Source organism: Vanessa atalanta, chromosome 9, assembly GCF_905147765.1.
Source record: "Vanessa atalanta chromosome 9, ilVanAtal1.2, whole genome shotgun sequence".
NCBI lineage: Eukaryota > Metazoa > Arthropoda > Insecta > Lepidoptera > Nymphalidae > Vanessa > Vanessa atalanta.
In genome coordinates this window covers 11,074,575-11,139,789 of record NC_061879.1, presented here as the reverse complement: position 1 = coordinate 11,139,789, position 65,215 = coordinate 11,074,575, and the positions used below count along the sequence as shown (strand labels likewise).

Below are 65,215 nucleotides of genomic sequence, written 5' to 3'. Positions count from 1 at the left end.
TATTCTTTTCCACAGTCATTTTTAATTTGGCCCATTCAAAAATTTAAAGACGTCATAAAGATATTCATAAATAAAGACTGAATACAAGATAATATTAAAGATAAAAAAACGTGGACTTAGTATTTATTGATTTCTAAGCAAGTATTATAAAAAATAATTGTTCTGTACTGACATACTCTGTAATTAAAATGGTGGAAAAGGGTTTCTTTTATTTTAATTTTGGCAAAGGGTTTCTTTAGGGCATCAAAACATCCACATACATCACTAAAATTAACAGTCTTATATTGTAACAACTTACCTTAAGATAAAAAAAAAAAGACAAAATAAATTAATGTGTTTACCAAGGTTTCTTAGTTTAAGATGTTTCCTAATTATTGATTATTAAGATAATATGTCATGGAAGAAATTCATAAAAATATCCTTATTTTTAAATCATATGAACATAACCTATGACTTATTTTGGAAAAAAAAATTGTAGTAGTTTGTTAATGATAAAATAGATAAATTTTAAATGGATAATTCTTAGTTATCTTTATAGTTAAGGAACACCAAATTGACCCATTTTATTTCATCTGTTTATTCTAACAGCTGTGGCCACATGTCACGCCCTATTATACGCGCACCCTCATAATAAATAATTACTTTGACAGATACTCCCACGTTCTATACTAAATTTGAATTAACATTTATATGGAAGTATATTCTATTAGTAGTTTTAGTTATGAATAATTTATTAAGTAACGTTTTAAAATCATCATATCTATAGTTATAACATCGTTTGACCTCAAATTAATAAAAAAAAGTCGAAACTAGAAAGTTCAGATCAGAGTTTTATTATATGAAGTCAGCATACCCTAAGAGTTTTTTTTAATGTAACTTTCAGGTGTGTGAATAGAACGAGTTTGGTATAGGTAGGTATTTAATAGTAGTAAGATTCTTACTCCCTGCGATGACTTCGACAAGGATCGGACATCGGAGAGGCTGAGGAATCGAACGTAATAAATAAATTGTAATGTGGTTAAATATCCTATTTATTATCGGGAAGAAGATTTGTAGCTTATTCCACAACGCAGGTACAATGTGGATATATATGTGGTACAATTTCATCCGTCACGTTCTCCCGATCTTTTCCATCGCCGCCGAGCTCGAGATAAATTATAAACACAAGCCAAGCGTCAGGGAAGTCAGTGGTGCCTGTCTGGGCTTGAAACCGCAATGCCCACTTAATATTCACGTGTTCTAACTACTATCCTAGTTTGACTTATTAAGTCTCATTTGAACTTAAAAAAAAAAATCTATCACGTAGGGTAACGATTTCGTCATTTTTTTTAATTATATGGCCCTGCTTCAGCTGCTGATTGATAATGGTTTTATTTTTAAAAGCGAAATTGATATGAAACATCTGTTTGCTGACCTACCTAAGGTTTATATTACATAACATACTTTGTGTTTCAAAAAAAAAAAAAACTTCATTAAATATAACGACCATTAGCATTTAAACCGCTAATCGTTCGTGTAATGATTCGCTCATTTAGATGAAAAATGGCGAAGGTTATGTTTATTCCTAAAGTGGGTGCATTCCCCTGAGCTATGAGTACACATTACACTTTTCAAGTAAATAAAATAAATTCGAACTATTTCTATATTAGCTAGGTTATTTATTGACGGATTATTCTATAAAATTAACTTTATAAAAAAATATTTATACGAGAGTCAATACAGATTTTGTAATTCTAATTGAAGAAGGGATGATGATAAACAAATCTTAAATTTACGTATTTCATGCGATTGGCTTAACTCGAATTACTCGGCTATATTGTGCACTACTAACAACAGTTCTTGATTAATACGTCATTATTTATAACACAACACGATTTCATTTAACGATTTATATCTACTGCAAGTTTTCTTCCAAAATTTAATTTAAAGATCTCTGCCATCGATATCGCTTAAAATCAATGTCACATGTTCGTTTGGCTTTTGTCCTCTTATATTTGGAATAGAATATAAATCTTTACCCAGAGGGACAGTCGATTGTGATACATATTTTTTAGTACTTATTATATGAAAATTGTCCCAGTCGCAGTCGCAGTCGCAGAAACGAGCAAACTAGCCGATAATAAATAAATATTGGACAACATCACATACATTACTCTGATCCCAATATAACTAGCTAAAGCACTTGTGTTATGGAAAATCAGAAGTAACGACGGTGCCACAAACACCCAGACCCAAGACAACTAATGAATAGAAAACTAATGAACTGTTTCTACATCGACACGGCCGCGAATTGAACCTGGGACCTCGGAGTGGCGTACCCATGAAAGCCGGTTACACACTATTCGACCACGGAGGCCGATAAGTCACAAAATACTGGACTGGCCAGGACTGTACCAGAAGGGTATACCTATACCAGTAATATATTTGGAAGACGATATAAAGTATATGAAACATCTATACATTTTTAAGCAAAACTTCTAAAATTTAAGTATAAATTCAAAATGCCGCAGAAATGTTTAAGAAATTTTTATATAACTCTTGGCTTATAATTTAACTCTTAATATATTTTTCTAGCATCGACTTTAAAATTATCTGGACTTCTTTGGAAGTCGTACAGAATCCAAGAGAAAAATCTAAAAACTCGGCAACGTATTTTCGGAGCAAGTAACGATACTTCATACTGACAGTTCTACTAATTCTTAATGGACGAATTCCTTATATTCCAAATTCAAAATAGAGAAGAACTATTATTATGCAATAAAATATAACTGTGTCACACACATCGATTGGTTCTGTAAATGAACGAATGAATGACTAAGCAAAAGAATGAGTGAGTAAATGAAACTGCCAAGTTTCTGGTTCACGTCAGTAGATGTAGATGATAGTAACGGATGTGATGTATGTGAAAGTAATGAACGTTTCGAAGCTGTGGTAGATCACGTTAAACTCAAATGAGGTTTACAGAATAACGGTTTCAAAGTTTTGTAATTGTAAAAATAGGTCTTATATTTTTTAAATTACATAAATTCATATTACGTTCGATAACATATTCTCACATGATGAAAAATTAGAGGTTATTATTATACTAACAGATTGAAATGAGCCATATTTCTTATATAAATAAAATAAACACTAAGGATTTTTAATTCAGAAGTATTATTTATTTAGTAATATTATATAAAAGCAAAGTTTTGAGAACAATGTTTCGACCTTATTCCACTACGACGCTCAAATGCGAGTTGATAGATACACACGATTTTCATCCGACATTTGTTTCCTGACGATGTTTTCCTTCACCAATAAGCACGACATAAATTATAAAAACAAATGAAGAACACTAAAACAAACGAGTGCGGGTTCAAATCGAGGCAGGGATTAGGATTAGTACACAATCGGTTAAGATTTGTGCGTTCAAACTTCAGAGCTGTCTCGACTAATTATATAACTTAATTCCTACAATGATTTAGCAAATATTATAATTTATTTTTTCTTTAATGAAGAAAAATTTAACGAATGAAGGAAGATCTTCTAAATAAACATAAAGAAAATGAAAAATGCGCTTGACAAGAAAATATTAAATAGGTCTGTTAATAGTTTTGTGAAAATTAATAAAAAAAAACGATGTTTGTTTTGTGACATAAAATTATACATTAAAACATTTTTTTAATTTTGACAGAAGAAGAATATTTTTTAAAATATAAATTCTAAAATACAAATAAATCAATGCAATGAACCTCCTTTTAAAATTTGACAAGTTAATAGCAATAAAAATGGTTCTAACTAAACAAGGTCTATTTATTTTATAACGTTTATTCATATAATCATTCATGCAAGTATGACAAAAATCCTTATTCCCTTTCTAATATTATAAAGGCAAAAGTTTGTATGTATGGATGTTTCTTACTCTCTCACGTAGAAACTACTGAATGGATTTAAATGAAAATGTACAGTAATATCGATTATACATCAGAATAACACTTAGGCTATAATTTATAAATATATTGTGTGAATAATACCAGCCCTTTTTTTTTCTCTCGAAAATCGCTTTACGCGCTTTCCCCACGTGATGGTAAGTGGGGGTTGTGTGGGACTCCCCGGAGCCTTGGACGCCGAGTGCGCCCAGATACGCCGGGTTTACCCACTAAAAAACCAGCGGTACCCTCTCCGTCTTTCGGCGGGCGCCACGGGATCGCTTACGCATGCTACCGTGACGGAATAATACCAGCCCTAACTGGCCCCTAAAACTCGACAAATATAAATATTATAAAAAATAATTTTGAGTCGTAGTTTCACGGTGAAACATTAACGAAAATTTGTCCAAAGTTGGACAATAGATTCAATAGATTAAAATATGAGAAAATTTAACTGTAATGGTCAAAATTTTATAGTAAGATCTAGTTTCCGACCGCCGTTTCGCAGCGACCGATCCTTTGGTGGCGCTTAATTTGGAATCAATATTTGTTCGAATGATATAGTGTAAAAGATAAATTTAATCTGTTATTATGTAATTAAAATTTTTTTTGTTAAACTATAATAGCTATTCAAAGATATTATGAGTTAGCTGTTAGATAGACACATGCTATTACAGAGATTTTTGTAGAATTTCCCTGTGGTTATGATTTCGTATACAGAATACGTTCTTCCTTTACATTAGAACACCCTAGAGGATATTGATAGTAGTATCTTGAAGCAACTTTCAAAAAAATCTAGCAAAGAGAAATATAAAAAAATCCCTTTTCATGCTATTTTATAATGACGGACTTCCAACACAAATTTTCTAATCCTATAAGAAAATGCTCAAATATTCTTAGTGTGCGTCTACGTCGCAAAAGCAGTAATCTTTTTAAATTTCAAATCAACCAGACTTATAGTTTCGGAGTACTCATGATAAAAACGCAGTATTCATTTATATATTTTCTTGGTGGTAGGGCTTTGTGCAAGCCCGCCTGGGTAGGTACCAGCCACTTATCAGATATTCTACAGCCCAACAGCAGTACTCAGTATTGTTGTGTTCCGGTTTAAAGGGTGAGTGAGCCAGTGTAACTACAGGCACAAGGGATGTTACATCTTAGTTACCAAGGTTAGTGGCGCATTGGTGATGTAAGGAATGGTTAATATTTGCTACAACAGCATTGTCTAAGGGCGGTGGTAACCACTTACCATCAGGTGGCCCATTTGCTCGTCCGTTTACCGATATCATAAAAACAATATATATGTTTGTATATTAAGAGCGTTAACAAAGATAAACAAAGTTGTTCTAAGTAGAAAATGTTTATTCATTTAAAAAAAAAATCGATATTATTTTATTATTTATATTTACCACCAAACCAAAATTCTACGAATCCGTACTCTCCAGACCATAAAACAAATACATTAATAATAATTATCTGAAATTAATTAATAGTTTTAATGATGATGGATTCGTAATGAAGCTTATTTTATTTATATGTATGTAGTATATAAAATACGAATAATGCGCTCTTGATATTTCACAGCACGTTGAGAGTTATTTAAATACACTATACTATACTTTTACCTTAACATTCTTATCCTAATTAAAGTGTATAATATATAAAAATCTGGAATCAAATAATCGATAATATTAATTGAGTAAATAAAACGCACCTCCAAGTCCCCCGATGTTGCAGATGTCCATGCGCGGTGGTAGTCACTTTCCATCAGGTGAGCCTCCTGCTCGTTTGCCACCTATCATATAAAAAAGCCTTCTAAGTAAATATCTCCAGTTTCTGAAACGTTTGTCTATGGCAGATTCATAAAACTCACATCAAATTGTTTTTTGTTCAAGTAGGTTCCTAAAAATATTTCGAATTACAACACAATTTTGTTACAACTCTATGTTAACCTACCACCGGTCCGTAAAGTAGGTTCTACCAAAAAGAACCGGCAAGAAGTCAGTAGTTACTCTTTTCCAACATTTTAATTAATATAAATAATTAATAAGAGTAATATCTTTAATTCTTTAGTAATTCTCATGCATATATATAATATTTTATCTATGTTTCTGTTTCATTATTATTATTATTATTATCGTATTTATTGTTACCGCCTTCATGACTTTCTGTTTGGCCTAAAGGTTGACTGGTAGAGAATGCCTTCAGGCATTAAGTCCGCCTTTTGTTCCAACTTTTGTTGTTGGTCAATAAAGTTTTTTTTTTTTAAATTAAATTAAATCTTTAATATAATATTGTATTGAGTAATATGCCTTATTTATGGAATAGTTTTTGACATGAGTTTTAAATTTTTTAATCGCTCAAGTTAAAATAACTTTTAAATCTTATTATAGAAACAAATACCGTGCCCCAGGAAGGATGTTTTAACTTTGCGAAGCCGGAAACTAGGTTTTATTGGCGTTTACCTGTCCCGTGTCTGTACAAAATAATTGTAAAAATAATGTTTTCATAATCAAAGTCTCAGCTTTACAAGTGATGATTAGGTTTACAAGTGGTGATGATAGTGAGTTAAGGGTCGCTCAACAAGTGATGCTGAAGATACTACACTACACACACACTACACAGACACTACTTAGACATATATATGATGTAGGAAAATTATACAATATTATTATAGTCACCTTTACAATTAAAAATCATTAATATTTTTTAAATATATATTGTTCATTGACGGAATTAAAGAAAGATGCCAATAATTGCACAGATCAATCTTTACCTCCTTTTAATAAATCAGGAATTAAACCCGTTTACTAACACATGTTAAATTTTAAGGCTATATACGGAGCGATAGGTGACACTATTCATTTGGTACGCGGATATACATCATACGTCAATAGTTCTTAACGTGAAGTATTTTAATTACCTAAATAATATATAATGCAATCAGTTGTTCAAAATAAAATACAACGCTTAATTTGCGAACATTGTTCGTTAGTTATAATTGGCTTCTAAAGTAGATGATTTTAAGTGGGAAGCGTTTACCACTCCCAAATCAAAAAGCACATATCTATTTCCAAAGGTTAATTCCATAAATTTTCCTTTTAGGTTTGCAGCAAACACTGTTAATTAATTTCCAAGTAGCTTTGATTTTATCATACGAATTTAAGATTTTATCTCTTTTATAAATATATTTAGCATGAGTACAATCTAATTTAAAAGTTATCAAATAGTGCTTAACATGTTCAACAAAGGTAATCTCATGATTGCACTGCCCATGTTAGAAACTTCATATAATTCATTTCCACTCTTATAACAGCTAAGAGTACTCTTAGTAGCTACGTAAGTACCACCCACTCATCAGATATTCTACCGCTAAAAAACAATACCCAGTATTCTTGTATTCCGGTTTGAAGGGTAAGTGAGCCAGTGTAACTACAGGCACAAGGGACTTAATAAATAACATCTTAGTTCCCAAGGTTGGTGGCGCATTGGCAATGTAAGGAATGATTAATATTTCTTATAGCGTTATTGTCTGTGGGCGGTGGTGACCACATAACATCAATTGGCCTATTTGCTCCTACCTGTATCAAAAAAAAAACTTAAATTTTATATTTTTATAATGGGTTTTAAACATATTTTCAAACGTCATATTAATTTAAAGTAACTTTTTCTGGATCCTGTGTCATTACTTCAAAGTATTTTAGTTCTCACAATATCCATAAAACAATGATCTTTCTAAACTACCGGTCTACATATAATTTCACGTCAATTAGTTATTATTTTTGTCTTCCACGGAAAATATTTGACCACTGTGTATATAAATAATTGATACATTATGATATATTTCACTGTGATAAATTACATGGTCAATACACGTAGAAGTAAAATATTTAAGTGGTAACCAATAATATAATAATAACTTGTATTTTAACAAATTAACGTTGATCACGTACACACACACAATCACAAATGTATGTATTATACAAATAAACTAAAACCTCCTTTGGTTACGGCACAGAGAAACAATAATGTATCGCTGAAATTGTACACAGCGTAGTTCAACAACACTTAAGGGAGATACTATATCTTTTCGATATTTGTAAAGTATATCATTTCGTACTAATATCAATGAACCTCTGCGAATAGCGTTTACTCTTACGATAGCACTTGACGGTGTAAAGATTGGATTATTAAATACGTCAACACTTTTCATCCAATCTCAATATCACTCACTATACATTAATTTTCTAGTACTCAGACTATAATTCTATTTCATGTAATTTTCCACCTATGCTCTGTATTTGGTGCATGATACTTAACTAAGAAGGCATAAGTTTTGTCTTTTTATCTAGTTTGAATTGATTTTTTATGTCAATATTTTTACTACTTTTTGTGTCAAGATTCCTATCCTAGATAACAGATAAAGGAATCATTTATTGTATCAAGTTAGTAATTTGTCTCTCACTTTCTCATCTTTAGGTATTTGGTATCCTCTATTAAATAAAATAATCGTCTGGCAATAAAATTAGGTAATATACATTGATCAGTGTTTCAGAAACTGGGGGTTACTGTCTACATGTCTGATAATACAATTAATTGGGTGACGCTTAATTCCTTTTAATAACTTGCATAACATCTTGCCAGACTCGAAGAACGTAATTTCACGCTTGCGTTTAATTGCCAATTGATATCCGGTATTAAGTGACATTTTTACGCCCCGTTTATTGGTGAAAGGATACGGAAAAGAGATTATATAATTGAACTCAATTAAACTTTAATTTGATTATTGTATATAGCAAATTAAATACAATACAACATATGAATATAAATAAAATTTAAACATGCATTTGCTATATATATACATAACTCAATGTGCCTTAAACTTACACGAGTGTGTACAAGGATGTTCAACTAAATATTTTCCGCTACGGATACTAGTATAACGGCCTTCTCTTATCGGTTTAGTCACACAAATTTTACAAAACTATTTTTCACTATTGCACTTTACTTTGAGGACATTATATATTTTGAATTATAATAAAAGACATTTAATTATTTTACATTATAATTAATTATTTGACTGCACACCTTTATTCCTCGGTATCAAGCAAACGAATGGCTGGTTTTCCGACTTTTATTATAAGTTCAATTTCGAATCAAAATAAAAACCATATTGTTAATCAAAAGAAATATTTTAATCTAAACGGAAAGAATCAAATGAGACACTAAAATATTTGTAGAATATAGTTTTGTGATTTATTAATAATGAAATATCTAAAGTCGGTAACACTAGATAGGACAAATTATAGAGCACATACGTGTGTGTGTACTTTCTGAGATATGGATGAAAAAGAAAATCTGATACGATCGAAAACTGTTCAGGCGCAGCATCATTGTTCTTACGCGCTTTCTGAAACAGTACAGAAACTAAAAGCACGGCCAACTTCAAAATCTCGGGCTGTTATTAAAAATATGTTTACTAGTAAAATATGATAATAGTTTTAATTGACCTGAACCCAGAGTTTGAATTCAAGACTTCCTGCTCTGCAACCTTATAAGCTACTAAACCAATAGGGCAAGAGTTGTAATAAATTTCGTCAAATATTATATTGATATGTATTCAACAATGTGCGATAGAATCAATGCTGTTTTACTATTAAATAATTCAATAATGTTAATGTTAATTATAGTTTCACGATCAATATTTCGTGGCCGTGTAGTTGCATAAGGACTGGCCAGAATTAACATTCAATTAGGTATTACTATCCAACAATTTCAAAATATAATATTTATCGTTTAAAAGTTCTTGAATACCCTGTACCAGATAGCTTAAACTTTTTGACGGATGTAATTTTTTCTGATCGACATAACTTTGCAATGACGAACATATTATTTTCTTCATTTAATGATTTTAAAAATTGTAAAAATATTTAAAAAAAAATACATATAATACAAAAGTTCCTAAAGATTCAAGCGTTATCCAAAAATTTTAAGACTTTTTCTATTATAGATTGTTGCTACAAAGTAAAATTCCCCCACCCAATTTTGTTATAAAAAGCCGAGCGTTTGCCGGTATTAGGAGGCTTGTTCGAGCCGTCGGAGCGATCGGACGTCCTCAGCTTAGAATAAATCAGAGAAGAATATTTCCGAGTTTAATTTCATACCTTGGAGGATCCATAGAAATCCAAACCCTGAAATTCGTGACGTCAGCAATACTGACGTCATGGTTTTTAAAAACAAGCCGGGACAAACTACTTCGTCATATATAATAAATACATTTCTGATAAAAAAAAATATTCTTAAATCGTATTTTTCTGACTTCAATTTATTCTGTAAACGTAAAAAAAACATTAACATACTAAATAATAGGCTAGTTGACAAAATTTGGAAATTCGTTTAAAACTATAGCTTAGCATCTATTTCACCCCAAAAATATACTATTTTAAGAAAAATAGGTTTTTTATGTTAGTATTTTGAGTTTTTAGAAATGAACTTGAAATTGACCGCGAAAATGGCCAAGAGTGTCATGGCGTCTTGAATGACGTCACACCTCGCGAAACAGTCGTGTTTGTGTATGACAGTCAATTGTGTTTTTTAATAAATAATGAATTCCTCGTATTATAAATACTGTATGGTGCCCCAATGTGAAAGTACAACGATAAAAACGCTAGACAAATTATTCATATACGTACCAAACAATAAATAAATACGAATAAAGTGGTTAAATGGCATGGAGGCAAGATGCTCTTACTTTGTTAACTAATTCCACAATTTATTTCTGTGAAGATCATTTCGATGTAAGTATTAAATACAACTTGATATATCTATTTATAAATGTATAGTAAAAGAAATGAATTTAGCAAATATAATATAACACACATAACCTATAAAATGTTAGGACTAGAATAGGATTTTATGATTTGTTTGAGTTAAAATATTATTTTCGTTTTATAAAATGTAATAATTCAAACTCTTCTTATTTTTTTAGTTGCCAAGTTATATGACTAATTATACAGAGTATCATATTATGGGTAAAGACATGAGTGCGCATGAAACCAGGTTGTATACCAACGAAGTTCGAATGCCAAGAAGATATATGTTGAAAAAACAAAGTTTGTCAATAATCGCAGAGTGTTTGAAAGATCCAGAACCAAGTAGTACCCCAGTTTATCTGCCATAATGATAATTGATAGCAACAACGTAGTGTTCCGCGCTTGTTTCGCGAGGTGTGACGTCACGCGACTCTGATTGGTGTTTAATGTCACGTGATTAAATGCCTCATTTTGTCGATTTTATTTTACAAAAATATTATTAATCTTTTATTATTATTGTAGAAAAGTTGTTTTTTTATTTACTAATTATCATGGTTAATCATTAGAAACCCAAAGCCATCCGATTTATTATTAGTGGAAACAAGCCTATTGTAACAGTTATATTAGAATTAAAGCAAACTTAAATAAATATTTAAGAGCAACGCTTAGCGTTGGCTTGCAGCGAAAAAAATATTCTATCATAAATTAATCATTAGCAACATACAAATGGGTACTCCATTTGTATGTTGTTAATGATTAATAAATTCTTGCAATCAGAAATTATTTATTAAATTAAAATTCGAATGAAGAGTTAATTCGAATACCCATTCACCACTTTTAATACACCTCTACTCATGATTTGTATTGTCCATTCATTCACAGAGGATAATCGGTGTGTATTCACAGTTGTGTCGTGAGTTGTGTGACCCAACATATGTATAACTTATATGAGACATATCACGGTCATAGACACAATAAGTTTACATTCATATTCATTCCTTTGTTACTATTATTGTTGTTCAATCTTTTTCCGTTATTGTTAGTTATTTCATGACTGAACTAAAATTAGGGTCCATTTATGTATGTGAGTGTGATGTGTATGTATGTGATAACTATTAAATGTCAGACCAGATTTGAGAACCAGAGATATCATATGGTTAGAATAATTACATAATCCTTGGCGATGCTGACTGTAAATTAACTAATCCATCATTTAGGGAAAGGTTTTTTTAATTGTTGAAGTAAAAGGTTGTTTATAATATAACGTTGATGAGATACACGTATTAGCTATAATATTTAATAAGATTCAAATCAAAATATACTTTATTCAAGTAGGCGCTTGCGAGCACTTACGAATTGTTATTTTACAGGATTAAATTAAACGTTATAAGCTTTCTACCGCGAAGAACCGCCAATAAACTCCGTCATTTCTGATCAATTATAAGGAATATTGCAAACAAAAATATGTATTAACTTTGTTATATATTATTTTACTTGTAAAATTGTTATACTATTTCTAGTAATCGGCTCTTACATAAAACGTGTGATTTTTTTTTACAATAATAATTTGTTGTCTACAATATAAAATAAAGGCGAAATGATTTCTCTATATAGTATAAAACAAGTCTCTTCCCGCCGTCTATGTGCTTAGATCTTTAAAACTACGCAACTGATTATAATGCGGTTTTTAATCAATAAACAGAGTTATTCAAGAGGCAGGTTTGTATCTACAATACATTAATATTATAGTAGAGAAAAGCTATGATATCAATTTTCGTAGCCGAAAAAAAAGAACAAAATCTTTTCTTTTTTTTTTGTTCGTTCTTTAATCTACATTTGTATATATACCCTTATTTAACCCGTATGAAGCCGGGACAGTCTCCGTTTTCGAGTAGTGTGTACACCGGTTTTCATGGGTACGCTACTCTGAGGTCCCGGGTTCGATTCCCGGCCGAATCGATGTAGAAAAAGTTCATTAATTTTCTATGTTGTCTTGGGTCTGGGTGTTTGTGGTACTGTCGTTACTTCTAATTTTCCATAATACAAGTGCTGTAGCTACTTACATTGGGATCAGAGTATACTCACTTACTCTACTAGTGATGTTGTCCAATATTTATTTATTTATTTATTTATCACTAATGGACACAAGATCAACAGAAATTATAAATAGAAAAAAAAAAATTACTTAGTAACTTAATAATACTAAAGGTACATTTAATTCATATTGACAGATATGATAATGTGTTTAATTAATGTTTATAATTATACGTCCCGTGATAGCGGCAAAGGGAAATAGCAAAAGGAAGCCCGCGTGTGACAGAAGAAATTTCACCATCAACCGCACCGCAGAGCTCCAGCTCACAGAATAAGCTCCTAATCCTTATCCACTACTAAAGAGTAGGATTTGCCCACCAATGGGACATTTGCGGTTATAGCTTAAGTAAGGATATATTTATATATGTATAACAAACAAATGGATACTCAAATTGTATACGTAACTTCAGAGTTATTTGTCGGTTTTTATCAGAAGAGTCTATATTCCAGTGGTAGTTATAAATGTCAAATTGAATTATTATTTAGATTTTATATTTTCTACTACAGTTGTAAAATTGATCTTTGATTTCAGAGAGTCGTGTGAGATGAAGTGGTCTCGAAGGGGGCCAGGATTGGAACTGTGGAAGCTGTGAAGCATGGCGGTTTATAGCATGCGCGTTGTACTGCTCATCCTGGTGCTGTTCTGCAAAGGTACGTATTGTTTATTCATTATTTAGGTTACTAACAGAGCAGACAACAATAAAGTTTGCATTATTAAAATATTATTATTATTTATTTATTATCTAGACGGACAGACAAACCCGATGGTAATTGGTTACCACCGTCAACAGAAATTGGCACAGTAAGAAATAATAACCATTCTATATTATACCTAAGGAATTTGGGGCACTGGGATGTTATGTCCCATGTACCTAAGTGACAGCGGTACTAAAAATTGCTGTTTAGCGTTAGAATAAGTGACGAGTGTGTTACCTACCTAGACAGCCTAAGGATTGCACGAAGCCGTACAAAAAATTACAAATATCATAATTTAAAATTTACATTTATACGAAAATTTAATATTTGTATGATTTCAAATGTCGATATTATTTATCTAAGTTTTAATTTTCTGTCCGAAGTGCTGATAGAAATCTCTTCAAGGGAATAAGAATGCTCTTTATACTTGGCGCTCATTAAAAATTATTTTGTATTTATTTTATTTATGTTATGTACAATAAAGTATTTAATAGATTATTATAATTGTTATATATTAGTCAGATGTCCACTACTAGTGTTTCTAATGTAAACCCCTAGATTTAGATAATACTACAAGCAAATTGTGTAACACATGAGTTATTTTTGAGTGTAAATAAATAAGTTATTGTTGCCCATGTTCTGAGCCGAGATGGCCCAGTGGTTTGAACTCGTGTACTTAACCGATGATTTCGGGTTCAAACCCAGGCAGGCACCACTGAATTTTCATGTGCTTCATTTTTTTTTATAATTCATCTCGTGCTCGGCGGTGAAGGAAAACATCGTGAGGAAACCTGCATGTGTCTAATTTCAACGAAATTCTGCCACATGTGTTTTCCAGCAACCCGCATTGGAGCAGCGTGGTGGAATATGCTCCAAACCTTCTCCTCAAAGGGAGAGGATGCCTTTAGCCCAGCAGTGGGAAAGTTACAGGCTGCTAATGCTAATGCTCATGCTGTTGCCCATGTTCATATACCGCATACCGCATTGGACCAGGGTGGAAAACCTTCCAAAAACAAAACAGCATGAAACATTTTTGTAACTTACTTAGTTTTACGTTATTATTATACTACAATGATTAGTTTATATTTGCGTTACATAATGTATTAGTCTCAAAAAAAAACAGATCGATCGCTCTCAATGATATCGGTAATGCAGACGAACGTCGCGTTGTATAATAAGCGTAGTGAAGAAAATATTAGCGTTATTAGTCTGGCACGTGTACTGTACGACCCGATCTTCAATCTCAATCCAATATCCATAACTGTACGTGTTCCACTTGGTTATATCTTACTCGCGACTACCTCGAACTCGACCTACATATCTCTACTGAATTATACTAGCTAATATTTGTGTTTCTTAATCTTATTTGATCAAAGAACGAACAAAGAACGTATTGAATTATATAATAAGGTTTTGTAAAGTAAATTAATGCATTTCTTTGTTTCAAACGTGTATTTTCTTAAAAAGTTATTTTTTTTTTAATATTTAAAACAGGAACACAGTCGTACAAATCGTAAACTCGATTAAGAAAAATATACTTAAAGAACCTGCATGAATACTGAAACTTGGCATTATAAGCTTGTCCTTCCTTATCTTGCACATACAATGATCATCACTGATTCTATCAAAGTGATCAATGTTACTGTGAAAATACATAAAATTGTTGTAAATATATCGTGAAACAACAGTGACTATTCCTACTTTGTTAAAAAACATCCCAAAGAGAGGCTCTAACTCCAAGATTATAATTAGACCGGACTGCTCTCTTTTGTAAAATAAAAACAGATTCGATATCTGCAGCGTTACCTCAAAGTAATATGCCATATGATATAATACTGTGAAAATAACCAAAATATACTAGACGAGCGGAATCAATATCAGTTATTTGTCTAACTTTTCTAACCACGTATGCTGAGGATTCGTTACTTCTTGTCAGGGACGATAAATTAGGACTCCACTACAGTTTGGAATCTAATATTATTATTATTATTAGCAGCCTTATCCTCCCCGTTTAAGGCAATGCAGGTTGGTGGATACATGCAGTTTTCCTTACGATGTTTTCCTACACCGCCGAGCACGAGATGAATTATAAGCTCAAATTAAGCACATGAAAATTCAGTGATGCCTGCCTGGGTTCGAACCAGAAAATAATCGGTTAAGATGCACGCGATTGCGATCTAATGCTTTTCTTAAAACACCGTAGTATCGGATACATCAAGACAATCACCGTTTAATGATATATTATAATTTTGCTTTCTAGCATTTGGTAGGGTAAATACATTTTGTTTTTTGAGCATTCAAAACTAAATTATTTACTATATGCACTGCTTACATCGACATAGTCAGTTTTTTTACTGTCGGCCTTAAGAATCAGTGAAAAACTGAGTACATAATTTTTTATAACAATTGAAAAGCGTAACGGGACTGCTGCTCCTTAATACAAATTATCTTATAAACTAGCTTAGAACTGAATTGTACAAACCTATTTATGTAATCATTCATATGTTCAAGCTCTCTATTATGAATAAAGTTTATTATTATTATATAAATCAAATAACTTGTTGGTCCCGTCTTTGGAAGACCGGAGTCATAGTGCAAAATGTTGAAGCGATTAAACAGAGCAGATCAGTCTCTTTATTAAAAATGATATCTTTACTTCGCTAACAGTTGAAACACTTTGGGTTTTTGAGTAAGTGCCGTGAGATATAGTGTAAGAACAATTCTAAAACAGATATCACACTGTCATATAACCTCCGCTGGTTATTTTTCGTTCAGAGAATCGGAATTGCGAGTCAAAAGGGAAACGCCGCTGGCATTCTTGTCACTACTCCACGCGGTCATGATTTCTGCCTTTAGTATATCTTTTGTTTTGATTTGTATGTTCTTATTCAATGTAAATAATTATTATGTAAAAAAAGTTACAGAGTACTTGCGAATTTTTAAGTAAATGCACTTAATTCTATTTCGTCTTATGGATATATTTTTTGTAAAATACTCATTTAAACAACTAAATCAAATACAAGTATATTTTATACCATTGAATCGATATGTTGCAGTACTTAATCCAATTGAAAACAACCACCAGTTAGGAATGTAGATTTCACAGAGAAGAACCGGCAAAAAAACAATAGTTTGAGTATAAATATTTTATTATTTATTTATTAATCCCGCATGAAAACAACAAAAAACTTACAACACGCTACTATCTATATGTATTTATACATATATAGATGATAGAGTGTATACACATATGTCTATGGATTTTTTATTTGACTTTTGAAACGATTTTTTTTAACTATAATAAAATAAAATAAAATCCCACTAATGATATTAGACTGGTTTAGTAAAGTCAATAACGTGGGCTATGTACCTATTACCAGTTTGTTCAGTGAATAGTATAAGTCAAAATGTATAAAACTAAATACACGTCTATGTCTGTATTTTTAATTTAATCTATTAAAATATATTTTGAAATATTTTTAGCCCGAAAGTGAAACTGACAACTCTGGAATGAAATAGTATGTATCAGCTTTGTAGTATATCGCACACTCGTATTTCAATAATTACATTTTAGGTTATTTTAGAAGTCGATGATATATTTTTTTCTAATATTACTGTACCTTAAATATTAAGTGATTACCTCAGCAATTGCGAAAGTCTTTAAGCTATGAAATATAAGTGATTTTGACCTTTCGTTAAAGAACACACTTACTATTCGTATATTTGAAAATTGGAAAACGAAACAAAGACAATGACTGTTGAAATTTTAAATAAAAAAATATTTATACAATATAGAAACATTAAACTGAAAGAAAATATCTATAAAAAAGAATGACCTGAGAAATACGGGCTAAAGAAATCCGTGTTTTTTTAATTTGTCGAATTTGAAATGTTTTCAATGTAATACAGAAGTATCTCTGTGTGAAAATTCACAAGACGATTATTTCATTCCCAAGTCTTGATATCATCTGAATGTATATACTACATATCCAAGTGTACAAAATCTTTCTTTATATATAATATAAATTTATCATTATAATTAATTTGCATCTGGTATCCTCTTGTAAAATGGTATACATTCTCCACAAAATAGTTACAATATACAGCTCAGTAACAGGAGGAATGAATTTGTGTAGGTATTTTTTATTTTTATTTCTCTACCATTTATATATCTCATAATGCCTACATACTACTTATCTAGATGTATCCATTCATTCTTGTTATATTTGAACCTGGGATTCGAAATCCTCATGTATACCCGAGGGTACTACGGCAAATGTGAATTTGTGACTGAACATGAGTTTGAAGGGCAATCCCAGTGGTGTTATACGCGAAGTATTATGAACACCCAAACTATATCAAGTAGCTTGACGTCTCTGGAACTCTATATGAAATTGTATTCATGCCACTTACAATAGTGCTATTGAAGCTTTTTACATATAAACATTGATCAGAGAAATTGACGCACACATAAACACAGTATCACACACTTGAGCAGTGTATACTGAAATTAGGAAAGAGCCGAGATTTCCTAGTGGATGGCATACGTGGAATGTTTCGTTCACAAGCGAAAATAAATAAAATAAAAGCTCAGTAAAGTAAAGTTACAGTAGTCTTGCGAAACATGTCAAACATTCAAAGATATATAACACAAGTTAAACCAGAATGTGTAACAATAATAATATTATTATTTATTTTATTTAGTAGTAAATCCTACCAAAGTATTATAATATTAGTAATATTATATTATGAGTTTATTTAAATCCTCTTATCCCAAGATCTATTTGTTCGATTTAAGAAAACCTTTTTATTAAATAATTTTTCTTGAGGACGGTTTTTTATTATAACACCACGCTATGACACAGAGGAGGTGTAGCCGCGCGAAACTGCTAGTTACATCGTCAACGAAGGAACCTGATATAGTTAATGAGAAAGTCAAAGATTTTTGAATGCTTTTTCTCTTTGCTAAGATTACTCTTCTCTACCTTAGAATACATATATTTTTTTTTATATATATTATAATAGTTAGTTTAATAGTAAGGTTTATATATTTTCTCATAATGCGTTCTATTTATTATTTAACTTATATAACAAACCCCGTGAAAGGCGCGCCTTTTCCGTAAAAAAACAGCGTAATAGCCTAGTTACAAACTTCTGTTGGAATAGACACAACCCACGCTAACCGCTCGTTTAAACATACTCATTAATAATACCATATGAAAATCATCCCCAAAACTAATTTTATATTAAACTAGCGACCCGCCCGGCTTCGCACGGGTGCAATGCTGATACTAAATATACTACTATGTAAAGACATACGAATTTCACAGCCTTTTCAGTCAGTTCAGGGCGATATTGATATCTATATTAAAAGCACATGTGTCTAAGGTTCTTAATTGGATAAGGATTAATACTGTATTGTTTAATATCGCTTCGTAAATAAGTCATTATTTCGCGTAAAAAGTAAAGTCAAAAACATATACCGTCGCGGACGTTTTTAGACCTTTGTTTTGTGTATTGTAGTATATTATTTTGATAAATACTTAAAAGTTAACCAGACTGCACACATTTCTGCTTCGATTAAGCAAATTACACACTTTACTTGTCTCGAAAATATTGTAGTAATTAATCTTACTAAATATTAGTAGTTTAAAGAGAAAGGTTAATATGTTTGAAAAATAGACTACGGTGAAAAGTACAATATTACGTGATCGTTTTTATGAAATTAAAATTATACATATAAATTGAAATAACACAATCTGAACATTTAATTTTTAGGTTAAAAAATAATAATAATGAATATTTTATTAAAACGATTATTTTAACAAATGTAGTGTCAGCAACGAAGGCATGGAAGTCATGGAAATTTCATGATTATTGAAAAAAAAAAATGAAATCATAGAAATAAACTATATTTTTTTATTATTATTACAACATATCAACAGAGTAGGTACATATATGTATAGTGTACGCGCTACGCACCCCAAGGGAATAGTGAGTGGCGTTAGACAGGCGTTCGAGTTGGCCTTACCCCCCCAGTGCCCCCAATTAATGATTTACACTAAAATACTAATCAATACCGTTAAAATACATGCAAACTTGAGACTCACAGAAATTACTGAAATTAAATTTAAAATTATGACAAATAGGTTTTACATACTTGGTGGTGGGGCATTGTTCTAGGTGTCACCTACTCCTTAGACATTCTATGGCTAAGCAGTAATACAAAGTACTGTTGTGGTACAAACGAGATGTTGTGATCTTAGCTTCCAAATTCACTGACTCATTAGCTACCTAAGCAATAATATATGCAAGTTAATATCTCTTCTAACGCTAGTCTGTTCGATTAAATTATAATAAAAAATGTACATATGTATGTGTGTGTAAATTATCACTGGTAGCTAATATGGGCTTCTAAATTTAAATTTATTTGCAAATTTCAAGTCGTTACTAAATATATAAACAGTAATATTTTAGAGGTAAGTGTATTCTGCATACGATCCATGTCTCCATACTTTCCTCGTTACTTATGCATAGAGTAGAGATTGAAACGAGTGGCGCAGTTGCACAGTCATCGGTATTCAAAGCCAACATTCCAGTTTAACCGCATATATTCTGATTGTCTGCAAACAAACTATTCAAAAAACTAACGTTATATTCCGATTACATTATTATTAATGGAACGAATTTAATGTCTTATTACTGTCGTGCTCGATTATATAAATGTTAATATTAATTTAAAAAAAAATGTCATATTTTGGGATTTTAGAAGACGGGCAAGGGTTATCTTCTATTTGGAAGTATTTAACCTTTAACAATACAAGTGCACTGGTATTTAGTTAAGAAATATTTATTACGTCACTTAATTTGGATTCTATTGCATAAATTTAGTGAGAAATTATTTGAAAAATTCATAGGAAATTTAAATTTAGAACAGGAAGTCTGTAGCGAAAATGGGCCATCTCATTGTTTATGGTCGCCAGTACCCATAGACGTCGACACTGTAAGAAATTTGAATACTTACACCAATGCGCTGCCAACCATGAGATTAAAGATACTTTGCAAAAGTGCCATTAACATGCTCACTCGTATATTATACTGTGAACTTCTTTGGCACCATTTTTTTAATACCATGTAGGTTGTTTATTAAACACCTTAAACGGGACGGTAGTGGTTTTCAGTTTGGAAAGTGTTTTTATTGGCAGAATAAGGTTAAACTATAACTTTCCGATGTATTGTATTGTTGCTTAGACTATATTATTTATATATCTGTCTGAGTATCGCACTAAAAAAATAACTAAACAAATGAGTCAATTTTATTATCTTGATGTGCGTGATAGCTACGCTTGACAATCGCCAAACGTCTACTTTACTTATAGTGTGCGTGTAATTAGTGGCTGTTGGCTTCTATTTTTGTGACACATTTGACAGTCATATAAATGTTCAAAGTATTGAAGTTTGTTGATAGAACAATTGGGGGTGTCTAGGTTGATCTAGAATATCTTGCTATTTGATAATTATTTTAGCGATTTCGAACTCTGCTGTCGTTTAAAATATTCAATACGTCAATTATTGAAAACATGATGATATCTAATCCTGTACTTTTCTATAAACGAAATAGACAATTGCTACGTGACTTTGTCTAGGTCCTATTATTATTACCTATAACATGAGATGTTCAAAGGTTTTTTTATAATAAAAGTATTACAAATCTTAGGAATTTTAACGTATCATATAAGAGAGAGAACAAGTTATTATTTTAAAAACAGTTTTTAAAATATGCAACTTAAAGGTGCACTTATAGTATTTCTCTGTGTCTTCTTTGTATATTTCTTTTTGTAATCAAAAATATAAAATCCATACGTAGATTCCATATTAAGCTGAAACATAAATAGACTGTATTAAAGTTTAGATCTTTGAGTTTGCGATCGCTGCAGAAATTATTCCAGATGTCTTATAATAGTTTTTGTTTTAATCTTGTAGTATCGGTAACATTTCCTCTGGTATCTTATTATAGTGAGTTTAAAACCTTTTTGGTTCGACCTTGTTCGGACTTGTTATTTTTATTTATACTGTATGTACTATTTATAAATGTTCTATATTCTTATATATATAGAATAAAATATATTAAATAATAATATCAATACAGATAAAATATCATACAATTATACATACGTATATCTAGTCGTATATGATCATATGTATAGGAACGAATAATATTAATACATGTACATGTATGAGGTATTGGAGCACCATTGAGTCGATTTTAAAGCAAAGCAGGGTTAATCTAAAATCAAAAAAAAATATTACGCATTTAAGAATTTAATGTTGATTAAAATTAATTTAACACCAATGATAACAATATTTGCAAATTATGGGCAACGAAAAAAAATGCGTTCGCTGCGAAACTTCGTGTGCATATATCTCATTTTTGACATTAAACGTATAAATTGAACTCAAACGAAGCCGGGGCGGCTCACAATCTCAGGTATCGACTGTAATATATGTTATATTTTCCGTTTCTCATCACTAGCCCGTCTGTCAAAAAGATCAAGCTAACTTGAACAGGGTATAAAAAATTCTTAGTGTGACCATTAACAATAAAAAAAATTCCATTTATTTATTATTAATTCGTGTTTCTTATTGTCTTCGACAATTACTTAGTAAAAATAAACATATAGCTCATCTGTTCGTCTTCCTTTTTATCCATAAAAGATTAACATTTTATGCCCCTTTTCAAATCAGCTTAGTCATTGGTTATTTCGTATTACGGTAATAAAAACAGGGCAATTTTTGTATTATAATTCGATTCCTTAACGCGAGTGTACGGCGTAGGGGAAACAATTTTCTGCTTATGAATAAAATTTTAAGATGCTTATGCAAATTTCTATTATGAAAGATACTGTACGTAATGATACCATATGGCCAGCCGAAATTTTTTTCATCTCTGACAACGCTTTCTTATTACTTAAAATTGTGTCAAAATTGAGTGGAGTTTATTTGTCAAGAGAACTTCTTGTCATTTTCTTGATTAATACAAATAATTGTAGGAGAATTAAATATTCACTTCTTTGATATATTTTTTTTAAATATATAATGAAAGCAGATAGGTAAAACGGCTGGTATAACATAATGGTAATTACCTTCGTCCATAAACATTGGCACTCTAAGAAATACAAAGGACTAGCTAGGCGTCCTAATCTCGAACGGGCGAAGTTAACGTTTGCTTTTACAATATGTATCGAGCCAAGCGATCTCTCCGCCCGTGCTGTGTTAGTACATCTTAACATAAGGTTAACGCTTCTTTCTTCTTAAAAGTTAATCAAACAACTTATAATATTTTTCCAACTACTGGCCCGAATTGCCGTTCAAATTCCATTCAAATTTGCGTACGGAGCTCTGGAAATTAATATTTCAATTATTTTAACCAATGAATTCCGTAAAGCAAATAAATTGAAGTCAAAATATATTATATTTTTTTGTCTACATAAAAATAGTAACTGGGAAACATAGCCGAGTGTACGAGGCTCTCATGATAATTAGCTTTAAAATTCTCCCCACTCCTTTTGAAGGAGAAGTATTTTAACTTATTCCATCATGCTGCTCCAATGCCTGTCGGTAGATACATATGAAGAAATTCATTGAAATTAGACTCATGCAGGTTTCCTTACGATGTTTTCCATGACCGTCATGAGATTAATTATAAATATATCCTTATAAGTATCCACAAATAGTCTACTTTTGTATGCATTTTCGCGATACATAAATTTAAAAGATTAACTTTTCACATCACGTTTCTTCCATTGTACGTAATTCAATAGAATATGAGGGTTTTCGTAAATTCAAAATTAGAGATTATACGAAATAAAACATTCTATTTAAAAGACCTTTTCAAGGGCTAAGCAAACACGAAACCTTCTCTCGGTGTTATTTTAGGACAATTTTAATTAAACTTTAAAGTATTTTGGACTTTATAATACACGGACGTGAAAGCGTACGTATATCAACGTTGAATTCATACTCATTGGATCTTTATTATTTTATTATAATGTTCTTGTACTAAAATATAATATTTGATTTATTTAGTGTTTATACAAGACCGTCTGGTACCATCTCTCATCATATGTTCTACAGTTAGTTTCTTGTTAGAAGTATGAGAGAGCCGGTGCAACTACATTCACTAGGGACATAACGTCTTAGTAGTTAGAGCATCAACGATAAAAATAATGTTTAATGTTTATTGTGGCAGCAAAATCCATTTGCTAGTACGCTTACTTATATCATAAATAAATTACGAAAATGTACTATGCTGTAGGCTTTATTTGTTATGTAATAGGCTGTAAATTGTTTATTGATTACGTATAAGATTTACGACAAAAGGTGTACTAATCTCGTTGATATGATTCTTTATAATCAGCAGTGCGATTCTGTAAGAATTCACTTCGTATCTCATTCGTGAAATGTTAACCGACGTAGGGTGATACGACTATTCTATAAATTTTATAATTATTATATTGTTATTATAACTGAGTTACGAGTTTTTTCCTATGAAAATTTGCAGGTGGATTTTAAAGTATGTTTATGTATTGTATATTTGTTTTATGTATTAGTTACCGAATAGAAAAATATTTGTGATGACGCAGCCATAACTATAGTTTTGAAAACGTGATATAAATATTTTTTAAGATTTGTAAATCTCCAATTTGTGTACAAAAAAGGTAAGGTAATGTAATTTATAAATCATAATTTTGGTTCTGTACATTCGAATATAATATAAAGAAGGGTAAAGAAGGGTAAAAATACAAAAAAAGTGACAAAACACGAGCTTTGTAAAGTTATAAATTAAGATAAATCAAATCTAAATATACTTTATTTATGAAGACTTTAACAGGAATTATTGAATCGTCATTTTATCGAATTACATTAAAAGAAAAGTTACCATCGGATTGGAATACAGATTATACCGAGAAGAACCGGCAAAAAATTCACTAATATTTTATTAATTATTAAGTAATCAGTAACAGAGTGAGATTACGAACAATCAAAACGATTATCCTTGTTTAAAGGTGGAATTGTGTTGTATATTTCAATGGCAGACGCGTCAAGATAAACATAGCTTCGATATATATCTATCGGTGGATGAGCTAGCTAATGGCTCTACTGTTCAAAGCGTTATACAATCACAAAAAATATTTTTATTCAGGTACTTCCCAGTCGCTTTTTTAAAGAATCGTATTAAATGTACCATCTGATCCTACCTGAAAGCCTACCTACGCTTATTTAACATTAATAAAGTAATATGTTTTTTTAATCAAACGATTTGAATTTATGAATTGGCAAATTGAAAGTTGAAAGAATATGTATATACATGTATTCTATCATCTTATAAGAAACATTAGGTTAATTCTATAAAGTCACGAGGTGCAAAACAAAACAAAGGACTTTCGAATTTGAGTTATTCCTAATAAATCCAGTCAGTTAAGCTCGTTCGGACATAAATTTTGTATGTTTGGCACATACATAGAAGTTTACCTTCAGAAAATTTAGTACTTTTTAACTTTTAATATGGTAACTTTTTTCTATATTTCATTGGCCGCGTCCAAAGGAGTTACATAAAAATCATTAAAATAATTTCCGGAATGAAATAAAAAATGGAAATAATTAATGTCATCCTTAAGATCCGCTGACTCCTCGAGGTCAGTCATGATGAAAGATAAATTTTCGATTTTATTATTACCCGTGAAGAGTTGGTAAAAAAAATGCGGGTTTTGACATTTTAATTTAGTAACAGTATAAAATAAAGTCGTTTCCCGACGAACTCACGCTTAGATCTTTTAAACTGTGCAACGAATTTAAATTAGATGTTCATTAATACACAGAATGATTCAAGAGGAAGATCTATGCTTAAAGGACGGTAACGCACCTGCAAGCTCCCTGGTTTTGCAGATATCCATGGGCGCTGGTTGTCACTTTCTATCAGATGAGCCTTCTGGTCGTTTGCCACCTAAGAGTACATGCATATTATACTAGAGACAAAATAAGTTTTTTTTTTCCTTTTAAGTTTGTTCTTCAACCCAAAAGATGTATATATATTATGTATATATATTGTGGCTGTGTGAAGCAGGGATTGGATTGCTAGTATAATATATTTTGCTGATAATCATTCTTGGTGTTTACCGTCGGCTTTTATCAATAAATCATTCAGTCAAGTTCTCTGATGATGTTCTAATGATTTAATTCGGCCAGCCGGTCTCACAACGTCATCTATTCTACAAGCAGTGACATTATAGTGCATGAGTATTCGTGAGCAATTTATCAAATATTCTGATGAGATATCAAGCCTATGGAACCTTTCGCCGGCGGTTTTTTCGAAGCGATACGACTTGGGAACCTTCAAGAAAAGAGCGTACCCATTCCTTAAAGGCCAACAACGCACCTGCAGCCCCCCGCCCGGGTATTGCAGATGTCCATGGGCGGTGGTAATCGCTTTCCATCAGGTGAGCCTCCTGCTCATTTGCCCCCTATAACATAACATAAAAAAGGCTACATGACGGATGAGACTTCAGGTGCAATTGGTCAATTTTATGTGTCTACTAAATACGGTATAGTGACGTTCCTATCTTGCCCAACTTCGGGATGTTATACACTGTTACAGAAAATAAAGAAAATATCATCATCATCATCATAAACCACTTTAACTTGATCATAAATATGAAATCTCATGATGCCTGTTGCTAGATCAACGAGACAGACGAGCCAAGTCATTACGGTCTACACAGATTTAGGATCCCGGGCTTTGGCGACACAAAACATTATACATTTAAAGCTACGTGGACATTCCTGGCTAGTAGTCTACGAGGCCATTAAACAAATGAAGATGCTCAGAAAAACAATCAGTATCCCTATACAAATAAACAAAAGTAATGTCATTTAAATTTTATACTTAATCACAAAATTAGATATTAATCAATTGAGTATTCAAATATAATCTGTAACTATTTTTCTAGCGTAATATATTTTATATTCGAATTATAGTCTTTCTTGTCAGTCAGTCTTAATTTATTTCTAGAAAAAATAATAATATTACTGTTTATTTAACCTCCACAGATAACGAATGGCTTGTTTAACATCATTGCAAAATACATCGTTAGTGGGAAGGGAGAAACGCTTAAGCCCAAGAATGATACTTTTGGGAAATTAGATCTAAAGAAAAAAAACTTTAAACTCGAATATTTCATCCAAATTAAAATATTCTTTATTCAAGTCGGCGTTTATGAGAGTTTTTGATTTTTCGTATTTAAAAAACGCAGTAGGTGTTTTCTACCAATTAAATTAAAGTGTTCACAGCTTTATTTATTATTTTGCTCCAAATTATTTAAATATAACAATAAGATGGACATTACATAAGATACAACACCAATCTTGTCAAAATGAGTTCGACTATAAGCCGACTACACACACACTGCACTACTATACACAACAATACAAGTAAGGCGTTCTAACTTGCGCTCTACTTGTGAATTCTCATGAATTCGGAATTAATAAATTCATAACATAGTGCTGAAATACCGATACGAATGTTATTTTATGTTCACGAGGTGCGGCTCACGTTGATCGGCGTTTGCGTTAAAAACGCCCGGCATTTCGCTTGTGGATTTGAAATTTAGTATAGTTATATATACGTTTATAAACAGCCCTAGATTTACAAATTCCATGCGATGCGTTAGTAGCTTTGTTATTTTATGCTAGTGCATAATACAATTCAAGTATAATATGACTTTATTTATAATACAACGACATTTTATTTAAATATTTTACTTGGTGGTAGAGCTTTATGCAAGCTCGTCTGGGTAGGTACCACCCACTCATCAGATATTCTACCGCCAAGCAACAGTACTCAGTATTGTTGTGTTTCGGTTTGAAGGGTGAGTAAGCCAGTGTAAGTACAGGCACAAGGGCCGTAACATCTTAAGGTTGGTGCCGCATTGGTGATGTAAGGAATGGTTAATATTTCTTACAGCGCCATTGTCTATGGGCGGTGACCACTCAGGTGGCCCATTTGTTCGTCCGTCCTAATATCATAAAAAAAATATTAATATAAATTTTGACGTTAGTTCCGATAACAATATTGCCGCCATTTTTTCACTATCTCACATGCTATTTAAGATTTCAACTAAATATGTTCATTCAATGTCAAAGTTTTTAATTCATCTTTATTTTATCTTGTGATTGGAAAAACTACAGACACAGCAAGACTATATATTTTTTTTATTTTTCGTTTCATCTCTCAAATATACGTATCACATTATATTTACTTGATTGGTGTGTGTGAGCCTGTTTGAGTAGATACTACCCTTTCGTTGTATATTGTGTCCGTAAACAGCAATAATTGGCCTGTAGTTACTGGCACACAGGACATTACATCTTAGTTCTCAAGGTTATTGGCGCATTGGTGATATAAGGAATCGTTAATATTTGTTACAGCATTAATGCCTATGCGCGATGGTGACCACTTAGCATCAGTCGGGTTTCCCTGTCCGTACGCCTAAAAATATGATGAAAAAAAGTTAAATAGAATAAGAAAAAAGACTCTGTATGTATGTGTGTGTTTGTGTATCGTTGTATGTGTTATTTATATATGTCTGTGTGAATTTATTAACTTTTCACTGCCCTCGTATGTAAGCGTAAGCCATTTTATGACTTTTCTCCTACATTCTATTTTTGTGTTAGGATAAATGTCAAGCAATTTATAACCTACCTCGTATAAATAGATATTAAATTATATATTACTTTTCCATTTTGTAAATACGATTAAAATGGAACATGTCGCAGTTTTAAAATCTTCATTATTATGCTTTATTCATCTGTATATTTATTTTTAAACAAATTAATAATCAGTTTTATAAAGGCCATTTTATATTTACAATTTTCTGCTATAGTGATAGTGGTAATAAAAAAATATATCCCGCTGAGTTTCTTTCGCCGGTTCTCCTCAGGTCCGAGGTGCTAAATTCCGAACCGGTGGTAGATTTTTGACTATCAATAAGCAAGTGTAAACACTTCTATATTGAATAAAGTTTTTTGACTTTGACTTTGAATTCTAATAAAATACTGATAAGTATATATCAATTTTATTTGCTTCTAAAAAAAAATCCCACGTCCATGATAGGGGTAAATATAACATAAAGAATTATATCAATAATTGATACAACTGAGAACTTTTTAATTTATCAAAAGTAATATTCAATGTAAACTTGGACATTATGTTTATATCACAAAACACAAAACTATAAGTAATAAGCTTTGACTACGACATCCTAAGTAATCTCAGGAACAGCTGGCCCTTTATTGTCTCCATTATTTATGCATAAAATATAAATTGCTTTAGTGCCATCAATATTCAGTCGTTTTCTTTGTTAAATACACAGGCTGGGTGAAACTATAGGATAACCTTAGATAAGAAATATCTAGATGGAGTGTCGTACTACTTACAAATCTCTATCTAGACATCTGTATAATCAAAGATATTACGTACCGCCTAACGGAGACATCAATTCCATCACGCACGAAGAAATTCGGCAACTCTCCTACCTCCAAAAAATGGGATTCTTTACCAGGACACGTGTTCTCCTCCTCTTATAACTTGGGTTCCTTAAAACGAGGCGTGAAGAGGCTTCTTGTGGGCTGGTATGGCGAGCGGGACTACTGTAGTTCATTCTACCTAACTGTACTGGTCGTCTTCGCGTTTGGACTCCACTAGCACTTTCCAGCAGGCTACCCGGTGAATGTATAAAAAAATCTTTCTGTTTATAGAAATAAAAAAAATATGTGTTTTTTGATGAGGAAACGCTTGTCAGCCAGCTCTTTAAGATATAATAACAACGATGAAAGAAAATAATAGTAAAAATTAGTTGGTTAAAAATATCTCGAGATACTTACTATTTGGACGAAGTCAGGACGAGAAGATATAGCGGTTAATAATTGCGAAAGTTGCAAGAGTCGATGATGACATTTTTCATTAAAATTAAAGGTCGAGACTCGAGACATGCTTATCTTATAATAATGACGTTATAATATTAATAATATTATGTGAATAGAAAACTTTGTACCTCTTAACGAAAGCACCAATGTCAAGTAAATAAATAAATAATAAATAAATATTGGACAACATCACATACATTACTCTGATCCCAATGTAAGTAGCTAAAGCACTTCTGTTATTCCATATTCATATTCCATATTCATATTCCATATGTATGTGGTACCCCACATACATCGAGACCCAAGACAACATAGAAAACTAATGAACTTATTCTACATCGACTCGGCCGGGAATCGAACCCGGGACCTCGGAGTGGCGTACCCATGAAAACCGGTGTACACACAACTCGACCACGGTTTCTATGATGACCACTTAACATCATGTAACCCATTTGACAGTTTGTTTAACTATTACTTAAAAAAAAAACATACATAATGTACAAATACATAATATCATAAATATAAAATGAAATAAAAACATTACCAGTTGGCGTTCATACCGCACTGACAACAAACGTCATGTCAAACTTAAAAATCAAAATACGGATATTTTTTCCCGAGTGTAAATAAAACTGCAAGCATTGTTTTAGAAAATATTCGTTAAACTCCTGCGGCAGATCTGGAAATACGAGACACCAAACCCCGTATCGAGTATAAATAAGAAAAATATTAAAAATTCACTGTAACTTGGGGTATTCATTATTTTATTAATCTCTATTTCTTTCTCAAGCAAGCGTTACCTTCGCTAACAAGATCACAATTCAATATATTTTGACAATCATTAAAACTCCGCCCGTCTTCTCTCTTCTACTAACCTCACTTCAACACTCCACTCATTCAGCTTAAACCTCATTTCCATTCACCTATAACCGTTACAGTATGTTTTATAGTTATAAAAAATATTAAAAAATGATAATCTTGAAAAATATTCAGCGTGAAATTATATAGACTAAGTTTTCACAATAAATGTCTGATTTGACAAGTATTTTTACGTTGTGTAACTCGCCAACGTAAAAAGACTTGTCAAATCAGACAATTTTTTTTTTCAATAAGTAGGTAATAAAAACAATGATGGATTTTGAGGATTAAAGATCAAAGGTCCAACTTACTTAGACTTTTATTGATCTCGAAGTCTAGGGAAGTCCTGGAACTTTGACTCGAGGATGCCTCGTATCCCAGGACTTTGAAAATGTCGAGAATTAAAGTCTACCCTTAATCGCTTCTCCGTGTCAGACCTAGGAAGCGTTAAAGGTGAGGAATGCTAAGAAACGCAACCAGTCGTTTGCAGCCGAAGCACTTTTCGCTGAGAATTTAAATAGCCATTCAATAAAAGAAAATGCCAATGAAAGTATTTTCATCATTCAAACGGTTGCTATTTATACAGTAGGTATTTTAATGAAGAATAGATTAATACATTGTTAATGCAGAGGTGAACTATAAATTAAAAATAATACTTAACAACCTGCCTCATATCAAATTTCATTCAGTTCGGTTCAGTGATCAGCCGTGAAAGCGTAACAGACAAGCATACAGATAAACAAACACAGTAACTTTAGAATTTATACTAGTATAGATATTTTCACAAATTTATTTTAAACAAATTACCTTCTTAAGTTTTCTTTTAGCGTGTCTCGGCAGAATTAATTCGTTGTTCATCCATCAAGTTGGTCCCCCAGTTAATATACTGGAACAGGTCTGATGTCAGTCTCATAATTGTATCCTATAGTTTAAACTGAATTCAGGAGTCGCGAATACTATGCGTCGTTATTTCATCCACTCATAATAATTTGTATTTACACTTCGGTCTACTACAATATATATTATTAATTTATTACAATTAATTATATTTGAGAAATTTTAAATAAGAGTGAACATTTTAGTTGAATTAAACAATTAATCAATCCGTTTAGAATGACAATAATTTATAGAATCAATTTGTATTCATATCTTTAACTGGCAAGAACAAAGGCTGTAGATATTAAAACTCGTCTTGACAAAGATTCTCTTAATCCTTTCCAGGTGGTATTGGATTAATGAAAATGTATTACTAAGAACAATATAATTTTTTAATAAATTAGATTGGCGGTTGATCTAATGGACCATCTGTTGCTAAGTGTTCACTTATATACGCCCATATATAAATTGGCGGCATATTAACCCTGTCTTACAAACCAATGCGCTACCAACCATGAACTTACTCACCCTTCAAGCTGGAACACAACAATCCTAAGTAATGCTGTTTGGTAGTAGAATATGATTACTGGGTACTATACCAATGCGCTCGGTGATGGAAAACATATAAAGGAATGCAGTGGAGCATTGAAACCTTTTTAATAAAAAATCCTCCAAAAAGTCAATAAAGTAAAAACGAACGTAAAATAAATCTAATTATTTGGAGAAACAAAACAATGGTGCACACAATTTATTTAGTCCAAATGAAAAATGCTCAGTGTTGTTGATAGAGAAATCAAATGGCAATGTTCAATTTTTATTCTGTCAAACGTAATCAGTCGTCGCCGGTACAGTGTAACGTTGGCACTACTCCATAAAACTTGCGAATAAAAAACAGCGAGCAAAATATAAACGTTGAATGCCACGTCTGTTTTGTTAAATCCGTGCAGTGATGTGTAGAGCGTCTCTTATTCCATATTCAATCAATCAATACCCACAACATAATTTATTTATAAATGTTTTCATATGAACACGACGATGAAAAGCAAAGATTCTTGCCGATTTTTCAAAAATCGATTCTATCTTTACAATTAATTAACTCAATTGAAAACAAAAAAAACTACAACTTTACTGTCATTAAATGTGAATGTACATATATAATGAAAATATTTTGAGGTCAACGACAAAACAATAGTACGAAAAAAAATATTTTTAATGAACGATTTTTAGTCGAATTTATTTCTAATCGATTTTAAGACAAGAACACACGTTAGCGAATTTTTTTATTACTACATATTATAAAATAAAGTCTCCCCACATCTGGCTGACTGTCTGAAAAAAATACCAATTGAATTTTCATATGGGTTTTACGGGATTCATCGGGACGGGACGGTGATTCATAAGGAAGGTTTAGCTATATTAATACTTATCATTACAGTGTACAATACTTGTCATTACATGCTTAATTGATTGAAACACGATTATTGTTGTAGATGTCTTAAATATTTGATACTGGCGTGCGCCGCGTCAAACAATAGTTGTATGTATGAGGATATTTAAACGTTTTGTGACCTTCATCGTATCCGTGAAATGGACAAAGTGATAAATCGGTTGTTTCACTAAATATATTAGTTATAATATTAGTCTTGGTGCTTAATTAGCAAATCATATTTACAAATTTTCCAGACGTTTACTATAAAGTTTATTTATTTACCGAATATGAATTTTGTATTCATATATTTAATTTTTTTATTTTTATTTAATTTCGCAAAACATACAGCATAGTTATAGTATAAATACACAAACATTTGATACGAAAATAAGTTTTACATAAGTCAACAAAGTTTCCACTGTTACATTAAAAAATTGAGTAAGTCTAATAATCCACGTTACCTGTTACCTCTGGGCCGTCTCGGCCTAGTGGTTAGAACACGTGCAACATTTTGAAATAAAACTAGTTTTTAACGGATTTAATCGCGTATATTAATTATTTTTTTTAACATCCCGACGTTTCGAGCACTTTGCAGTGTTCGTGGTCACGGGCAGACAAAACTAACGCGTTAAAAACTAGTTTTATTTCAATGTGTAATAATCGCCAAAATCTAAGACAACATTACGTGCAACATGATTTCGGGTTCTAACCCATGCAGGCACCACTGAACTTTCATGTGCTTTGAATTTGTGTTTATAATTCATCTCGTGCTTGGCGGTGAAGGAAAACATCGTGAGGAAACCTGCATGTGTCTAATTTTAACGAAATTCTGCCACATGTGTATTCCACCAACACGCATTTGAGTAGCGTGGTGGAATATGCTCCATTCCTTCTCCTCGAAGGGAGAGGAGGCCTTAGCCCAGCAGTGGAAAATTTACAGGCTGTTAATGCAATGTAAATGTAATTAAATAATAAATAATCAAAGTTTAAAAATATTTTTTTTTTTTAATGATTTAAATAAAAATACAATAACACTATCCAACCTCGTGGCTCCGAAACTCCGAAATTTATAGAACTTTATAGCAGAAATATTTACCCCCTATTTATTTTACCTATTACTAACTAATTAATATCTATTTCTTTATGTCTAACTCTGTATAATTTATATTGAAGTATTTTTTTATTGTGAAACCTTAGTATTAAGCGAAATCTTAAAGTGTTAATGGTTAAAAAAAAATAAAAAAATGTATCCCGCTGAGTTTCTTTCGCCGGTTCTTCTCAGGTCTGAGTGAGTGAGTGAGTGTATACAAGTGTATACACTTCTATATTGAATAAAGATTTTTGACTTTGACTTTTGACTTTTGACTTTGTTACGCAGTTTCTTGGCTGAATGTATATTCATTTCAGCTATAGTTTCCAGAGACGCCGAACCTATTTTTTCATATAGTTAAAATTATTACCGCTGTATAAGTGCCTCTGAATTTTAATGTTTGAAAATCATTTCGAGGAAAATACTCGTGTTAAATCAAAATCTACCTTTATTGTACCTATCAACCCTTGGAGCAGTGTGGTGGAATAAGCCCTTAACCATCTTCTCAAAAGGACGGCCTCCTACCATATTATTGGAAATTTGGAGATTTAGACTCTGTTGTTGTTTATGTGAACAATAGCGTTTTATGTGTGGCCAGCGTCAATGAGCTCTCAGGTATATAAAATCTTTATTTTATTTCATACTTCATTGTTTTTCAATAAGAGGGAGGAAGGATTTAAAGAATTAAGTACTATTTTCCCTCGAATATTAACATCATTAAATACAAGTGCACAGCAAATGCAATATTTTTAAACAATAATTTTATAGCTTTTGCTTATATAATGGCTTATAGATTTAAATTTGGATCGTTTTAACTGCCGCAGTCAACATTTTATTACATATTTAGTCATTTCCGACTGATTTATTTCGTTGCACATAATTTGGAAATGTTGAAAACTTCTGAAACGTTCATTACAATGTTATTGTAAAAAAACAATTTATGTCTATGTTTAATGGCCAAGGTACCTATGGATTTTTACTTATTTATATTACATACAAGTGTTTATTATGAGTGTACCTTATATGATAGGTAAATACTGTCGCGATCTTTTCTGAAGTTCTTTTCCGACGTTCGATTTTCTAGTACATTGTTTTGATGTATGTCCTAAGGTTTAGCCAGTGTTTGCTATGTAAGCGTAGGAAAATATCTTTTTTTTAGTTCAGCCATTTTGTCCAAAATATTTATAAATAGTATTTACAAGCCGTTCTCTGACTGTAGCATGATAGCATAAAGTCTAAGTTGTTTCCATAGACGATAATTTTCCAATAGTAGTATAGTATCGAGATACAAAATTCTCACAGAATAGTACCGGTGACATAAACTTGAAAGTCACCAAACACCTTTAATTTTTTTTTTAAATATTGTAATCAATGTTACTCGCGACGCAAGGATTCTAATAATATCTAAAACATTCAAATCTGTTTAAGCTTTTAAAAGCTATGACGGAATAAAGAAATTCCTATATACATATGTACCTACCCATATGAACCCTGAAAACCTTACATTTCTTTTTTGGACAAAATAAGACAGTCAATCGTGTCGAAGAATTTATCGATCAATTCTTCTAATCATCAGAATATAAATCTATATATTTATAAAGCGCAACTAATTAAATTACATAGAAATATTTTAAGTTATTAGTTGACAAGCGACTTAGCTTGTATCCAGAAATGAGCACTTTGTTTAAAAATTTAATTTAAAAGTGTGGCGAATGTGTGTCAATGGCGCGTAAGGATTTATGACCATATTTTAAATAATAACAGTAAGTGATATTTCAAACGACATCTAATAGCCATTTTCATATATTCTATCGCCAAACAACAATACTTAGTATTATAGTTGTGTTCCGGTTTGAAGTGAGCCAGTGTAACTACAGGCACGGGACATAACATCTTAGCTCCCAAGGTTGGTAGCGCATGATGTAAGGAATGGTATTATTTCTTACAGCGTCAATGTCTAAGGGTGGTAGTGACGACTTATCATCAGGTGACCCACTTGCCCGTCCGACTACTTTTTTCATAAAATAAAATAAAATAAAATAAAAAAAAGCCCACGCTGAGTGTAGCTGGCACATATTTTAATGTCCCCCGTATTGCGTTTGATGCACTAAGATATAAAGAAAAGAATGGAAAAGTTTTCGGCTTACAATATTTTTTCTTTGCTTTACGTAACTTAATATTTATTCAATTCCTTTTAAAAAAAATCTATACATTCATAGCTTTATTCGTTATTAACCGCTTGTGAATCTATATTAATATTATAAAGAGTTTTGTTTGTAGGTGATAATAAAACTAAGCTTTATAGTATTGTATTTCTTTATCATTTTCTTTATTAAGAAACTACTCTAGTGCGAAGCAGGGACGTCTCGCTGGTTTTACAAAACTTACAGAAACTTCGAAATATACATGTTGCACCGACTATTTAATACAGTTCAATATAGTTACATCGAGCGTGTGCTGTGCAGCAGATCTCACTGTAAATGTAATTCACTCAGCTCATAGCTCTAAACAAAGGCTGTTGTCGCGACGCAAGCGATTTGTTAACGTCTAAATGTAACTGATAAAGGGCGTAAACGGTATCGTTCACAGTGGCATTAGGCTTTAATCCCGTCGCGAGTGCTACTCGTTAGGTTGATTGTTGTGTCAAGCGGCAGATGGCCTCCTAGCGGCGCTGTAATCCGATCCGGCACACGCTGTCCGCACTCGACCTCTCCTCCTCAGTCCCCTGAACGTTCTACACAGGCCCACGCCTCCGCTCCCTCCTCGCACATTATAAACTCTTTGTTTGTTGCATCTGCAGGTTAATTGTGCGCCAAAATTGTACGGAGGTATTTTACGTGCCTCTTTCATATGAATGCAACGGCTATAAATTATTCTTGAAAACGTATTGTTATCAGCGCAGCTTTCTCATGTAATTCGTTATTTATGAGAGTAGAATATTTTGAAGACAAAATGTTTAGCCCTTGTTACGTTATAATAAGCGACTAGATTAAGACCCATAAATATTAACTGTTTACGGTGTATTAATAACATTTAATAATTAAGCAAGTAATAAAATTTTTTTTATACTTTATCTCTATTACACATAGCAAGAACTGTTGCTATCTAAGATCGAACGCCTTTTCCTAGAATTTACCTTTTCACTTAATAAAAAGATACAACAATTATGTGATCTATCTTCCACCATATACATATATTATTTATAAAACCTCATACTAAAACGACTTATAGCTAACTATCCTGTAACTATAAGTAGCAAGCTACCCTTTAAATAGCAAGATGTACATATACATACTCTAATACCAACAATCATGAACTGAATGTCATGTAACCATTTTATGAACAGCCTATATAAAATAATAATAGAAGTAGTTAACTTTGAACTAGTCACTTCGCCTAACCTAAACTTCGCTAAACCAACACTGCCCCCAGAGATCAATCACAATTAATTTATACCTTGATTGGCACAGTATAGGACTTACTTAAAATAATTTTACACCCACCCTCAATGATTGATTTGTACGCAACATTTGTAATAAAGGAGTAAATATTTTTTACACATATGATTGAATTGCCATTAAAATCAAAATATACTTTATTCAAGTAGGCTTTTACAAGCACTTTTGAATCGTCATTTAACAAAATATTTAAAGTAAAGCTACCACAGATTCGGAATGTAGATTCTACCGAGAAGAACCGGCAAGAAACTCAGTAGTTACGCTTTTTTAACATCTAAAAATACAGTCATGTTAGTTAAATACAATTATATATGTATGTTATTTATCCTGTCTGGAAGTCAACAAGCATTAACTCCACGCCCTTTTATCATCTATATAATCTTGTATTTCATAATATGCCTTCTTTGCCAATGTATTTTTTACAAATGATTTGAATTTATGAAACGGCAAAGTTAATCCATCACACTAATGTCTTGAAGACACTGGACTCAAAATTCTCAGTAAACGTCGATTCCGGAAATACCATATACTGGTTGTACATATAAAAACCAATTCTCACAGCTCTAAGTAGTAATGATAAATGTTTATTAAATCATGTAACTCCTGTAGGTACAATCACCGAATAATACTAACAGTAGAACAGGAACGCTACTTTTCTTCAGAGTTCTACTGTCGAATTTCGATTAAGCTAAAGAGTCTGCCCGCTCGATAAATCGCCGAGTTTTATCAAATGCATAATATTAGAGAACATAAGAACATACATAATTGTATACAATTTCAAAGGAAACTAAGATGTTATGCCTCTTGTGTCTGTGTTTACGCTGGCGTACTCACCCTTTAAACCGAAACACAACAATATTGCTGTTTCGCGTTAAAATATGTGGGGGTGGTATATTGTAAAATGGGTTTGCAAAAGACCTACCATTCCTGCGCTAGTAGCTTGTCTTTCCTTTCAATTACTGCCATGGGTTAAGTTTGACAGATCGATACCATAAAAATAGTAAAAGAAAGCAAAGATTCGCAAAAATGAGCTTGCATACTCGAAATGATTTTAATAATGTATTGTGACTAGCCTTAACTTTGTCTCCACAGATATTCAAGTTCTTTGCTCGAAAACCTAACGGAGCTCACAATGAGATTAGGTTCTGTTCATAGTCTCACTCGCATCCTTAAATCTCTTGGCTATTTGCAAGTAGAAGAATATTATATTCGTAATTGTGTCTATAAAATTCCGTGAATTCAAAAGATAGAATGCTGACAATTAAAATTGCTTAATGCGCCTTAAAGAGCGCGCTTCATGCTACTACTGAAGTTTTAATTTTTTTACTCTTTTGTTTTATTGTCTGAACAGAAAAATAACGCAATAAATGTCTTTATTTTTTAATAATCTTGCAATAAATTAAATATATATTAGGGAACTATGATGGTTTTGTGATCAGACTGAACAGACTTCACCTTATGGTAGCCTAATCTAATAAACTCATGTACAATTGGATAACAGATTTTCTTCGAGTCCTCCTATATTTCAAACCAAGGCTAGTAATATCAAATTACAAAAATATCAATTTAAGAATTTTACAGACCTCTATATTAAAATCAAAGCTTAATGTTAATTCAACAGAACAAACTGTGATGACTTTATGTTTGAGTTTGAGGAAGAGTTTATTATTTAAAAACACCTGAAGGTACTGTAAACATGAATCACGAAATCAAAATGTACCAACAAATTATTAAAATAAATGCATAGAAATACATTATAATTTTAAAATTAGCTCTCAAAGTACATGTCATACCACCGTGTAACAGAGATAACTCCATCCGCTGCATTTGTTCCTCTTGTGGGACTAAAGCTACATTTTAAATTCAAAACAATAGATTGACAGAACAGACAGTACAGAACGGAAAAAATATCAGTATCTAGGAAACATAACATTGAGATTTATAAATTAACACACGTGAACACTTACGCGAAAATGTTACAATAGTAATTAATAAATTTATGAAGAAAAAATATTTCAAGTATTTTGGATCATTTCGACTTGAAATGCAACCGTGGTACTGTTACCGCCTCAGATGCTTACTGATTTTGAGTTTTAGCAACGAGAATCGATTGTAGCAGCGCATTGCCCCATGTCCAAGCATTAAAAGGGTCTCAAAATCAAAATATTCTTTATTCAAGTGGCTCATAAAAGCACTTTTGAAACGTCATGTCACACAGTTAAATTAAATTTAAAGCTCCCGCCGGTTCTGAAAGTAGATTATCCCGAGAAAAACCGGAAAGAAACTCAGTAGTTACTCTTTTCCACCATGTCAGTAACTATTTTTTTTATATATATATTGCCTAGAAGTCAATAATACTAGGTCCAGTAATATACCTATTTGTCATTGAGCTTTAAATTTTTTTATAAGTTTCTCTTCTGAAAAAATAAACTATATTTATCCTTGTCTTCTAACAATTTCGCTTTTCATGGCCTTAACTTTTTTGAGATATTTAAAGACAAGACGTAGATCATAGATCCACGGCTAACTTTCCTACCTTGGACTGAGATTCGTGGTTTATTCATTGTTTATCAATGTATGGAAAATCTGGAAGTCTATTGATTCTTCTTTCTTTGTCCTATCCAGATGATCGTCAACGTGATTGGGCGTATTAAATCATTCTACCTTAACTAACAGTCATATAGACTAATTGAAAGTTCACGGCGAAAATGTTATCTCACACTGTATTTTTAAGATTGTTTCTTACCAATCATTAAAAAAATAAAAATGATTCCTGCCTCAGAACGAGCAATAATTTAACAGTAAATGAAAAAAGAAGGCATCGTGTTCCAATTTTGTATGATATACCGCCGCGTACGAAAATTATTATTAAAGGGGGAATAATATAATATAGTATTAATAGTTTTAATTTGAAATCATATGAGTACGGATGTAATGAAAAAACGTTAAAATGGCGCTGTGCAAATTTTAGCTTTCAAGTTACATGTTACATAAAAGTATATTTTAGTGTAAATATAATATTTATTTAATAATCGGATAAACATGTGATTGATGCATAATATTTGAAAATACATTTATATATAAATAAGGCTGGTACTAGATTTAACAGGATAAGCTATCACAATAAAAGAGTTGACATTTGTGGCAGATGTTAATATGTTATACTTTGCCTTGATAATGTTCAATTTAATTTAATAAAGTACAAATATCAGCCTGGTCACCAATGCCATTTCAATGGAGTATTTTGCTCGTCTATATTAATAATTAACCGACCTTAAAAGAACTGGCGAAAGACTCTCATTGGGATTACTTATTTTCAGCGATTGTTAACTACCTATAATATCGCTTATCACTCAAAAATTAATTATCAAAAATTTTTGAAAATCACGCTTAGCAGGTTTTTCTAGCGAGATATTATTAGCCGGCTATCTGGAGGCTATTTTTATTATAAGCTGGAATGGCAAATGGCTGAGCAGTAAGAAATATCAATCAATTCTTGCACCGTCAATGCGCCATCCATCTCACCATCATCATCTTTACCAGCTTTGGAAATTATATCACATACATGTACACTGGCCCACCCATCAAACCGGAACTCAACAATGCAGGTAGTGCTGTATAGTGATAAACTGATGAGTAGATGATACCTTTCCTGACGAGCATTTTATTATTTTCATATTTTTAGGTAATACTGTATCCATAGGAAACTTACCCATTAAAAGATTAATATTCACGTTGAGTGTATTCAATTCTTTTTATTCCATTTCTTGTAGAACAGACTTCAAGTTAAAAATACTTTAATATGGGTAGCTAAAGCGCGAGTTTGAGATTTTCGGGTAATTTTATACAGTTTATTTTGATACAGCAATGAATATTAATTTCCTCGCTTTAGCCATAAAACAAACTTTATCTGAACAAAGGCAATGTGTTGTTCCTCTGCCACCTCTTCTAAAGTAATAAATTTACTAAGAATAAACTTGGTTAATTTAGAAATACATTTTATCTCACATAACAACTTTAACTGTAAAAAATAACCCGCTAACTCTTTATTACTGTATATTATTTTGTTCCGTCTGCTATGTTGGTCCAGAGGACAGCTTTAAATAATAAGTGGAGACTGACTGGCGGTATTCGTACAACCACGTTCCTATGGTCTGGAAGGAGACTAATTTATTCGCTTTGAATTTGTCATCAAGTCACACCTCTTCGCGTATCGGCTCCGACCTGGTCCGCAGCCTTTCGACTATAAACTCGATCATGCGTGTCCGGTCTCCGCCGGGTCAGGCTGTAGCTGAGGACGGTGATAAGTCTTAACATCGTCAGCACGTTATCCTGGGACGCTATCAGGGGGCACTTATACATCTTCGTGCACCGCTCTACCCGAAATCAATTGACGAAAATTACTTGAACGAAATATATTTTGTTTTATACAAGAGCAAGACGATTAGAGAACCCGGAAACAAGTTATTCAAATACAATTATTTGCTTGCCGGTTCGAAATTTGAAACTCCGATGAAAATCTTTCCAATACATTTATTATAACGCAAGGATTACAAAACCGCAAAACTTTAAAAGCGCGAACTTATTACTTTTACATAAGTTGAAACTTTATTCATTCGTAGTCATGTTAATTTTGTTCTTTGTAATTGTGCGAAATGCGGGTTCCGGTTAAGGAATTATTTAGCAGCTGTTTCATTCATTATAAGTTGGTTTCAAAAATAAGAATACGATTACGTCATAGCACCGGTCACGTCATTTTTTTATCTCTTCGATCTGTAAAATTTTAAATTTATAATTTAATAAAAAAAAAAAACAAAAATGTATTGATTATTTTGGTAGAATCGTGTAAATTGTTATTATAAAATGACTATTCAAAAATGCTTGTACCTACTTGAATATAGTACATTTTATGACGTTTTGAATATGAGAGCTATTATCGTGGCTCATTCATCCAATGGAATATGTAAATCTAAGGTTTGTTTATCTCCTCCTGCCATTGGAATATACTACACATTTCCATATTTAAACAAGAAGAATTGTAATGATGATGCGTAATCTCACAATGTTATGAATACATAACAATACGATCAAACAAAATTAAACCCTATCGTCAGAAATTCGAAGGCTTCAAATACGAAATCACAATATGTAATATCGTTCGAAAAATAAGCTCTGACAAATTGTTTCACTGATGTTATTCTATATTTATTTAATGAAATAATTTTAAAAATAAATATTAGTGGTAAAATATAATGACAAGATATATGCTATCATTTTACAAAAATAAAAGTACTCTTTTTGTAAATATGTATTTACTGTGTGGGTTTGTTATAACATATTATTTGCTATGATAAATAATAAGCTACAAATATTTATAAAACATCATAGCGTAGCGATTCTACATAATTGCGAATCTGAATATTGCTGGGAAGATTTCAGGTATGTCGGCGATGGGCGCGCGAGGTCGTGATCTTGCATTCAGGTTCGAATAATTGAACGAGATATCCAGCCGAGCGCCGCTAAGTAACGCTTAATTACATCGCTTAAGAAGTGCTTAATATATCTCGTGGTCGGAAATTATGTTAAATTATTATAATGAATGCGCAAACAGTGAACAAAACATCCATTATGGTATAAATTAAACAAACATCAATCTAAAAAATCATAAATAATAACTATTATGATAAAATTTGATTGCTTATATCGATTTTCTTAACTCAAATAAACTCGATTTATTTTGTATTTAGATGATACCTAAAGTGTTTATAAATTGGATGAAATATAATAATTGTTAACTTTATCAAAAAATAAGTATTAGGTAGTTACAAAAAAACTATAGTAAGTTAAGTAATCAAGTCAAAACCTTCTAACGCTTTTATTGATCCTTAAATTCTACCATTGGATCTGAAGAAATAACTCAGACGTATTAAATGATAATTAGTGCCAGAATGTAATCTGACTGATTTTGGCAAAGTCGGACATTCTCAAGCGAGACTATCCTGGACAGGATATATTATACGACACAAGTATATACGCAAATACATGTCCAATCTCTATTCCTTCCCTCTCATAATCCGATGGTATAGCAAATCCGACCGGAAACGAACGAACTTTTTACTGGCCCGATCAGGCGCTTGAACTTACGATCTCAGGATTAGCGGTTTTATGATCTAGCCGCTAAACTAACGAGACAATCAAACCTTATATTATGATGTATAGGTCACGTACTATTAGATAATTAAAGTTAAAACTATCTGTACATACATGTTTGAACTTCGAACGGTCGAACAAATCGACATTTCATTATGGCGAGTAGAGAATGGTCAATTTCGACTTCAACAAATTGATTCGACAAATTGAATATGGAATTGAGTACTCGGTAGGCACTTTAAATACAGCTTATACGAGTTTTAACAAAAAAAAAAAAAAAAACATATATGCATGTCGAATTGTATGCAAATAGAAATATACATTAATTTAATTGATAATGCAAATTTATACAATATCTTGAAACGTGTACTTGAAAAACGCGGTGGTTGTTAATACATTGTAAGTATTTTGTTTAGAACTACTAAAGCGTTTAATGAAAATACTTGTTAAGTGAATCCTCTTCCCGATGTAATACAATGCGAAGACCTTCAGTGCTGCCGGGCCGGCTTCCTCTGGATTAGTACTGTCTTGCTTAATTCAGGCTAAAAACTTTATAAATGCAACTATATGCTCAACACTATTTATAAAGTCAATGACCTCGTTTTTATTAATTATTCAATACAAACTTTATAATTTAAATATTAAAAAAAAAACGAACAATAAATACAGATAAGATTTTGATTGTGAGACTTAAAAAAAATCTATTTCGGAAACAAATTAAATCATTTTCAGATTTCGTACAGCCGATGCAAAAATAAACCCCTTATAACATCACTCCCTTATCTGTCAGTCTGTCAGCGTATTTTAATACATACCATGCGAGGTATGTAATAAATAAAATAACAGTTCGCGAATTTTTGCCCTAAAAAATCGTAGGAACACGCGTATCGATTTTCTAAATTTAAATATGACTTTTTAACCATTTTTTTTGTGACATTTGCTTATTTATTCATATAGCACGCAATATAATCTACACAGATGTATATAAAATAATATTGAAAAAAAAATCATACCACGAAGCAAAAAGGCTGTCGGTGTTTCTTCATTAAATATAAATTCCGATTCCCCGTACGAAAAATGAGCCTTGCCACACCGATGAAGGGACAAAGATAATTTTTGAAATATTTCTCTATGATTTATCAAACCAAGGTTAAAAAATTTACATTGCATAATAATAATTCTTAGTTGTTTGTCATTCTGTATTAAAAAAAAATATATATTTCAAAATAAAATATAGTACTACTAATGTATTCAAGATACGATACGTTTTGGTTATGGATCGTGGAATTGTCTAGGGGGTGTCGTTTAGTATCAGATCAAAAAGAAGAAACGGATACTAGAGTAAGTGTATAAAGATAGATAATATTTATTCGACAAAAAAAGCTAGGAAGGGACTGATCAAATCGACATTAATATTTTATACGAAATGCAAAATATTTAAAAAAAATACGCGTGCGTCTTTGGACGCCCGACAGAAGTGATAACTTAAACTCGTCGCTGTCGTATGCGTAAGAGAAAGGGAAGCCAGACAGATAGGGGCCGTAACGCGTTACGTAACGAAAGGATTTACCCTCCCATAAAAAGTTTTTTTTATGTAATGGGTAGGCGGACCTGCTAATGGGCCAAGATGTTAAGTGGTCACCACCGTCCATAGGCATTGGCGCTGTTGGAAATATTAACCATTACTTACTTCGCCAAAGCACCACCAACCTTGGGAACTAAGATGTTATGTTCCTTGTGCATTTAGTTACACTAGCTCTCCCATCCTTCAAACCAGAAAACAACAATACTAAGTATTACTATTTGGCAGCAGAATATCTGATGAGTGGGTGGTACCTACCCCGGGCCTAATATATCTTATTAGTATCTACCGATCCGCATTGGAGAAGACTGGGGAAAGAAGCTTTAAAATTATCAAAATAAGTTGATACTAAGTATTAGTGTTTGTTTGTTCACAGAGGTGGACTTGGAACAAAGTCCGAACACCAAGTGAAGGCTATTTCGGCTATAACATAATCGAACTACATATCAAGGACATTATATAAATCTACTAACGTTACAAATCCGAATAGTTTTTGAATATAGTAACCGAGCTTTAGCCGATATAAGGAAGCGTGCCCGATGTTATCACAAATATGATTTGGATCGCCGTTTGTAATTCATAATTAATTTACGAAATTATATTGTGTTTTAGGCCATTTTAGCCATTAGATTGAAAGTATCATTATTTATTAATCTATCTAATAGTTCGAAACGATTACTGGTGATTGTTTATTATATCTATTTATGTTTTACGCGTTTATTAATTAATAAAACTAATTTCAATATATTAAAAATAACATAAATACTAAAAATCGCTGATGACTTGGATGTACATTTAGAATTATATTTATTTAAATGTTAAGAATACATATTAAATTATCACCAGGCTTTGGCTTCAAAAAAAAAACCCTAACAAGATATTGTTTGATGAGAAAGGTTGGTGGTGAAATTTTGTGAGGAAATCTTCACGTGTCTGAAGAAAAAACTGTCTTTTTTTAATTATGTAAGTAGGCGGACGGGCAATGAAACCTGATATTAAGTGGTCACCACTGCCCATAGACTTAAGTAATATTAACCACTCCTTACATCATTAAAGCGCCACCAACCTTGCGAACTGAGATGTTATGTCCCTTGTGCTTGTAGTTACACTTTCACACTCAACTTTCAAACCGGGGCACAATAACACTGGGTACTGCTGTTTGGCGGTAGAATAGTGGGTGGTACCTACCCAGACGGCCTAGCAAAAAGCCCAAACACCTATTATCTATATGACATATGCTTCAGGCCCATTCAAGCAATAAGTTGTGTAATCAGTTCCAAAAGTTCTCCTCTAAGGGTTATTGCTACATTAATCGGTTGCTACTTTTATTTACATAGCTGAAGATATTGAATAATAGTCACAGAACAAGTTACAAATCCCCTTATTATAAATGCATGCTTTTTTATTTTTAAATGGGTTGCGATATGAAATCAAAATCTACTTAATTCAAGTAGGCTTTTTACAAAACTATATTAAGTAAACCTTATAAGCTACCGGTTCGTAATGTAGATTCTACTCAGAAGAACCGGCAAGAAACTCACTGATTACACTTTTCTAACATTTAAAATACGAAGCAATGCCTTGAAGTCAACAAGTATTAACTCCACGCTTTTTATTTTGATTTGAATTTATAATTAAATATAATAAGCCTAGTGGCAGTGATTACTTGATAGATATTTGCAACTGCCTACCTGTGATGGACGCCTACCTATATATGAAATAATATAAAAACTTATAATAAGTTAAATTGGATTCTGATAATTCTGTTTATCCTACACTTATTATTATTCGATCTTTCGTAACGAATAAAAAAGTTTTGCAAAATTTCTCAAAGAACAGTTTATGTTTCTTAAGTTAAAGTTGAGTACTTATTTGTGACGTATAAGTTTTTCTGTTCTACTTTTGGAGAGCGGGAAACCGTGATTTGAATGAATTTAGGAGGATCGCAGTGACGGTTAAAAGGGTAGGCCAATTTCAATTGAACCTTTAAATATAGCCCTTGCGGATCACAAAAATAACGATTAACTTTTGGTGATTGTGTTTATATCTACACTAACACTAAAAATAACTGATTTGGTATTAAGGTACTAAATATTAAATAGGTATGTATAATTTGTACCTAATTAAATTTTTGTTTATGCAAATTTTTAAGTATTTTTTTTTATATTTTGCAATTATATTGAATATAGGTATGCCAATGCACTCATTACATGTATATCTCCGTAGTTAACGCGCTTAAATCCGTCGATGTCTACCGATACTTTACTTATATACAAATAATGGCATATATCATTTTTATTAGTGACCTGGAACAGGTAGTTTGGCATTTATCACGCGTACAATGAAAACGCGTGACCTAGTACATTACAAACTTCGGCAATCGTATGTGAGCCCCTTATGTTTCGTCGGAGCTATATCCACGCAAAGTTTCGACTTTTACGATAATGTCAGCCATTGCCATTCAAACGCGCTAAAACTTTATCTATGTGTGTAAGGATAACCATTCAGCTTATATCTTTTGCGTATCATCTGAAATATGTTAAGTGGAATCACGTTTATTTACTTATCTGATTTAACTTGTACGTCCAACTTCTTAATCATTTCGTCGAATGAATATTTCACGTTGTTCATTCGTTAATGAAAATGAAAGAGGAGTAGCGACATTATATGTAACTTCTCATACGATTTTAAATTGGATTTAAAATCGTATGAGATAAATACTAACATACTTGGTGGTAGGGCTTTGTGCAAGCCCGTCTGGGTAGGAACCACCTACTCATCAGATATGCTACCGCCAAACAGCAGTACTCAGTATTGTTGTGTTCCGGTTTGAAGGGAAATTGAGCCAGTGTAACCAGGAACAAGGGACGTAACATCTCAGTTCCCAATGTTGGTGGCGCATTGGTGATGTAAGGAATGGTTAATATTTCTTATAAAGCCATTGTCTATTGGCGGTGGTGACCACTTACCATCAGGTGGCCCATTTGCTCGTCCGCCAACCGATATCATAAAAAAAACAACATGAGACAAATGAAAAAGTAAATAGGTCCTTCATTTCTACCAAGATATATCATTTCTTTATATATACCAAATCTTGTAAATGCCTAGGTAACTGTCAACCGTAAACTAGGAAGATGTCTTCGACGTTGAGGCGAGCAAACAATTTAAGTACGGATGGGTTTGTAAGTGCTCGGCAATACAGATTCCGGCAGTGATTTCTACAACTGAATTCAATGCTACATTTTGACCAATAGTTCGACCAAATATTGATAACCTGCATTGCATTAGTATTAATCCGATTATAGAATCGAGATATCAGAATATGCTCATAAAGCCAACTGTAGACCAACGACAAAAAGACAAACGTCTATGAGTTTAGCTTTGATTTAAATAGCAATTTGATGTCTAGTAATCCGCTCAGCTCTGCGTTGAATCGAGTCGAAAGCGGTAAGTTGATGTAAGACTAACTTGAGTATCTAAATAAATACCTGATCGGACTTAAGCTTTATATAAAATCAAAGACTGTCTAGATGAAAAGTAATTCTTCATCTTGTTTAGGATAGCCTGATTATTGAGATATTTTGAGCATTGGCTTCGATTGTGGTACCAAAGTCGTCGGTCCGTTTTCATCTTGATACTAAAAAGATCGATATGATCAGTGTTAGAAATAACACTTGCGAAAGTAGAAGTCAGATAAACAGAACTCTTTTTCATACACGCACAAATTTAAGGTCAATTTTTGTTTTTTCATTAGCATTAGTGGCCTGTAAATGTTCCCCCTACTGGGCTAAATGCCTCCCCTCCTCCTCCAATATTTGAATTTATTAATTTTAGCGGTGATAAACTATCATACTGTATGATTGAGCCTCATTTATCTTACGTATCTTTCGAATCAAAGCATCTAACATTTTATAAGCAATAAATTACATTCGAATTTCGAACAATGGCCGACCACTAGTGTAAAAAACTATTACATTTTACATAAGCAGCATTAAATTTCCTACTGCTGGGTTAAGGCCTCCTCTCCCTTTGAGGAGAAGGTTTGGAACATATTCCACCACGCTGCTCCAATGCGGGTTGGCGGAATACACATGTGGCAGAATTTCGTTGAAATTAGACACATGCAGGTTTCCTCACGATGTTTTCCTTCACCGCCGAGCACGAGATGAATTATAAACACAAATTAAGCACATGAAAATTTCGTGGTGCCTGCCTGGGTTTGAACCCGAAATCATCGGTTAAGATGCACGCGTTCTAACCACTAGGCCATAGTAGGCCTAGGCCTAGCAGTGGGAAATTTACAGGCTGCTAATGCTAAAAAAAAAAAAAAAACTTTAATAGGATCTAAAATGAATGCTCGTGGAACATCCATTTTTTTTAGTACAGATCCGTATACATATATAAATACTATAGTGTAATATTTATTAATTAAAAGAATATATTAGTAAGGCATCTCATCAAAATACTTATTTTGCTGACGAATAAAAACTATAAATATTCTAATGTAATGTTTTTTATTCAATGAACTGAAATGATTTCCTCATTTGTGCCTGTTGTGGTCACGAGCTGATTAGCGAGAAGCAACTCGTTCGAAACGTCAGACAAAATGGAATCGGCGAATAGTGGTTAAAACTCGTACATAAAATACAATGTACAATAATATCCGTTGCGTAATCAAATACTTATCTCATTATATGTAAACAATAATTAATTTTACTAATTATAAGCAGAGTATAAATTTGACTGAAAATTGTAACAATTTACATTGAGTAAATTTTGTTAAATTTAATAGTCTATACAATGGATTTATTAAGAATGGTAGTTAGGTCGGTCGCCGGTTAGTCCAATCTGAAACAAGACTAGACTGAAATCCCGCTCAAGACGTAGCACGGAGGCATGACCTTTATCCGAGGGATTCTCAGATGACGGTCATGCCCCCGTTGGAAGCATAGCTGATCGTTGTTTCGATCGTTGACTGTATTAGAATAGTATTTTGTTACTGTGTAATTTTCTTAAAATGTAAAATTACTTTTCATAATATTATAAATAATAAATAACTATAGAAATCTGTAGAGTCTGTCTTTATAGTCAATGTTTGACGAATTTCGTCATAAATTTGTTTTATTTTAATAAGGAGTAACTTAGGCTTTTATTTAAGAATTATATATAGAATAAAAATAAAATCACGCTACAATATCCAAATAACTTTAATTCAATCAACGCGCACGAAGTCGCGGGCACAGCTATATCATAAAAAAGAACTATCTCAGGGTCCCAAAGTCAGCTAATAGGATGTATAACAAAATGAGAAAATAAACATAATGTTAACTTTACGTAACCGCAGTAATATTCTTAAAGCTCCATACACCCTTATAATTAATGTGGATGCTTGTTTTCCATTGCGGTCGTTCTTGGCGTTTCTCGGTATAACACACACGTTCGTTTTTAAAGAAAATTTATTCTTATCAAGTTTGCTTATTACTCGCAATAGGCTTTTATTTTCCTGAATAAAATATTAAAAACAAACAAATTTTCTAAAGATAATTAAAATCTTATTTGGATGTTATTAATAATGTTTATTGTATATATTATATAATGAAATATAGCTTAGCTTACTCGTTAGACGATACTAGTCCAAAAATCAGTTGACTTAAGAAATAAATAAAATTAAAAAAAATGACTTTGTATTTTAAAAAATAAAGTAGTTAGTATATTTTCAAAAACATCACTATTAGATAAAGTTACGTAATTTTTTATCGCAAATTCTACATATGTTCTATTTTTTCTTTCGATGATATAAAACCTATTTCCTCGGCACAAATGTTAAATTTGAAATATTATTATGAAGGGCATGTTTAAATTAATGTATTTTTTCAATAGTTCTGTATTAAATATCATAAAATCTCCGGTATAACATTTTGGAACATACGAGATACATTAGAAGACAGAATATAAGCGAGAAAATTATGAAGAAAATTAAAAATCATGTACAAATAATATTTTCTTAATTTAGTAATACAGATTTAGTTATTAATTAATAATGATTTAGCTATTATTAGTGATTGGGTTAAATCGTATGGTTCTGTTGATTAATCCTCTCAAGTAACAGGCTCTAATTGTGGGCAGTTCAATCAAAGGATGCAGTTACTCATCCAGGCGTCATCTTTGACCAAATACTCAGTTGGCTACATTACATCACCGACTTGAAACAAAAGACGTTCTTACACTAAGTAGGTAAGCTAGCAATTTAGCTGTTTTTATATTATCGAATTTAATCAAAACGGTTCTGACCACGTGACTGATTTATATAAAAACTCAAACTCAAACTCAAATTCCTTTATTCAATAAAGGAACATTACACTTACTTATTGATAGTCAAATTTTATTTTATTTTTATTTTATTTTATTTTATTTGGGAAACAAACAGTACAATAAGTCTTAATATTAACAAATACAAATTAAATCACAAGCCAATCAAGTTTCCACTCATAAATAAATTAAACACTACCACCGGATCGGAAAAGGAAACACCCTGTTCCTTGTATCAATGCTATGATAATCACATTTTCTCATGAAATCATTAATATTTTTCCGTACATAAAAAACATTACAGAATATATGTTGAGAAGCAAAACAGTTAATATTTTAATATCTTTAAATTTATATCTTAATGATTCTTTGGCTCCTGGGATTGCGCGAATAGCCCATTATAGCCTCTTGCTTACATTGCCTGCTCATCAAGTTTATATGGAATGTACAGATTAGCTTAAAAGAGCGTTTTCCATATGAGAGGACAATGTTCTCCACGTTCTTCTTGGAATGTGTGTCAATGTTCTGTTGTTGAGGATGTTTATGTTGTAAAACATTATGTTTAATAAGATTCCTTAAATGATCATTCAAAAGCGCTTGTAAAAACCTATTTAAATAAAGTATATTTCGATTTAATTTTTACATATCTATTTTGTAATACATAATTTCCTACAAGTGAATTATTTACGTTAATTACATTATTTATTAATTAAATATATACAGATTAAATAAAAAATAAAAAAAAATAACAAATGAACAAATCATTTACGATAAGAGAAGAAGTTATTAACTTTTAGCTTATGGAAGCAAGCGAGCGTCAGAAACAGTACGTTTATATTAATTACTAATTACGGAACCGTTGTCCGCGTCGTTCATTCGTGATTAGCTTTTAAAGTATTATTTAGATTGAAAAAATAATTATTCATATATTATGTTATTATTTATTATAACGGTTGGCAACATTCTTCAACTAAATTTGTAATACATTTATGTGAAAACAATAAACAATAAGTTGGAATTACTTAAATAAAATTCTTAAAACTACTTGCTATGTAACATAATATATTACATATATATAATAGAATAAATACATCAGGCAATACTTATAAGAGGAAAGAAGAAGAAGAAAAAACATTTATTGACATACACACATATAAAGAAAAAAAAATATAATGAATATAAAACTTGTGTGCAGTCAAAAGGAGACAGCTCAGGCTATGAGGGATTTTTATCCCTCTGCTGATTTTCAGCTGTCTCCCTTGTAGCCAAGCAATGACAGTATCAACTTAAACATAAACATACACATAAACATTTGAGGGGTACGGGACGCGAAGCGCAGGTTGCGACCGATCACACCACCGCGTCGTCTCGGGAGTGTTTATGAAGAAAAAAAAAAAAAAAAGTTAGTTATTGACTTTCCCCTAAAAAATTGTCACTAGCTGCGCGAAGTTCAAAAATTGCCTTCTGTGCCCTGGAAAGCACGGTTCAAGGCTCTCCCTAGTTATGTCGGATTGTCATCTATAGAATTAATAGACTCAAACTCCTACGCAGTTTCCTATTTTTCTATGAGACACCTTGAGTGAAATCGGACAGGAAGACATCAAAATCGAAAAATCGTGGTAAATTGATATCCTTCCTGGAATCTGAATACTGGTACTGATTTATAGTAGGTACAATTAGGACCTGAAGTTTCGTCGTTGATATTAGCTCTTTCAAACAACATTTTGATGATACGATGTCAATTTAGCGCAACACAACCGCCACTTCTGAATGTGTAGTGGAATAACATTGTCATCAATCTCTGTACCCTTTAATGGCAGAGTCGGTAAATCTGAATATCTAATTATTATGATAAAATGTATCGATCCCGCATATAGATCAACGAATCCTAATTCGAACGAACACAACTTTGTATATAGACATCTTTTCAATTTATTTTTTTACATACATTTTACATTAGCAGCCTGTAAATTTCCCACTGCTGAGTTAAGGCCTCCTCTCCCTTTGAGAAGAAGTTTTGGAGCATATTCCACCACGCTGCTCCAATGCGGGTTGGTGGAATACACATGTGGCAGAATTTCGTTGAAATTAGACACATGCAGGTTTCCTCACGATGTTTACCTTCACCGCCGAGCACGAGATGAATTATAAACACAAATTAATCACATGAAAATTCAGTGGTGCCTGCCTGGGTTTGAACCCGAAATCATCGGTTAAGATGCACGCGTTCTAACCACTGGGCCATCTCGGCTCGGCTCAATTTATAACTTCTACATAAAGTCACTTGTTAGTGGTTAGAACGCACTACTGAATTTTCATGTGCTTAATTTGTGTTTATAATTCATCTCGTGCTCGGCGGTGAAGGAAAATATCGTAAGGAAACCTGCATGTATCGAGGTCTTAGCCCAGCAGCGGGAAATTTACAGGCTGTTTATGTAAAAAAAGTCTCTTCTGCCTCCATAGTACTCGGCACAAGGATTTAATTCATAATGAGACATCAATTTACAATCGATACTTCAATTGCAACTTCAATAATATTGTGTAATACTGTAACAGCTTCGCTTGCTTGATCTGGTGGTTAATTTAAAATCAATCTCGTATAATTCAATAAAACAATTAATGAAAAAAATAATAATTGAAAATCAAACAAAAAGGGGAAGTGACTTTCTTTCGACAACTTATATAGCTATTTGGAGTCTTCCCAAATCTCTAACATTATATTTGACTGAGACTGTGATATTGTAATCTTATAATTTTGATAAGCAATGATAAGCAATGTTCAAGTAAAAAAAATTATAAGATATTATAAAGTATGACCCAATTGTCTTTCTTAAAACAATTATTGAATCAAAGTAAATCTATCAGAAGTTTGTACGCCGCAAGTATTTAACTGAATGATACGATCGAATGGTCACGTCACACGTCTCAATAATCTCACGCGCTATTTAAGCGAGGATTTATGTTTCAAACTTAAACTTCTGTTCAAACTAAAGTTTTGTAGTCTAGTTTCTGGTCAGATGCTAGATACCTTAAAGTTTGCTTTAGGGATATCACGAGTCTCAAATGTGTCTCGTTTACATAATAGGAAAATATATTTAATTCCAATTTTTAATATTATTTTTAATCGAGTTCAAATTTAAAATTTTGAATAGTACTGACGTTGTAGTCGTTAAATATCATAGTATTACTTAACGAGCTCAAAGATAGCAACGACAGAGTTCGAACCTTTTCGGTAATACTAATAGTAACTACATTCCAAAACGGCATACATTTTAATCCTTTTAATTGATCATACAAAATTGCTTATCAGAACTCGTTTTTCTTATAGTTTTAAGCAGATAGATAGTAAATACTGTTTAAAAAAAACTGTTTCATTTATTGAAAAGGAGCCCTTTTGTAGCGTCCACTCTTAATTGTTTAAATAGTAGAATGTCTTTAGTCAAATTGTAATATATTTTTTCTTCTTTTAATTTTCCGATCTTTTCGTTATGTTAGACGTATAAGATATAGCTAAAATTATCATATAATAGATATATATATATATATAAATATATTGAAAGATGATGAATGATGTTGATGATGTCCTCCTGAGCAGATTTCAGGCACGGCCGACAATCCCCACAGAGACTTACTAATAACGCAGGAAATCTTATATGTTAATAGCGTAAGCCGATTTTTGGGTCCCAGTGTTTATGGGACGATAGCTGCACGTAGAAGATGAGCTCTAGCCTTAGATGTGCAGAAAATTAAAGGGGATTCTTGATTGCAATTTATTAAGTTGTTATGAATTAAATTTGGAGAGCGGAAAATGTTATTGGCCACGTAGAGAGCAGCGCTATGGCTGTAAAAACAAACGTCGTTAGTTTACAAAGAAATTAAATAAAAAAAAACCTGTCGAAATTTATAAAATCCGTTGAATAAACGAGAAGTTCCGCCTGCGACCCACTAGTATAATATAAAAGTGTGAAATACACTACAAGTGTGTGTACGTATGTATTTATAAATAAAATTAAAGTAAAATACGAACGCTATCAATGTAATAACATTTATGACTGAAATAGGAACAGTACGAATATAAATAAATGCTTTAATAAAAGTTTTATATATAGATTTTTCATAAAATTTTCTGTCGATTTTCGGACTGAAAATGTTATTCGCTAATTTAGATAAAAGCCGATTCATATTTTATTATCTGTGTATACTGGCGTTTATTTCATTAATATTTAAAAATGATACCTTAATTATGATAATAAGTCTCATCATCGCCAGCTGATGCCGATCGCAATTCACCGCTGGTCACATGCCTCCGAAGACGTTCCAAAGCTCCCAGGTTATCCGTCTTCCGCATCGCCCCGCCCTCTATTGTTATTTGAAATAAAATATTATAGAAGCAAAATTGTCCTAGCTTGTGTTTTTTGATTTATTCTTCGTTCATAAATCAATGCTAACGAGAGCAATGCATCAACGTGATTTTTGCATAGTACATAATTTTTGGACCGGTCCACAATTTTTCTGAAAATAGTAGTCGTGACAAACTATACACACAAACTACAGAATATGAACTGCAAAAACTACAGAATATCAAGAGATTAACTCAAAAATTTATAAAATGATTAAGAACACGGTAATAGTAATTCGTACATGATGAGATAGGAATACTTACGTTAAAGACAGAAAAACTAAACCTTACGCCAAAAATAATCCTGTACATGTCACATTTAGTATTAAGTACCATAATGTCTCCGAAATACAGAGAGTCTGCTCGTGTTAAAAAACATGCGGACCAAACAACATTTAAAAATGCAAAGCTGTACTGCCCTAGAAGAGTTTATCTTTGATAGTTCACATAGAAAAAATGAATCGATTCTGCAGTTGGCGTCAGAAAATAATTGGTTAATCATATAATATATTCTGATCGACCGACTGAAAATGACTTTTTAAAACGAATAGACCAATACAAACAAACTTTATAATAACATATAACAATCAACAATAATATTGATTACTTTAAATAAATAAAAATAATGAAAACTCGACTAATACTTTTTCATGACTTAGAAAAAGTATGTCCAAAGCGATGGTTGCTTCGCGCCAAAAGTAAACTCAAGCATTTGACAGGCGACACCTCACTTTTTTTTATGTTTAACGCTACAAGGTGTTAATGCATTAGGCGATAAATTATATTAACCTTACCAAAAGCGATTTTGCGTAATTTTGTGGAATCATACTGTAAATGAATCTACGAAATTTTTACAGATTTACCTTAGAAATTATTTACAATGTTTGAGCCGCTTCCCGCTGTCTGTCTATACTTGTGTATGCTTCTGATCTTTAAAATAACGCAACGGATTTTGATGCGGTTTTTTTAATAAATACAGTAAATCAAGAGAATGGTTTTATGTATAATATATGCATAACATAGTAGGTAGAGAAAAGATGATATTTTAAAGTTTTCTAATGTGATGTCGTAAATAAACTCATTTTTTGCGATGGCATTGCAAACGCTGGCTGAACCCTACGAGATAGATCAGAATAATGTGCTACAGTACACCTTAAAAAAGTCTAAAAAAAAGTCAACTCTGGTACATGTTTATCTCTTAGGGATCCTCCGTAACAATTTTTTATCCTTTACTTTTTATGAGAAATAATGGCTTATTTACGAAGCGATTATAAGCAATACAGCATTAATCCTTATCCAATAAACTAAAAAAAAAAGTAAATAAAGTACCTTAAATACATCGTGCATTTAAAACATGTAATTTAAATGAATATTTTCGACGATATTACGGATTTAAAATGCAGGATGTAACGGTTTGTATTCAATAATGACAAAAAACTGAAGGTTATGTATAAAAACATTCTGTAGTATATTTTATATCTGTATCAGCATTGCATACGTGCGAAGCCGGGGCGGTTCACTAGTATAAAACATGGCTTACTCGGAGGCGGCAACGGGCAAATAGAGGACCCTAGGTCGATTATTTTTTTTTGTTATTTAGTGATGTAGATATAAAAGCGTATTCATAGTTTTTTTTTTGTAATAAAAGGACATGAATAATAAATTTAAATATCTTCCGTAATATTATTCAATAAAAATATTATCACTTATTTTATTTTAGTAATATATTATAGTTTAATAAATAAACAAGAATATTGAAATTACTGGAAACAGTCCTATATTGAAGACCAAAATTGAATTAGTATTGTATAAATATGATGTAATTTAAATTTTTGGCTACGTGCATTATCTCTGCTCGAAATATCGCTCGGAGTTGGCGTCGCCATCCCAGTGAAACCTTTCATTTATTAATATTTCTGCACATTCAATTCTATCACTATACAAATAAGCATCGAAAACACGTTTCCGTAGTTGCAATTACGCGAGACTAAGGGTTAAAAATCAAAGCAGAAATCCGCGTCGGGCCACAAAATATTACACGAAAGTAATACTCGTACATTTATCCAAAATCGCCTTATACCTTAGGTACTTTGTTCTTCTATTGTTTGTATGTTGTGTACCAACTACCGCCATACAGCAATACGTAGTGTTGTTGTCTTTGGAGTGCAAGTTTAAGTACTGTAAGCCTAAGAATTGTTAGGCACAAGGGACATATTATTTTAGTTCCCGAGGTTGCTGGCGCATTGGCAATTTGAGGATTGGTTAATTTTAATTACAGTGCTAGTGGTGTATGGACCACTTAGCATCAGATGGACCTTTTGCACGTCCACCTATTTTATACAATAAAAAACAACCTTGTATAGTAATTTAATTTAGCTAAGATAATATTTCTAAGACTTAGAACATAGTCATAAGACTGACCAATGTCGTGTCCGCGCGGACAAAGACTATTTCTAATATAATAGCCTCTTTATTGCGTTCTGCAAGAAAATGATAATAAGATTCACATTTTACAATAGTTCGTTATTTTAAATTCCTGTTCAATTTACTCTTTTCCTTTTCCTAACCATTTCCAAGCGTTAAAAGAATAGATTGCTTTAAAGCTTTTAATAAAAATCATATTGGATATAATTATCTTCTACAAATTTAAAAAATCTTGTTTAAAACTTAAAACTACAATTCGGAGTGAATAATTTATTTTTCCAAAAAAAAGGTAGCGTAATTTAGTTTTAAATATTCTCATGCACGTAAATGTGATTGATATTGACATTACGAAATTCGCTCACCGGCTGTCTTTATTTGCCAATTTACTTACATTTGCGCGCCGCCCGCGTGTCGTAAAGTAAAATTATCCATGACTGCTGGGCGAGGGCAATAGTGACTTTTTACGGGAACGTCACATGGGAAATTATTTGATGTGGCACTTAATGGAGTTTTGCCTGTACAACTAATAACGAATAGACAATAAAAATACCGTATAAATATCAAATAAATTACGCCGTATTAAAATACGTGACTTTTTATTAATAGACATCAGCCTGGCAATATTATAAATATGATAATTTGCATGATTGTAACCCACCCACGCAAAAACAACTTGCTTGAAATTTGGAATAGCTCATAGCCTGACCCCTCTCAAGGGTGAAGCCGTGCTCTGAAGCGAGGTGTGCCAAATTATTATTTTATAATTAATTAATTTCGGTAATTATGGATTGTTTCAGAGTACACCGTGACAGGCTTGGAACTGGTAGAGCTCCGGGTGCCGACACACGTGCCTCTGGGCACGAGGCCGTCGCTGTCATGTCGCTGGCGACTGAGTCCCACCGATATTTTGTACTCCGTCAAATGGTACAAAGATGGAAAAGAATTCTTTAGACACGTTCCGCGCGATGTAGAACCTAGAAGAAAATTTTTGCTGCCTGGAGTTGACGTAGAGGTACCACATACCTTTCAAATTCTACAGTTCAGTTATTATTGTAATTTAGTTAGCAGGTTCACTTTCCCAAAAGATAACAGTGACTTTAGACGATGAAAAAACTTTATATGGAATTGGTAATGTTACATGAGCAAAATAGATTTGGAAAACAAATAAAAGCGTTAAATCAAAAATTGGATGAATAAATCTTTTTTATGTTACTTTTTTATACCTAAAAGCAGACAATCAACCTCCTGATGCGAGCGAAGCTACGGTAAATACTCGTAAACTAGAAATTTGCTAATTCAAATACACATGCAGTTTTTTCTTATACCCAAAATAACTTTGCTGCAGGTCCAATTTGTCTTTACTAATATTATAAATGCGAAATGTTCACGGCTAAACCACTAAACCGAACATGATATAATATGGTATGGAAGCCAGTTTGAACCTAAAACCTACGATCAGCCCCGTGTACATCAAACACAAACACCTAACAAGTAAAAAACTCTGGCGAAACCCTGTTGCAACATTTTTATTTCCCTTGTTTATACAACGATTGTCACTGAATCTATAACGACCGAAAATATAAGCATACCGTAATAATAACACGGAATGCTGTATATATTTTACCTAATTCTTATATGCGAGGCGTTTAATTAAACGATTAAGCTTAGTAGCAGACGCTAAGTACCAACGTTGCCGTCAATGTGGACCGAGGGCAGCCGCCCGATCGTGGTACTTCGTGCAATCTATTTACAAACTTGTCTGCATCAGCGGACTCGACAAACCACAAAAATAATCAATCTCGATAAATAAATAAAACTTCAGAGAAATTTCGTTTCAAATAACTTATATTATTTTCATCCTTCATTAAATGATTTAGTATTGAAAAACCAATAGCTACATTTATTACTGATGATCAGACGAAGAATTGCATTTTACGAATATATATTTTTATTAACGATGGATTTATTTTTAAATTTCGTCACCAAACATAATTTTACATCGTCACCAGTATCAAGATTTTGTACAAAATATGAGATGAATTGGAGAAATAGATTTTAACAGATGCAATGATCCACAAACACTACCAGGCCAAGTTAAATGTTTGCAAAAAGATATAAAGAAGGCTGTATCTTAGATTTTCGCGATTATTACACATTGAAATAAATGCTCGAAACGTCGGGATGATAAAAAAAAATAATAATAATTAATATACGCGATTAAATCCGTTAAAAAAACTAGTTTTATTTCAAGGTTGTATCTATTACTTTGTTGACATTGTCATGTACTTATCGTATTACTTCTTTCTTTTCTAAATGTGATAATGACAATGTCTTCCTGTCTGAATTGCCATTTTTTCCTTTGCGGCCAGTCTCAACCAATGCTACCTTACTGCACAGACCATGTATTATACATATAAGGGTTTATGTAATCAAAATACGAAGGAGATTCTTATCACGTTAGGAAAGAGTTCAGGCGTAGAACTGCTTGACGTACAGCAAGCTTTACGTGTCGTCCAATGGACGGTAATGTAAATACTGACCATTGACAAATTTGAAGGCTGCTGTTGAAATATTATTCAAATAAAATGCAATAATTATTCCTGGGCCTGAATGTAGGACTATTCTATAAGTATTCTTTTAAGCTTAGCTAGTTTATTATAGTATCATAGTTCAAACAACGAGCATAGCAATTCAATGTAATATTTATATTAAAATATATAAACAGTAAAATTAACTCTATTTTGAATTACCGCAAAATATTAATACGAAATTATTATTTTGTCGCATTCATTAACCGTAACTGATTTTATATTCTACAAATCCACAAATAATAGCGAGTTTACATGATTCCAGTCCAGTTAACTAGTAAATCCATTCAATATTTGATTTGATGATATAATATAGATCAAAAAGTTATTGAATTAAAAGCAATACTAAACATTTAAAACATCAACTAGCAAGTGTAGGTAGAACGATTACTTTTTTCCTTTCTATAGTTATATAAACTTCAAAATATTTTGGAAAGAATATCCGAAAATGTCGAGACGTACTGGTGTTTTGAACATGTAAATAACCGAAGGCCGCGGGTTCAGACGGAAGCATCACCGTGTTTCACGTTATATTTGTTAATAATTCATCTCGTACTCGGAAATGAGAAAATATGTATGTGTTGTATAAAATTCTGCATCATATATATCACTAACACGCAGGTGGAGTACTTTCTGAAAAATTCGTTGAAGATTGGCCTCAAGAAAAGAGGCCAGCTGTGGAAAATAAACAATCTTATTTTTATTTATAGTTTTTTCTATATAATTCGTCCTTGTTTTGCTTTTATTATATTACATTTTGGTGTTGTATTTCATAAACATATACCTATGGTCTCTTTTATATGGTGTCTATAAAAATGTTCATAAAATTCACAACACCTGACCGATGTTGTTTCAGAGTCTTGATGATCCAATGGTTATTAAGCATGTATCTCAACCGGTGATGATAAAAGACAAGCACTACAGAATGCATGTGCTCAATTTGTATTTATGATTCAACTCACGCTCAGCGGTGAAGGAAAACATCGTGCGGAAACCTGGTGGTGGATGAGAATCTACTAAATGTATCCGCTAATGACATTGGAGCAACGGGGTGGAGAAACTCCAAACCTTCTCATCATAAGGGGAGCTCCTGCCTGTGCTCAACAGTTTTTCTGTAATAGGAGCTCACTTTACTTTTATTTTACTTACTTACTTTTACTATACTTCAGGATAAATGGGATAATTTTCTACTCTATCAAAACGGGTTCAATTCTTAATAAATATATATCAAAACACGGGTTTGTATTTATTTATTTGTTTTAGCAATCAACCCACAATGCATCTAATGTGACGCTGTACCCGGCTGTGCTGGAGACAGGTGGACGCTACCGGTGTGAGGTGTCAGGTGAAAGACCGCTGTTTCCGACCGTCTCTGATTTTGCTGATATGATCGTAGTAGGTATGAAAACATATTTGTACTATGAATAGACTGCATTTTTAAAAATATATATCTAAATTTATATTTGTTCTTTAGTTTAATCATGAACAAAATCGACATCAAGATTACCTTCATAATTATTAAAATAATAATAATTATCATTTTCATATAAATATTTTGCTTGTTTTTATTCAATTTGTTTGGGATTAGTCTAATTTGAGAACTACATAAAAAAAGGATTTTGTAGACGCGCTCGACTGCGTCCTGCTGGTTGGTTAGTTCGGGTCCTCCATACAGGTGGTTTAAGCGCTTACGTACGTGCTCAACAAAAGTTCTCTCAAACGACTCTTACGAGCCCTCGGGTTAAGCAAGTGCCGCTGTACTGTTGATTTAGTTTTCGCTATTATACATATTTTATTTCTTTAATATGTTTTATTAAGCCAATAATTTAAATATTATTTTTTGTTGCTGTGCTATGATTTTTTATGATTGTTTGTATGGTGATTCAAATAAACTTTTCTGTATTTACTTTATTTTATTTGCTCACCGTCAACTTATTTGTTTTATTTTTAAAACTCCAGTCCTTAATTTTTTAAAGTTTAATTTAATGTCGAAGTTCATAGACAATAAAATGAAATACGAATATTAAGAAGATAAATGTAAAGTATGGTTTACATGCGGGCGTTTAGACGATATTAGTGATACTGTTGAAATATTAAATAAAACAAATGTTTAATAATTGTCACAAAACAAGAATTAATTTTAGTTGATATGTTTCAGCTCTGCCATCCACAGGACCAGTTATTACCGGTTCTCGACTACGATATCAGATTGGGGATCGAGTTCAAGTGAATTGTACGTCTGGCCGGTCGCGCCCCGCTACGAGGCTCTCGTGGTACATCAACGGTGAACCAGCTCCGCTTTCCACTGTTCTTGAGCCCGAACTTTACAAACACGAAGATGGCTTAGAAACTACAAGTCTTGTTCTCGATTTTAAAGCTAAGCCGAAGCACTTCAAGAAAGGAGACTTGAAGTTGAAGGTAGGCTAACCGGTTTTCTAAGAAACAAGGGCTCTTAAATCTATTTCTCGGAAATTCAATAAATTATGAAACATTTTGCCTTGATAAGCAATTTAATGAAAACATCGAAGCTTTTGTATTTATTTATTGATCACTTGATCGCTCCCGAAACGAAATACGTATTATTAATATTTTATCATGAAAACAAAAATAAGAAAATAGTTACGTTAGTCTTTTATTACATTGTAGTGAATTTTTACATTACATACACACTGTAAATTTTCCACTGCGGGGCTAATTTCGGCTAATTTGGCAGAATTTCGTTAAAATTAGACACAATCAGGTTTCCTCACGATGTTTTCGTTCACCGCCGAGCACGAGATGAATTATAAACACAAATTAAGCATATGAAAATTCAGTGGTGCCTGCCTGGTTTTGAACCTGTAATCATGGGTTAAGATGCACGCGTTCTAATCAATGGGCCATCTCGGCTCTTCATAGTGAATAATTCAACTTAACGTTGACAAAGGTTTTAGTCGAGTTACGATTCAGATTGCCTTAATAAAAGTAATGTTAATATTTTATATTATGTGTTCCGGGTTAGAGGTAAAATTATCCAGTATTTCATTCACGAGTCTCCAACAAAAGATACACACTAGATACACATTCTTAAAATTAAACAATATAAGGGTTACAAGTGGTGTGCTCTTTCAATTACGGGAGACCACAGCATGCCCAAAGCTTAAGCAAAAAAAGAAATTAAACACCATTAAGATAAAACGTGAAAAAAATATTCGTAGCCGTAAAAAAAAATATAAATTAGTATATCATATAAAACATGTATATCCAACATGCGGTCTAACAAACACATGCATGCGTACATTACATGACAAGCGGTCACCAAACAATATATATGTAAAATATGTGCCTTGTGACATACACTAGTCCAATTGGCTTGAAATTTTGCATAGTTACTCCTTTCGAAGCGTAGACGTTTATTGAGAAAGGATTTCAACTGCAAGGAGAGCGACGGCTAAAATTGTATGAATTTAATCTGTACGAAGTCGGGACGGATAACTAGTATAATATAATAGAACACCAATTCATATAAATATCAATTAATCGTATTTAAAGTACCTAATTGGTATTTGATTACTTTAAATACAAATTATTATTTATAATATGATATTATAAATTAAAGTTCCATCGCTACATACACATTATTAAAAATATTGAAATCTCACCTTCCATACTAAATATAAATATAATATATTGACATTTTTGAAAAGCAACAAGCTAAGTATAATTTTAGTTTAAAATGTAAAAACAGCTTTTACATAGAATACCAATAGCTTTTATTTAACCCTGCAGTGTCTCGCAACCATCGCTACAGTGTACTGGCGTAGCAACGAAGAAAGCGTGCAAGGCGAGCGGTCGAAGGGGTATTCCCGCTCCAAGGAGTCCCTCGAGGGCGCCTCGCGCGCCGACCGCGTGCAAGCCGCGGGCAAGTCCGGCTATCGAGGCCGCAACGTGCCCCCTCTACCGGTGATACTCCTATTAGCTCTCGTTCTACATTTTCCAACGAGATTTCACAAAATGTAAATAATATATGTAAATAGGCATTACCCACATCAATCTTCGAAGATAGGTATTTGCCACGTTTGACTGAATAAATTAATAGTATATTTAGTGTAAAATAAAATACGAAAAATAAATTATTATATTAAATAGATAAAGCATCGACTTTATCGTAGATATAAGTTTAGATGTCATAAGATCACTTTGGAAAGCGACTAATAATCTTTCAGACAGATAGGAGTGTGAATTTGTTATTAAATAACATTCAAATATAAGTCAATTAAATTGCTCTTTTTTTAGGAAATAATATAATAAAAATAACATATGATCTCAACGATACATTAACATTATAAGTTTAAAAACATATAAATAACCAAAGTATATAAGTTATGTCAAAATAAAAAACAAGTTGTAATTGAATAACGTCGAAATTGAATTACGTTCGTAATACTTTTATGGTTGATGATATGTTTTTATTTTTTTGTATAATATATTTATTAATCTGTATTAATAAGTTTTCGAAATGAAATATTAATTTAAGGTTTGTTTACTTTCCCTAGTCATTAAAATAAAAGTTTTTATT

At 32.1% G+C, this 65,215-nt stretch overlaps 1 protein-coding gene across 1 annotated transcript; it reads left to right on the top strand.

The window, feature by feature from the left end:
* Window positions 1-13,371: 13,371 nt before the first annotated feature.
* Window positions 13,372-64,656, top strand: LOC125066444. The gene is made up of 5 exons (XM_047674515.1): window positions 13,372-13,468; window positions 58,867-59,081; window positions 61,921-62,056; window positions 62,816-63,075; window positions 64,426-64,656. The coding sequence occupies exons 1-5, from the start codon at window positions 13,414-13,416 to the stop codon at window positions 64,654-64,656; spliced, it is 897 nt and encodes a 298-aa protein (XP_047530471.1). The 5' UTR covers window positions 13,372-13,413.
* The last annotated feature ends 559 nt before the right edge of the window (window positions 64,657-65,215 follow it).

Bases quoted from the DNA above. Each gene is read 5' to 3' on its own strand.
- LOC125066444 (XM_047674515.1), top strand. From the start codon at position 13,414: ATGGCGGTTTATAGCATGCGCGTTGTACTGCTCATCCTGGTGCTGTTC. The intron at 62,057-62,815 runs GTATGAAAACAT...GATATGTTTCAG, and splicing joins TGCTGATATGATCGTAGTAG to CTCTGCCATCCACAGGACCA. The intron at 63,076-64,425 runs GTAGGCTAACCG...TTAACCCTGCAG, and splicing joins AAGGAGACTTGAAGTTGAAG to TGTCTCGCAACCATCGCTAC.